The 72,089-nt window shown below is 36.5% G+C and overlaps 2 pseudogenes across 2 annotated transcripts; both read left to right on the forward strand.

Moving 5' to 3' along the window:
- Window positions 1–19,468: 19,468 nt before the first annotated feature.
- LOC149847364 (protein-tyrosine-phosphatase PTP1-like) lies at window positions 19,469–31,326 on the forward strand (annotated as a pseudogene). The gene is made up of 9 exons (XR_016430607.1): window positions 19,469–19,751; window positions 21,245–21,341; window positions 21,438–21,520; window positions 21,655–21,795; window positions 24,290–24,424; window positions 27,342–27,490; window positions 27,666–27,807; window positions 30,809–30,911; window positions 31,022–31,326. The product of XR_016430607.1 is annotated as a protein-tyrosine-phosphatase PTP1-like (transcript).
- Window positions 31,327–60,008: 28,682 nt separating this feature from the next.
- Window positions 60,009–60,732, forward strand: LOC149847365 (dirigent protein 22 pseudogene; annotated as a pseudogene). Its single transcript, XR_016430608.1, has one exon. The product of XR_016430608.1 is annotated as a dirigent protein 22 pseudogene (transcript).
- The last annotated feature ends 11,357 nt before the right edge of the window (window positions 60,733–72,089 follow it).

Here is a 72,089-nt window from a genome sequence, read left to right on the forward strand (position 1 = left end):
TTGATATGAATATGTGTATTAGATAAAGGCATGCATTTAACATGATTATATGAACTTATGAGCATGCTTATGAATATTATAGTTAAACTTACATGCAAATGAATGAGATTTTTTCACATGCTTGATATATCATGCTTGCTTTGGTTTTTACTTAGATTGATTGTCATATGCATACATAAACTTGTAATGTTGTGTGTTTACAATATGTGCTTATATGATAGAGTGTTCTCATGTTTGTTTGGTGAATGAAAGCATCTAAGTGGCACGATGGGGTGAATACATGCATATGGATGTCTTGATTCATGCACATCTCTAAGATTGCATATGTGAATGTGCATTTGAAAAAGCATGTGGAATCATTGCATAAATGGCATGATGTTATGATTTTTGCACAAGATGCATCAATGATCGAATAATGGATCATTATGGGTTGTGTAAGCCTTGAGCTTAGATCGTTCCTTTACTTGGTTTTATGCCTTGCAGAAATAATAGTTTGACATTTTTCTCTATATTTCATTGTTCTTCATTTTCCACTGGCTGGAGCCTTGTGATGAAACTCACATTTGGAAATGTGAATTTGTGATATTAATTTGGCATGCTGAATTGCAAATTAATGAAACAACTATTAATAATAACATAAAGAAAAAGAATAGTATAATGTACTTTCTAAGATGTCTCATCGGGAGTGTGAGACACTTGGAGTTGCAGTTTTGGGGAAACTGAAAGGATACAAAAATTTTGTGGCATTGTTGTTGCCCCTGAATCCGATATTGAAGTTCTTCTCCTAGCCACAGTTTTAGGAAGAATTCGCCACTTTGTTTGGTGGTGGTGGGTAGACACAACTGTTATTTTGGTATACCAAGAAAAGTGACACTTGTGGATGGGTGGTCCCTGATGTCTCCAACATTAGATGGGTGATTTAATATTCCAAAGGCATTTTTGGTCGAGAGTTAAGTTTGAAACCTAGCAATAAAATACAACTTGTGTGCTAAGTTACCCTGTGAATCTAACTTGACCTCGGAAATTAACCCGAAGGTTCGAGGGATCTGAACTTTAGATGTCTGAGCACTGGCAAGATAGAAAATGAATGCAAGCTTCGCCATCCCACTTCTCTCTAAATATCCTACTTGCACAAGATTCTTGCCGAAACTGTGGCAAGAAGCTACCATATCCTAGTGAAGGTGTCGTTGAACGAAGAAGAAAGAAATTAAAGCTAAAAAAATGAACTTTCGAGTCCAAAAAAAATGCTTCCTAATTTGGTTCATTTATATTTATTTATTTATTCAGTCATTATTAACTTAGAATAGATAATTACACATATTCATTTGTTTTATTTACATAATTATGTGATACGATTCATGCTACGAGTTTGAAAAAATGATCTTGGCATTATCTTCCCTCTGGAGAAGGACGTCAGAGACTTGAATGACGCCTCTACATCTTTTAAAAGGCATTTTTAACTATTAAAGGTAAGTCTCAAATTTTTATTAATAGTTTTTTGCAATAACGGTGGGACACCATAGTTTTTTTGAATGTTCGTAGTTAAAATAACAATTTTTTTGTATGTCTGGATAGCTGAACCATGTTTGGTCATCCCATATTTAGTCGTCTGTGGGCTCTGCCATCCATAGAGTTTGCCTTCTATTATTTTCTTTTCGTTGTTGTAGGCAAAGCCATCTCTGCCTCCATCCTCTTTTTTTTAACAGGCTCAACCATCCCCTTTTTGCTGAGACTTTACCCCTACAGCCTCAATCGTCAGGCATCTTTCGGTCTTCCAAGCCTTGCTAGCTTCCTTTTTTGGTTGTCTGAGGCCCCATTTGTTGAGACTATACCTCTGTAGTCTTAGTCATCCAACATCTTTCGATCGTTTGGGCCCTGCCAACTTTCTTCTTTGGTCGTCTGAGGCCCTTTTCGTTGAGACTGCACCTCTACAGCCTCAGCCATCCAACGCCTTTCGACTATCGAGGTCGCCTTGCTATACTTTTGGGGTTCAGCCATCTCAGATATACCTGCTACAGATTGTACTCAAAGTTTTGGATTTCTACAGGTTCAGTCATCCAAAACTAAGCCATTTTAGTTCTGCCATTCAGATAGTGTCGTCCCGATCTGTTTTGTCGTTTGGGACTTTGACATCCTGGACCTTTCCATTTTCTATCAGCTCTATTGTGTGGTCGTTATGATTTCCTATTTTTGGTATATTTTATTTTAGGATTTCAGTTAGTTTTTTTACTATGAATATAGTTGTTTTACATTAGTTTTATGCATAAATACTAAGCTAGGTTTTATCATCTTTTAGAAACCCTTGCTAGAGAAACACATGACGTTTAGAATTTAGGAAAATACAACCTCCAGCAAGATTAAGGTTTTGTTTGCAAATCTTGTTTGGTTAATTGTGTGCTTTTTATTTTTTTTTATCCCCTCTTTTAGGATTAAGACCCTCTTTTATTTGGTTTTAAAAATCTCTTTGTTCTATCATTTGGATCTTTGTAGCTCCCTCACCAATACTCTTAAGTTGTTAGCTTGGGTATATAGGTGGTAATACCATTTGAAGTTGGACAATCCATATCAGTACCCTTAAGTTGTTAGTTTGGATATATCAGTATATGATCTTGAAGGGAACCCTAACCCGTAGAACCCGAAGAGATATTGCAGATCCGTGCAGCACTTTTCAAGAAAAACTAGGGTACCCATTTGTTTTAAAAATCTCCAATTACTTGTTTGGAACTGACTTGAACCATTTGTTTGGGGTATCATAAATATCTGATCTCGTGATTGAAAGCCCAATTCTCCATCCATTACGGAGGAAAAAACTATGGACAATCCCATTGATGGGATGCCATCTCACCTATTTACATATGCATCCAAGATGCCACATCCTATGGTGCCGAATGTCATTTTTGAAGTGAATATGGATGAAAAGACCTATACTAATATTCTCAAAGAGCTTGAAGATGCTTTGAGAAAAGGAAATGGTCCAGAACAGTTAGAGTCTAGCTATTGACAGTATTCTCGAGTTTCTTATAACATTCCTCCTATAAATTATGAGATAGATAGCTTTAGCACAAATGAGTCCCCAAAACTACCTGAGTCAAATCCCCCATCAAGGAAATATATTAATTGACCCAAATGCGGCATTATATGAGAAAGATGGAAAATAAATTGATGAAAATGCAACAGAGAGAAAAATATCAATGAGCTCAAAAGGCATGGAAAGAGGAAAGAGACATAGACGCCCATTAACAAGAATATTAGAGCGAATCCCAAGTGTCCAACTAGGATAGAAAAGCTCATAGAGACTGGTAACCCACCTAGTCCATATTAGATCCTCAGAGTTGGAAAATTAAATCCCTTGAGGACATGGTCCAGAATCTCAACACCAGAATAAGATATGTGGACATTGACCGAAGGGAGTATTCTGGGGAGAATTTTTTACTTGGAAGGGTATAATGATGAAGACAATGAGGCTCCTCCTAAGTTTTTGAACTTAGGAGGAAAATGTGACATGAGAACTCACCTAACACTATTTATGGGAACTATGAACAAATAACAAAATAATGATAGGAGGTTGATAAATTGGTTACCCTAGGAGTCTGAAAGGGAAGGCATTAGATTGGTTCACAGCCTAAATCTCCAGAACATCAGAGAGTTTAAGTAGATTAGCAACATATTCATGGAGCAGTTTTGTTTCAACGTGGAGGCTCTACCCACCATCAGTCAATTGTATGATCTAAAACAGAAAGAGGAGGAGGTTGCCCACAAGTTTATAAATTGATGGAGGACTATGGGCGGCAAAATAAAGGAGTTTATCCCATAATCGTGGATAATTTCTCTCAACCCATTAGGAGACTGATCAACATGGTTCAGGTAGAGACTTATGTCAACCTCATTAAGAAAGCTACAACCTTTGAGGTAGGCATCAAGGGAGGGGTATATGATGGACTTCTAAAAAATAATGAGCATAATGTCTACAAAAAGTCTGACTCATCTAAGGGCCAAGTAAATGCAGTCCAAGCCTCGGGACAAGATCCCTAGAACCAGGGCTATCAGGGTCAAAAGTAGGGCGACCAAGGCTAGAAGATAGGAAATCAGAGACATGCCGCCAACAAGTAGAACCAAAATGGAAGCGAATATGGTGGAAATCTGAAACAGACCAAGGATTGAAGGTTTGCAAAATTCAAACAACCCCGGTCACAGGTCCTGAACCTTCTATTACAAGATGGTCTGATAAAATTGCTTGAGGCGCAAGATCCACCACAAATGAAGGAGAATAATTTGTCAAAATATTGTTGATACCATAGGGTGATGAGTCATGATACTGAAGAATGCTTAATCCTCAAGCACATCATAAGTGACAATATTGAGAGCATGGAACTGCTTATTGTTAAGGAACAACAGAATCAGAAAAACGATGACCAGGGCATTTTTATAGAGCTTTTTCCACCACATGATATAGAAAAAGAGCTCTAAGCTTGTGAACAGTAGGACAATAGGTCTCCTAAACACATCATTGAGCAAGGATTATAATATCGTGTGTTTTTCTATAGTTCAGGACCCATATTATCTAAGATCTAGTCTAGGTTGAGATTTATATGGATTTTTGTTATACATTTGGATCTTGGATATAGATTTGGATCTAGAATTTAAGTTTAACTGATTTAGAACTTTAAATTCAATTAAAAGGTTGAATTTTTAAGTAAAATTCCATGTTGATAAGACTCCTAGTGGGGGGGAGACATCCTTTGAAGTATTTTTAAATTTTATTATTTAATAATTAAATTATTATTATTAATAAATTATAATAATTAATAAAATTATAATAATTAATAAAATTCAAATTTTTTATCTTGATAGGGTGGAGTTCTACATTTGTGGAACTCTATCTAATAAAAGGGGATTCTAGAGGAAGCGTCACCCTCTAAAAAGACCCAAATGTAGTTAAGATAAAAAAATATAGATAATAAATAGCTAAAGATAGATAAAGTTCTACACTTGTAGAACTCTATCCTCAACAAAATCAGAACTATAGAGGGGTGTCACCCTTGAGAGGATCCTATTAATAAAATAATATAAAAAAAGAGATAAAAAATCTAGAGAAGACCTATATAAGGCTAGGTTTTTGCCCTCTCTCTAAAATTGACATTCTAGAAAAAGAGGGAGTGAGAAAGAAAGAAACTCATGGGAGAGAAAGAGAGAGAGAAAAGGAGAAAAAAAGAAAAAGAAAAGAGAAAAAAGAAAAAAAAAGGAAGGAAGAAGAAGAATAAGAAGAAGAGGGAGAGGAGGATCATCTTTCATTTTGATCGTTCGATGAATACTTTTTTAATCTTTTTCAGTTTTTGATCCAAGGTACGACTTTTTCTCTAGGTTTGAACGGGAAAAAATAAGTATAAATCGATTTATGCATAAATATTTCATGGAGAAAAGGGAAATCTATTTCATAAGGATATACATGTATTTATATATAGAGTGACAAGTTTATTTTTCTTGATTTGGTTGATTTGCCTAAAGTATCAAGTTCTGAAATTTAGTATGATTTTGATTCCATAGTAGTCGATTTTCTTGAATTAGGAATTGAACATGAATGTAATACATGTTAATAATTTTCTTTAATTATGCATACAAATATATATTATATACATATTCAATATTTTTATCGATTTTAATTTTTGTTTCGGTATAATGAATATACATATATGTTGGTTTATCTTTCATGAAATGCTCTATTCATGCACATCCTGTGATAATACCTATATAGGTTATGCAAATACATGTATACATGTTTGTAGAGCTATCTTGCTCACATAACATGAATATATATATACATATTCATAAACTTCAGTATTTGTCGGCTTCACGAATAGGCAAATGAGTGATGAATAAAATTCAGATATGTGTATTTCCTTATTTCCGCATCTGAAATTTATATTTTTTTCAAGTTTGCCTATTGTGCATGCATCTAAACAAATCTAGTAATTAATTTTGTTGTGTGACATACTCATGTGTCGAAAAAATATACATATCGTGCTTTATAAGCATACAACTGCATACATGCATACAATCATTGGCTGGTGAATATTTTATGTTATCATTTTTTTTGGAAATATTGCATATAGGCAATTTGATCCAAACTTATTGTGTTCACACAGGTAAATCTAGGCAGACTTGCAAGCTTTTACTTATGAACGAATCTGGACCAGGTCTGTTGCATTTGAGCAGGCAGATTTGGACAGATTTGTCACTTTATTTTTTCTCTTGGACAAATTGGCAAATGGGTATATATAGGCAGCTTCGTTTCAGATCTATTGTTATACATATGCAGATCTGAACAGATCTGCCGATTTACTCTTGTGGACAGATCTGGTTCATATCGGTCCAGGTTATTCATATATCTGGACGATTGTCTTTGTGTGTTGGTTCTCTAAAACCGAGTTCACAAAATCAAACTTTGACTTGACATTGCACTTACCTTTGTGTGACTGTGCATAATTTTTTTTTACATAGAAAAATTAGTTGGTTGTGAACAAAAGTAACTAGATAAAAATCTATTATTAGTGCTGATTTTATAAAACTATTGTTTTATAGCATGAGTACATTAAATCGACCTCTGTAAGGGTCATGAGCAGGTTGTTTAGGCTTGATTTTGTTTATATTATGGTTGCCATTAAGTTGTTTGATGCAGCCACATGGGTAGGCATCAGACTAGCCATGAGATCAAGATCGTGGATCTATGTTAGCACCATGCTGGAATATTTTATGCTGTTAAGATTAAGCTGAATTTTTATGTGTTCTCAATGCCGCCAAATGAGTTGTTATAATGTTGTTAAAAATGTTCTATTTTTGAATTATGTGGGTTGTTGTAGGGCATAACAATGTTGCATATTCTTGTGCAACATTGTCCGTTGTTCATAGCTTATGGATGCATGTTTCTAGCCAACAATATACTAATGTTAGCGGCATCATGTTGTTATGTGCATGTGTTGCGACATTGGTATGACTCGGTTGTTATGTCATGATTCCTGGACTATGTAGTTATGTTCAGATCTAATCCACATAGATTGCAGAGTACCTTGTTGCATATGTATTCATTGAATTATCATGTTGCAATGCTTATGTCATATGCATGAAAAATTATAAAATTTATTGTATGCATGAATATGATCATGTTCATATTTAAGAGTTTATGCATAAAATAAATTATGAAAAATGTATGTTGCAAGCATTTGTTGTTATGCATTTAAAAATTTGTTTTATATGCACATTCTTATTGTGTGAGATCGAAAGTGCATTGTAGACATATTTTGAATAATTGGGTATTCATGTTCACTAAGGATTTTGCATAAGATGCATTGTTGGTTAGATATGAACCATTGTAGGCCATGTGGGTCAAGAGCATGTGTTGCTCCAAGATTTATTTTTATGCATTAAAAAATTTATTTTGAAATATTAGCTTTCTAATTTAATTACACTCTTAAATTGTAGCGGGTCAGGTCCCATGTTGGGTTTTGCATGTTGATTTGCAAAATGGTTCTTGTGTAAATAACTTAATTTTTTTTAAAAGATAAAAGAGATAAACAATGTAATTAATTTTCTTCCTGAATGTCCCTTCTATAGTATAAAAATCCTGAATGGTAATTTTGGAGAAACCTTGAGGATACTAAAAGTTTGTGTGTGTTTGTGCCCCTGAACCCAATATGGTGGTTCATCTCTCGACCACAGTTTTAAGGAGTTTTTAGCCACTTTTTTTGAGGGTGTTGTTGTAAGCACAACTATTGTTATTGGTATACCAAGAAAGTGACATCAATAGATGTTGATTTTCCTAATGTTATGATATTAAAAATTGATTTTTAATATTTCAATGGATGATGTTGATTCCTGATGTCAATCGAGGAATAAGTGTAAAACCCAATAATAAAATACAAATTGTGTGTTAAGCTATAATTGTGAACCTAACTTAGACTTCAGAAATTGTTGTGCCTGTTTTAAGTATCCGCAGGTTTAATGAAAAGTAGAACTAAACTTGTGTGCATTTAATAGGGACATGCATGCAAAGAAGAACTCTGATAATAGCTTAATAATTTATTTATGCATGTACATTGAATCATGTATCTTTACTATTTTGTATTAGTTCATGCATTCATACTTATTTTATTTCATATGAAAATTGTTATTGCATAATACTTGTTTCAATTGCTTGAATGGTAAATTGGTTATGCAACTATTGATGTTATATTTCTCTAAATTTATGCATGAATTCATTTGTGTACTTTTCTTTCTTTTTAAAATTTTAGAGAAATTCGTACAAAGAATCCATGTTTCTTACCGGTGTCTTCAAAATATTTTTCTCATGACCTGTAACTCAGTGATAGGGGTGACTGTCATATGAAGCCTGCAAGATCACGTGACTTGTTTATGATATTCTTGACAGTGTGGCTCTAGGTTATATTCTTTATTTATTCTCATTCTATAACATTCATTTATTGATTAATAAAGTTGGTTATTCGTTGGTTGATTCAATGTAAGATCACTTGTGGTTTGGTAGTTGTTGAGTTTGTGAGGCCCTAGATTCTTGGGTTTGGTTTTTGCAATTGTTTTAAAAAAATTCATTGTTCACAAGGATAAGTTGGAGGGTGGTTACAGAGTTGGTATCAGAGCCAGACCACAAAATCTTGCATTGAACCATTTTTTGTGTACCAAATTATTTTTGTCAAGACAAAGTTGGTATTTGAGCCCTATTAAATTTATCAAAAAGTCATGACTCGTACTCTAAAAGCAATCTCCATCACTGGTAAGAGTAACTTTGTATATTTATCCTTATTGTTGTGAAATTGTTTAATTTCTATGTGGTAGACCGTAAGGATAATTTGTTTTAATTTTTGATGTGTGGATTGAAATATGATGTAAATGTATGATTATGATTTTTTTTATGGAGATCAATCCTAAGGGAGTAGGTTTGATTAGGGTACAATTTTTTTAATATTTTTCTATGATTTAAATGTATACACGTGCTTGAGTGTCGTCTTTTGGTACTCCAGCTGACTGAAAGGAGCAGAGGGATTTTATTGCGAATGCCCTCAACACCCTAGTAGTGGTGATGACTACACACGTCAAGACGTAGGCAGCACAACAGACGACATGTGTTTATCCCATCGAGGTTACTTTGAACCCCGACGTAGTCACATTCGAGAAGTTTTTGAGGTTGGACCCACCTAGAGGCAACTAAGAGCAAGGTTGAGAAGATCGAGAGAGTGTTTCGCATCTTGCCTGTGCCTGAGGACAGACATACTAATTTTAGTATGTACCGGTTGAAGGGCGATGCCAATAAGTGGTGAGACACCCTACGAGGGGTGAAGTACGTTGGTGTGAAGAACATCCCCCAGAAGATGTTCAGGGAAGAGTTCTTGAATGCATACTTTTCTGCTTATGCTTGGGAGCGTATGCAACAATAATTTCTTGAGTTAGTTCAGGGAAATATGAGTTTGGTGGACTACACCACCAAATTTTGAAGTACTCAGCCTGAGGGATTGACAACTATAATTTTGCAAGTCATGACTCAGAAGTTAGTCTCATTTTCGAAGGATGATCTGCCTAACCCTATGACTTCCCATACTAAGGCATTGTACATTACTGTACAAATTAAAGGTATGTCAGTTACAAACTTTCTAGTGGATGGTGGGGGTGGAATGAATATTTATTTGACAATTATCGCTAAGATACTTGAGATATCAAGATCAGAATTGGCTAAACATGTGATCCAGATCAATGAATAGGACAATAATGCCACAACTATAATGGGGGTTGTGATACTGGATGTGGAAATTGGCCCTATTGTCTAGAAAATCCTCTTTCACATGGTAAATGTGCCACCTTTCTATAATGTGTTGTTGGGTAGACCCTAGATTCATGATTTGAAGGTCGTCCCTTCCACATTCCACTAGTGTGTGAAGATATCATGGCAGAATAAGATCATAGTAGTGTATGCTAATAACCCAACCATTTAGATAATATAACCCATGTCTATATCTGAAGGATAAACTGATATGTCGACTGTATAGTCAAAGGAAGAAGCAACCTCATCATCTAGTGCAATCATAAATGTGGCGTCATTCAACTTGAGCTAGGTGTCGGTGTCAGACCTTTCTAAAAGGCCTAAAGTCTTCAAGCTCAGAGGTAGAATAGATGATTCTCATCTTAAAGGTAACCCCCAATACCAACAAGTTTCAAAGTACATTAATGGGTGGATAATGACCTTATACATGGGGTATGAATCTTTTAACGGACTGTGAAAGAGTCACCAAGGTATCACATAATCTCTCACAGCTATATGCAAGGTCGAAGCTTAGGGGCTCAACTTTAAGAACCTCAGGGCGAAGAAGGATCAGAAAGAGCTCAGCTGGACCCTGAAAGAACACTTTAGAAAGGCAGCCACTATTGTTAGCTTAATGAGGGGAGGGGGGGGGCATCACATTAGACGATACATGATTAGCTCTCATTTTGAATGAACTCAGTCTTGTGTCACAGAATTCGAACAACAATATGAATTTTATTGTTTTCTTTTGTAGAGAATAGTCTTCCCATAATCTAAAGGTTCGGATAAGCCAAATGGCTTATCATTATTTTTTTTGCCCATTCTTCACCACTTTTTTGAATTTTTGGGGAAGAGGGCTCTTTTGGATCAGTCTCATCCTCCATCCGGGGATAGACATAGATCCGTTTGGGTCAGATTTGAATTCAAAGATCCCATGACTTGAACCTTGTTCAAAAATCTATAAATAGGGGCTCACTCCAAAGGTTTGTGGATATGAACTTTAGATGTCCAAGCATTGACATGATAAAGAACGAATGCGAGCTTCGGTGTCTCACTTCTCTCTAAATATTCTACATGCATGGGAGTGATACTAGAACCATCGCAAGATGATACCATATCCTATTGAAGGTGTCATTGGACGAACGAGAAAGAACTCAAAGCTAAAAAATAGACTTTCTAGTTTGAAAAAGGTACCTCCTAGTTTGGTTCATTTATATTTTTTATTTATTCACTCATTATTAACATAGAATATGTGCTTACACATATTCTTTTATTTTATTTGCATAACTTACTCATGTGATTCATGCTACGAGTTCGAAAAACTTGTCTTGGCTTTAACTTCCCTCTGAAAAAGGACGACAAAGACTTAAATGACATCTTCACAACTTTTAAAAGGAGTTTTTAGTGATTAAAGGTAAGTCCCTCTCTATCCTCTTCCCATGCCTCTTGGGCTTAGTGGTATTTTTCTTTTTGTTGCATTTCCATGATTTTGTTTTCCATTTTCCTCATTTAATGCCTAGACCAATTCATCTTTCTTCTTGGTGGGGGATCTGGCTCAAAGAGTTTTCGGGACTCATCTCCTGACTGACTCGTTTGTGTTGGAAATGTCTGTCTCTTAATCTGTGGGAGGAATGTTACGAGAAACTCAGTAATATTGTCGAGAGCTGGACTCCAACTGTTTTGGACCATTTTCTTTTCTCTGAGCATTTTCAAGCTCTCTTGGGATATCAGTGTGTCTTTTCATCCAAATCTGCCACAAAATCGTCATTCGGTACCATAGGATGTGGCATCCCAGATACAGATTTAAACAGGTGAGATGGCATCCCCATAAGTGGGATTATCTGGAGGTTGTTCTTCAAGAATGGATAGAGGATTGGGCTTTTAGGCACAAGATCATGTATTCATGATACCCCAAATAAATGGTTCAAGATAATTCCAAACAAGTAATGAGAAATTTTAAAAACTCGTATAGGACAAAAATGACTTAGGTTTGGACATCTGAACTTGTAGAAATCCAAAACTTGGGGTACAACTTGTAGCAGGCTATATCTCAGACAACTAAACCCAAAAAGGGAGAAAGAGGGCCTAGACAACCGAAATGTGCCTGATGACTGAGCTTGCAGAGGAGTAGTCTAAAAAAAGGGCCTCAGATGGCAAAAGCAGGAAGCTTGTAGGGCCGAGATGGGTGAAAGATGTTGGACGACTGAGGATGCAGGGGTGCAGTCTCAACAAAAGGGGGACGACTAAGCCTGTTAAAAAAAGAGGCTGGAGGCAAAGATGGCTCTGCTTGTAGTAGCAAAAAAACAAAAGGCAGACTCTGCGAACAAGAGAGCCTACAAACGACTAAATATGGGATGACCAAACTTGGTTTATTCATCCAGTCAAACAAAAAAGAAAAAAAATGCTATTTTAACAATGAAAGTTCAAAAAAACAAAATTGTCCCATCATGATCGCCAAAATATCTTGATAAAAAGTTGAGACTTACCTTTAATAGTTACAAACTCTTTTTAAAAGATGTGAAGATGTCGTTCAAGTCTCTGCCATCCTTCTCCAAAGAGAAGATAAAGCCAATATAGTTTTTTCAAACTCGTATCATGAATTGCATGATCAGATTATGTAAATAAAATAAAAGAATACATGTAAGTATCTATTCCAAGTTAATAATGACTAAATAAATAAATAAATATAACTTAACCAAACTAGAAAGTGTCTTTTTTAGACTCCAAAATCTATTTTTTAGCTTCAAGTTCTTTCTCCTTTGTTCGACAACACCTTTGGTAGGATATGATAGCTTCTTGCGATGGTTTTGACAACACTCCTATGCAGATAGGATATTTAGAGAGAAGCGGGATGACGAAGCTCACATTCATTCTCTATCATGTCAACGCTCACACATCTAAAATTTGGATCCCTAGACCTTTTGGGTGAGCCTCTATTTATAACTTTTTGAACAAGATACGAGTTATGAGATCTTTGGATTGAAATCCATGTTTATCCCCAAATGGGGATTGAGACATGCAAAAGAGCCCTATTTCCCAAAAATTCAAAAAGGGGAGAAGAATGAGCAAAAAATATAAGGATAAGTTATTTGGTTTATCCGAACCTTCGGATTATGGGACGACTAAAAGGGTTTGGCCATCTCAGGTGGGACGACCATCTTGTTTTAGTCGTTCAGGGTAAAACAACCTAGTTTTGGCAGTCCAACGGGAGACAATCATCCTGGTTTGGCCGTCTAGGGGTGACGATCGTCCTAGTTTGGTCATCCCAGAATGCTTGATGGGATCTATCTATTTTTTTCTTTTCAAATGCATTTTTGAGGAAAATTTAGGTGTTTACAGATGCCCATCTTTGTCATTAATCGATATAATTCGATTTATGACAATAAAATAGACACAACCAAAATTTAAAAATAATTGTGTTACCAAAACCATACTTGGTTCTGCCAAACGAGGCCAGGCCAATGTGTAGAAAGAAAAAATGGGTTGTCAAAACAACACTGTGTCTCGCCGAACAAGGTCGGGCCAATTCCAAAACCACTGGGTTGATAAAACTATTTGGGTTCCACCGAATGAGGCCGGGTCAATGTTTTAAGGAGAAAATTGGGTTGCCAAAATCGTCTTGGTCTCGCCGAACGAGGTTGGGCCAGTTTGAAAATCACTGGATTGTGATCAGAGATTTTCTCGTAAGCTGATGACTTTGAAAGCTATTGGGCAGGCTACACCATCTGATGAGGCATGATATTGCTGACTTAGTAAAAACCTGCAATGATTCTTGACTCCCCTCAACAAACTATATTCAATAAAGAAGAAGTTATAATGTTGGCTATCAAGCAAGGATAACACAAGGTATATGCAACTCTCTTTTTTGCTTTTTAGGTTCATTTTGATTTTTGATGCCTTTTGAATAATTTTTCAGAATTTTGCAGAAAGCTCATGGAAGCAAATACCAGAAGTCCTACACCTTTTGTGGGGTTCATTGTTAGGATAGAGTTGGCCTAGTAAGACCTTAGGGTGGAGATACTCTTTCTAAGATGATCAATTTAGACGAGATTTCTTGGCCCTAGTGAGGGGAATCGACTAGTTATAAGGACATGAAATTAAGTCTCAAGGTACTTTTGTTAGATCTAATGATCCCCACTAGGGCTTGAACTCTAAAGGATGAGGGTTTGATGAGAATATGTTTAATTGCACTATCTACCTCAAGATAAGTTTTCTTGAGACTTTGTCTTTAGCGCGAAGGGGCTATATTCCTCATTGTTGCCATTCTTTAACCTGAGGCCTGAAAACCATAGGTCTCATGGTTTTTCGGTCTAGAAGGGATGCCTTTATCTATTTAACCTCTGGTTCTAAAAGTTCATATGATCGAAGCCTACCACCTTACCATAGATCTAGAGGTAAGTATTGGCTTTCTCCAAGCACATATTTTTCTATTTTAACCTCTACCCCTAAGACAACTTCATGACTGGATTCTGCCACCTCACCATAGGCCCAAAGTACATGCCAACCTAAATGCACTATTCTTTTTTGTGCTTTTTTTTTTTGACAATTTTTTTTGTAAATCGTTAATAAAATGTGAGACTTACCTTTAATCACTAAAAACTTCTTTTAAAAGATGTGAGGATGTCGTTCAAATCTTTGTCATCCTTCTCTATAAAAAAGTTAAAGCTAAGACATGCTTTTCGAACCTGTAGCACGAATCACATGACTAGATTATGCAAATAAAGCAAAATAATATATGTAAGTATCTATTCTAAGTTAATAATGACTGAATAAATAAAATATATAAATGAACTGAACTAGGAAGCACCTTTTTCAAACTCGAAAGTCCATTTTTTTAGCTTTAAGTTCTTTTTCTTTTATCCAACGACACCTTCGTTAGGATATGGTAGCTTCTTGTGATGGTTTCAGCAGTACTCCCGTGCAGACAGAATATTTAGAGAGAAGTGAGATGATGAAGCTTGTGTTTATTCTCTATTGTGTCACTGCTCAAATGTCTAAAGTCTGAATCCCTAAACCTCTAAGGTGAGCCCTTATTTATAGCTTCTTGAACAAGATCTGGGTCACAAGATATTTGGATTTAGATCCGATCCCAAATAGATCCATGTCTATCTCCGAATTAGGGATGGCAGTGGGGCGGGGCGGGGGACAAGGTTTCCACCCCCGCCCCACCTCAAAATTTTATCCTCCACCCCCGCCCCGCCTCCGCGGAGGGGATGGATTTTATCCTCCACCCCGCCTTCATCCCCGTTTCATGTCCTCCACCCCCGCCCCGTCCCCGTCCCCGCCCCGCCCCCGCTCCGTCCCCGTCCCGTCTTCGTCCCCGTCCTCGTCCCCGTTTGTCAAATTGCATCCCTACTTAGAAATCATTCACGTTAATATTTCAGTTAATGATAAATGAATTCATCCACATGGAAAACAGGATCTCCCCGCCTTCATAGCCCAGACAAAAATTAGATTTTACTTGTGCCTAGTAAACTAATACATAACATCCATGGATCATGCTCTAGAAGATATTGAATGGACTCAGTTCCTCATCCTCCAATTTTTTCTGAACTGGAGAATATTATTTAATAATTAGAAAATTGAATATGAAAATAAGTTGATCTGAAATGTTAAAAAAAATTAAGCCAAATTAAACAAACACTATAAATGAAAAAATTAACCTATTGAAACCTGCTTTATAGTCACAGAAAAATGTGTCCACTATATGAGAAGATTTGACAGCACAAGCAAAACCACAGAGTGCAACACAAATTTAAAACATGAAGGTCCAGAAAGAAAGCAGGATGGAAATATTGCCCTTATGCTTCTTCAGAATGTCAAGCAAAACCCTAGTCCAGTAGCCACGATAACTTAGATTACCAAGATCGGAGAGTGGTCTCTCAGGTGTCCCAACCTTACCTTCTTTTTTTGATAGTTCATACGCTGACAAACAAACAATGCATCAGCCATGTCAAAAGTTGTTTTTAAGATCTCAGAAGATGTCAAACAATGCATCAGCCATGGAAGGAGGGAGAGATCGTGTCGGCCAACGGTGGTGGGCGTCGGCCAACGGTGGTCGGCGTCGGCCAACGGTGGTCGGCGACGGCCAACGGTGGTCGACGACGGCCCAGCTCCAATGATAATGCGGATGGGGAAGGGGAAGAGGCGATGACCCGGCTCGGCGGCTCCAGGGTTAGGAAATTAGGGAAGGGAGTTAGGGTTAGTAAACATGTAGAAAAATATAAAGGGTTGGGGGCGGGGATGGGGCGGGGCGGGGCCGGGATGGGGATGGGCCGGGGGCGGGGCGGGGATGGGCCGGGGCGGGGATGGGGCGGGGCGGGGCGGGGCGGGGCGGGGCGGGGGAACGTGCCAGTCCATCCCCGCCTCCACCCCCGGACGGGGATGGATTTTAACCTTCGTCCCCGCCTCCATCCCCGTTTCATACCCTCCATCCCCGGTCCAAACGGGGCGAGGCGGGGCGGGGCCCCGCTTTCCCCCGGTCCACTGCCATCCCTACTCCGAATGGGGGATGAGATTAATCCAATAGATCCATGTCTATCTTCCCTGAAAATTCGAAAAAGGAGCAAAAAATGGGTAAAAAAGATAAGAATAAGCCATTTGGCTTATCCGAACCTTCAAATTATGGGACAATTAAAAGGGTTTGGCCATCCCAGGTGGGAGAACCATCCTGTTTTAGCCGTCCAGGGTGGGAGGGCCTAATTCTGGGACAACTAGTACCATCAAATCTGCGCCAACCTTAACTCTTTCGTTCTCTCCCGCATGTTATCCACTAGGATATAGGTTGCACCAATGTGCTGTGTGATATCTCCAGTCTCACTTTCCTGAACATTTGTTTGCCGGATGCAATCAATGAGCTAAGTCTTCCCAGCATCAACATGGACAAGGATAAGAAAGATTGGAGATTGTAAATCATTGACACTTCTTTTCTTGACCTATGCATCTTCATCACTACTTACATCTTCTTCATTTTGATTGCCTTCGTTTACCTTTGATCAGTTGTGTCCTTTCTAGGTGCAGCAGGAAGCTTTTCTGATGCTGCAGATGATTTAGATGACATACCACTCTTGATACTGGAAGACTTTGCACTAGATGCATTCATCACTTTGGAGGATGCTGAAGGGTCCATCAAATGCTTTGCGCCTCTTTTTACCATTTGATCCTCCTCCTCCTCAAATGCACTTTTAACATGTAGTATGACATCTGCATCCCAACTGTATCCATCCCATTCATTTTTCATGCTCTTTAGTATCATCTTTTTCGGGTTCATGGTCAATCTCTAGATCCTCCATATTTTCACCAACCAACGATTCATCTTCAGACTTCTCAACATCCAATCAAAGAGCACCAATACTACCTGTTCGTTCTTGCATATAACCATCAACCTTCTTTTGACTTTTTATTCTTCCTTTTACCTGCATCTGCAACCTCCATGTTTTGCTTCTCTCCTTTTACTAATTCACCTTTAACAAACCACCAATATCAAATTCATCATCTTTTAAATCCTTGTTTTCCTCTTTTTCTTTCCAGACTCTGCCTTGTCATTGTTCTGCACAGGTGCCTTCTTCCCTTTCTTTTCCTTCTGATTCTTGTTAGGAGAAGCGGCATCATCAGGTAAAGCAGCCACATATTCAACTTGATGCTTACCACTTGCAGTTTATCATCCATTAAGCCTGACACTTGAACATCTGGAGACTAGGCTGCGAGTGTTTTTCATCATCAACCACATGATCCTCCTTGTTTTTCTTGCCAATAGCCGCACTCATAACTGGAGGCTCTTTATCATACACGACAAAAGTGTTGATTAAAACTTAATGAGCTCTATTGGATTGAGACTCACCTTGCCATATAAACAAATCACTTTTTGACTTTTATTTGAATATCTCATATGAGATAGAAAATAGGGAAATATCTCATATATGAGATAGAAAATAGGGACCTTATGAGTTTCTTTGACTGTTAAAGACTTTACCTTTAATAACTATAAATAAAGGGCGTGCTCTTTTATAGAAAGTTGAAGAGATAATTCTTTGCATGAGGGAGAGAGAAAATATATTGTATCTCATTTTTAGTGCTTTCAATTGGAGATAAGAAAGAAAGATGGTAGTTCTGCTTTCTTGGGTGTTTTTTCAATATTTTGAGTTTTTTTTTTATATTTATTTTAAAGAAGTGTAAGAGGGAATGTGACAATTTATTTTTGGTGAGTAAGATGAAGTTTATTGTAACAGGCATCGATCTTAGTGATGGATCAAATGATATGTACAATTATTCTCATTTGTGGCTTTATTTATTATCTCCTATATGAGTGATTGATTATATTAATAAATGATCTTGTAATCTTATTATAAATGTAAGCGGTTTTGCTGAACCACGTAAAATTCTATTGTTTTATGACTATTTGCTTTAGCGTAGACTCCAAAATCACAAAAAAAAAAGAAATACTATAAACTGCATGCCTATGTCAACTTATTGAGAAAAGATTGAAATTATCACCAACAAGCAAATATTACCCAATCTTGTAACAAGGATATTAGTTCAAAGAAAAATAAATCCTTTTGACCCACAACGACGGTAAGTACAAAAGGTGGAGCCAGTGCGGCTGAGTGTATGATCTTAGGGGTGGTTTATCGGTGTAAATATTAAAAAAGAGTCAACAAAATGGTTTCATAATGTGGTCTAAAGTTGTCACCAAACTAATGTTCTAAATATTCTACTATGAGCACGAGCCAAGCTCAATCTCGGTTATGCTAAACACCACGAGTCCATGGGAACCAAACCGAGCTCAAACATGTCCCGTTAGGTTCATTCGGCTCGTTTATCAGACCTTCCGAGTCTGAACTAAGGATGGCAAAATCTGACCCGACTCGCCAACCCGCTTCTTAGTCGGGTTAGGGTTTGGCTTAAACGGGTTCGTGTCGTCAACGGGTCAACCCGCCTAACCCGTTTATTAAACGGGTCGTGTTCGTGTTAGGGGTATGCCAACCCGCCAACCCGTTTGACCCATTTAATAAACGGGTTAGGCGGGCGGGTCAATTCATTTAATTATTTATGTTTATCTTGGTGATTGTAAGACAACTTGGTGGATATGTTTATAGTATGGTTGTAACTTGTAAGACAATTATGTTGATGTTGTCTTTATGTTTATGACTTTATGTTGAAGTTTTATGTTAATGTTGGTAGTACAATTCCATATTGAGATTTGCAAAAAAGAAAAGTATAATATGTATTTTTTTTTGTTTCTAATTGTGTTATTTGGGTTACTCGGGTCGGTTATCATGTCTATGTTATCGGGTCGACCCATTTAATAAATGGGTCGCCGTGTTGTGTAATCGTGTTGCATCGACCCGACCCATTTATTAAACGGGTTAACTGTGTCGTATCAGGTTACTCGTTTAATAAATGGGTCATGTTCGTGTTTGCCACATCTGCCCCGTTTAATAAACGGGTCGTGTTCGTGTTGAAGTATTCTGACCCGCCAACCCGTTAACCCGACCCACCAACCCGCCGACCCGACCCGATTGCCACCCCTAGTCCGAACACAACCTCTAACAAATGGCAGCAGCTACCGACGGAAACTTGATCTGTGGGTGCAACACTAAGTCAACGAATTGCCTCCGCTAGGCACCATAAAGACTCCCCTTTTTTGAAAATAGCACGACTCGCAGAGCCCTGGGAGACGGATGCAAACTCTCTCGGGATCGGGCGAAGAAACTCCGCGAAGACGGGGAACTCCGGCAGCCGCCGTCGGTCGGCCATGGCTGCCTCTTTGGCTAAGCGCGCCTCCTCCGCCTCCCACCGGACCGAATCCATCCTGCTGCAGGCGTACGGAGACCCGCCAGAGCTCCGTCTCACCCCCGACCAGCTCCGGCATTGCTCCGAAGCCCTCCGGCTGCTCAAGTGCAAGATCCAGTCCCAGGAGAGGCTCCAACAGGAGTTCGAGGCCCTTCAGGTGATCGGACGATCCTTCTTCTTCTGCTACTGCTGCTTCTTCGTTCGCTCGCGTGCACTTAGTTTTTTTTTCTTTTTCTTTTTTGTCTGATTGCGCCTATTTCCTGAGGTTTCATCTTCTGAATCCTTATGCTTTATATTTTATTGATTTGATTATGATGATTTATTAGCATTTGAGTAGTGTTATCTCTCTTGATCGCACTTTGATTCAGCTTTTTGGTTTTTATTCGATCGATATAGCGGGGATTGAGGACTATTTCTTAACATTTGATGTAGTGATATGATCGTCCTAATGGAAGATTATTAACTGTTGGTTTCATGCTAGTATGAACTGGTTATGCTTCTTTTTGGCTCTAATAAAAACAGTTATATCGTGGAATGGTGATTGTGGATGTTAGATGCCCGAGTTCTTTCTGTACGAGAGTCTCATATCCGAGAGAAGAGAATTATAAGGGTCGTCGGATATACTGAGCTAGATTTTCCTAAGAAGTTTAATTCCAGAGCCTGGATATCCAATCCTGTCATTGTTTGGTACTTGGATGGCATATCCAGACGGGAACTTGAAATGTGCGTTTGGGAATTTCCCAAGCATCGGATTTATGAATTGGCATACAAATTTCAGTTCCAAAATAGGACAACCACGAAATCATCGCACACCCTTACAGAAAAGAAATGAGTTTTCGATTGGTCCATGAATTACATTTTTGGTCATTGATTGCATCCTTCGTGAAGTATCTGAATTGTAGACATTTATATACATTATGAAGCACAATACTATCCGACCTGTTCCAACTGATACTTTGTAAGTGTATGAGCACTTGTTTCAAGGATTTTTTTTTTCAAGTATGTTTCACAAAGGGTGTATATGATTTTGAACTACTTTTTCTTTGAATGCTTTTAAAGCAACAAGATGTTGCAGCACTCATAATAATAATGTGATTCTTCAATTTAGGAGATTTGTGTTACGTTATTCTAGTCTGTCACTGAATTGCCTGCAAGATCATTTAGGCCATTGATTTCCTTTTCTATTTCCTGGAGTACTTTTGCATATTTTTGCCTAATTAAGGGTTGTAAGGAAGAAAAGAGAAGCGTGGGTTACTCACTGAAAAATTCCAGTTGTACTTATTAAAACTGTTTAATTAACTCTCAATATTGGGTTAAGCTGTTAGCTTAGTCACAAGATTCTGGATTGTGGATATGATGTTTGGAAGGCAGAGTCATGTGCTGCAGTTTGCTGCCCAACCCAAAGTAGAGAACCTGGAACCATATTATTATCATGACCTGTTTATCTCTTTGTTGTGGGTGCGATTTCTTTTTCATCATTGCTTTCACAGATTCATGCACATGCATATGTTCATGTGTCAGTCTGTAGGTGAGATGGTGGAAGGTCATGCATAAAGAGCAAAAGTAGTTGGAATGCATTATTATGTTTCTTTTTCTCAAGGATTTTGTGAGTGGCTTAACTTACTAGGTTCTGCCACACATCCTCTGTAGGCTAGCATGTTAAGAAAGAGTGAGATGCTGAGAAGATGCAGAGTTGCCCTTGAAGATGAAAATTTGAAGAAGAACCGTTATGAAGATGTCTTACCATGTAACATGGCTTGCAGTGTTTTCATGTTACCGAGAAAGTAAATTTCTTGTATGGGTGCTTTTGTGGAAGTTACTAATTGTTTCTTATACTTTCCAGTTGACAATTCAAGAGTTGTTCTTGACTCAAGTAAGGATGACAAGTTGATGGGAAATGGCTATATCAATGCTAGCTTCATCATGGTATGCATTTATATGGTTCTCGTGTGTGTGTAGCATTGCAGAACTTAGTTTGATTCAGAGTATATTATTCCTTCACACAATATGCATAAGGTATCTGGTTCTGTATATTCCTTTTAACCACTTCAGTTATGTAGCCTGCTTCTGTTGGAAATGTTTCTTGGTTTATAGCTACACAAGGTCCATTGCCTGAGACTTTTGAGGACTTCTGGGAGATGGTAATCCAATGCCACTGTCCTATGGTTGTCATGCTTACTCGGCTGGTTGATAATTAAAAGGTATTTCACTGTCTGAGTTTCAAGGTAATTACATAATTGTTATGATACTTCATGATAGGCTTTCTATTTTAGTACTTGCATTTTGTGTGCATAATCTCCTGTGTTGGCGCATTGCTATTTGCATAATCCATGTAGCTTTGACCTATGGACTTCAGCAGAATTCTCCTGTTTTGGTCTCTTTCAATCTCTTTGGTCCTGCTCACCCTGTTACACTAATTTTCTAGTTTATGGTAATGATAGCGATTATAATTTCCAATATCTCAATTCCTTAGAAAAAAATCTAATATTGCAAAAGTAATTGGTTCAATTCGAACTTTTTAATACTGAATTTATTGCCCTTTTGTCAGCTCACCTAATAAAAAATGTTTGATAACCTGTTGTACATGAAAATCTGTGTAGTTTTTGTGATATATATGTTGTGATTGGTATATATTGTTTTCAAAATAAGAGGATGGTGCTTTGATTTAAATCCTGACTTCAGTGTTAAGCATCAGCCAAGTTCCTGGTTGCAGTTAATTTAGCTTTTAATCTTTTATCCAGGAATGGATCAATATTTTGGTTGCATGGGTATGACATTTGAAGTGTTCAACCTGGAATTTACTGCTTTCGCGCATTACACCAAAATGTTGATCTAAGTAAAGAATTTTGTGCCTCTGACTGCTTCTGTGAATGCCAACATATTAACTATGACATAAATATGAAATAGTGGTATTATCAGGGTTATTACAAAAGCGTCCCTGGTGATTATTCATTAGAGCTTTTTCAGACTGCACATTGCTTAGAAGTTAGAACCATTGACATTGCTCCTCAAATACCGCATTGATAGACGTCAAGGGCCATGGTGAGCTAAGCATGGAACTTCTTGATCCTCAAGGGCCTCAACCTTTTCTCTGAAAAGATTTTGATCTATTTGAGTATGCTTCTGTATTGCTACTTTTGATTTGTGCAGAAATATTATGTTCTATTATCACTACAAAATGCAGCTATGGTTTGTATATTTGTCGATAAAAAATTGAAGATTTGCAAGCGAACATTGAAACCTAGATACTTTGTTTGTCTACAACAGCCATCGAATTGGCATCAGCTTGCTGTTTCTTGGTGTCTTGTAACCAAATATGCCTTTGCATGCGTAATTTTATGGGTTTGTATTAATATCCCTTGCACAATCCATGTTATATTAATGTCTAGGAAGCTTAAGTAACCCATTAGACTTGGCTTAGTACATCAACCAAGTACAATCTAGTAAAACATTTGCAGAGTTCTAGCAATGTACAACAGTTCGATCCATTGATCAGTATTTTTGTGAGATTTAACTTTGAGCAAACATCAGTCAACTTCTAGTCCAGGGGAACACCATAGATGATCCAAATCCTCCACTCACAATGCATTAGAGATTTAGGACACTTTTACCAGGGCATCTCCTCAACATGTTTGCACGATTGTCTGTATATACTTCTAAGTCTTAAGAAACACATTGGTTATACCCAACTGAAGCTCCCAATTATAAGTGGGGCTAGATGACAGGCCATGACCCAGTCAAAGCGGTCAATCCACTTGGATGAGACAGTCTGTGACCTGATTTTGATGGGGTTGGTGCTCAAAACCTCAGCCTAGGCCTGGCCCACCTGGGCTGGGCCATGGGCTTCCCACTTCTTTTGATGGTAAAGACACATGCCAGGCATGGCCTGCCCAACCTAGGTCCATTTTGAACTAGGACCTTCTGCCTGCTGACTGGCTTTGCTGGGTTCTCAAAGGCCGGCTGGTGCTACACATGTTTCTTCAATTACATGTGTTATAAAGGCTACCTGAATGCCCTTTCTGGTGCTACCTAAAACAAAAGGCCACCATGGTATTCTGAAATTTGTAGGGATGATAGAAATTAGTCAACATGTTAATGCCATGATGAGCTGTCATGTAAACAACCTCATGATACCAGAGTTGTTTAAACATGCAGCTGGAGTTGAATTAAATGCTTCATGTTGGGATGCTGTCATATCTGAGATTCTTTTATGTGCGTCTCTGACCTTTATCCCATGCTTTCTTCAATGGCCTTTAGGCTCTTGGTTTGTGTACACACATGCACACACATACACACACATGCGTATGAATTGAATAGTTCATGAGTTGTATAAACTGCAGTTTGAAGTTGAAATAAGTTCCCCTGATATGCTCCAACCTATGTCACATGGGTGCGGGTGCGGCACTTTCAAAAAACTTGGGTGCGGGGGTGCGGCAAAAATATAAAAAATTATATATATATATATATATATATATATATAAAGTTCAAAAGTTGGACATAAATGACCCTGGGTGCGTTGACTACACCCAGGGTCAGGTTGACTGCATCGGGTGTGGGTGCGGCACCTAGTTGGAGAGTCCCTGTGACATAGGCTCCAACCTTTTCTTCATTCCTTCTAGTAGATACTCAACAGCCTTATTATTACAATTTATGACCTTGGATTTTCAGATCTTTACTTTGGATTGTTATTTTCAGATGGTAAAGTGTGGTGACTATTTTCATTCTGAGGAAGGTTCTAGCGAAATTGGGAAGTTTTGTGTCACCACAAAGCACATGAGGATATGTGATACTTCCTTAGTATTACGCTACATTGAAGTGAAATACCAAGAGGTGAGAAGAACAACGGAGTTTTGCTAGTTTATATGCAATTGCAAATGTGAAACAAATAGCATTTAGTGCAATTCTTGTTACGTGATATAGTCTGAAACACTTTATGTCTTTAACTTTTGCCACATCTGAAGCTATGATTTATATGTAAATAGTTTTGTTTTTTTTCAGCACCGTTAAGGACTTGGTCATCCATTAAAAATTTCCTAGTTTAATTTGATTATTTTAAAAAGAAAGATGAATGGAGGATAAGTTTCTTCTGTATTTAATGTCATGTGGTAATATTCTTTTAATAAATGGAACATGACAAAAAGATCTGTGCATTATCTTTTCTTTTTGAACATCTGGAGATGCGAATATGACTGGTTGTATATGTGGTCTCTTTTCCTTGCTTTCTCCAGGATGTTTTTGGTCGCTAATGCACAACCAGATTTAGGATTGCTGGATTTTTGGCTGATGTTAGTATGATATACAATCTGAAATGTTGAAATGGCTATTCTTTTGTTTGAGTTTGGAAAATGATGCTGTCATACTTTTGGCAGCATTTGCATGACTGGCTTATCGCCAAGTTTGGTTTTTACATGTAACTATCCAACCATAGAGGGAAGAAATGGAATTGTGTGTCTTATATCAAGAATGTAAGTCTAAAGGGATGTATACTCAACTGTAGACAATTATCTTTTCTATCTCACATCACTGGTCTCTTGTATGGATGCCACAAAATTTTGGGCGTTTCTTGTATACAGTTACTTCCACACGCTTGTTTGTAAGCATATTTCAATGGATATTTTGAGGATGTGGGTTCCAAGAGTAGTATAGAGGACGGAGGAAGAACAGTTAGACCATCTGCATATTTGTGATATTTCCTTTTAATATTCATTTCAATGAGAAAAACAACTACATGATGCAGTGGACAGGGGCTTTTGCAATAGAGGATCATTCATAAGGCTATTCATTGCTGTATTTATAGCCCAGAAATGCTTCAGAGATTCGGTGATTTTATGAATTTGATTGCAACCATAGTCTTTTCTTTTAAACATATGCAGTTTCAGTTTCTTGAGTCTCTTTCATGCCCCAACTTCAGCACAAAATTTTCCTTTTCTTTCTTTCTTTCCTTTTCATTTCTTGTTTTGTCCCTTCATGGTCTCCTTTCCTCTGCAAATTTACTATGTTTACATTTGTACATGTACCGTATCTATATTAACATCCCGGGTATTATAGTCTTTTGACCCACATAACGGTGGCTGTGTTGTAACAATTTTCATTTTTTTATAAAAGGAGGACGAACAGGACATGACCCATAACTGTGACCAGATTGGAGCCCTAACAACTTTTCACCTTCCGTCTCTCTACTTTCTCTGTTTCTTCTAATATCCATCAAAATCTTTGAGTCTTTAACCCAGAAGCAGAGGATATGTTTCTTGTTTTGTTCATCATAATTTCTATGTTAGTAATAGTCATCCAAGTGGCCTCGATCATTCGTCTTTTACTCAGATACACTCATTCCACCTAAAACTGTCATACTCTCCCCTTTTTAGTATTGTTGCCTTATCACCGTATCAAATCCAGTTTTCAGATTCTACATTGTAGTCATGTAAACTGCACTTTACTGCTCCAAGAAAAATTAAAATCAATAGATGCTTCTGACACTATGTTAAAAAGAGTTTCCACAAATATTTACCTCCTTTTGATTTTATCAGATGCTACCTATGTCACATTGAAACACATATGAGCAGTAGTACCTGTGTGGACATGGCCTGACATGGGTATGGGTACCGGACACAGAATGGGCACATGCTGGTTCAGATTGGGTCGGGTCCAATCCTGACCGAAACCAAATTTTTTTTTTTGATGTCAGTGAAAGGCAGGGGGGAAGAAGAAAAAATAGGAAGAAGAAGAGGAGGAGAAGGAAGAAGAAGAACAAAAAAAGAAAACGGAGAAGGAAGAAGAAGACAAAAGAGGAAGAGGAGGTGAGGGAAGAAGAAGATGAAAGAGGAAGATGATGAGGAGGAAGAAGACGAAAAAGGAAGAGGATGAGGAAGAGGAAGGCGAAAGAAGAAGAGGAAGAGGAGAAGAAGAATACAAAAGAGGAGGAAGAAAAAGTAGGACAGAGAGAGAGAGACCTTTTTATTAAAAAAATCATTCCCCTCTCCCTTCTTTCCAAAAATTACAGTCACCCCCTCTTGCATAATTTTTTTTAAATTTCTGATATGGACCTTCCCCTCTTCAAAAATTACAGTCAAACCCCCTACAGTTTTTTTTATTTTTTTTGATATGGACCCTAATATAGATCCACACTTGATCCAGACACAAACTCTCTCTCTCTCTCTATATATATATATATATATATATATGTATATATATAGCCGTGTCCCCGTACCCTTTTTTTGAAATTACGGTGTTGTACCCGTACCCGTACCTGTACCCGTACCCGTACCCATATGACATAGGATGCTACAAAGATTCAATTGAAATGGTCATCGGTCAGGGTAAGTTACGATCTTCTTACTACCTCCGAAAAATCAAGAAGCTCTTACGGGTCCTCTAGTACCATGTCAACAACCTGGTATGCTTATCATCCTGGAGAAGAAAGCAAATAAATGAAAAGAACAAAATAAACAAAAGGGGGTCCTTGTTGATTTGTCATTCGATGAATGTTTGCATTGCAAGCCTAGATTAGAGAGCTGTTTTTTGCTTGCAAAAGACTTGTTCTTTCACGGCAGTCATTTGAGAAGACTCACATGCTTACTTCTCTTAATCACAGCTATTCCACAAATTGATTGACATGCGTACATTGAAGTGCTTGCTTTTATGTTCATAAAAGTTTTCTCTTATTAGCCATGAAAGTTAGATTATATGAGAGAGAAGCTTATCACATAATGATGTAATTGTTCACTTATGTTATTCCAACCACCTGCAGTCAAGTGCACCACCTCTGCCTGTACTACATCTGCAGTATCCTTTGTGGCCTGATCATGGAGTGCCTGATGACACACGAGCTGTTCGTGATATTGTGAAAAGGTTTTATCATGTTCCTGCAGAATATGGCCCATTGGTTGTGCATTGCAGGTTTAATTTTGTGTTTCAACCGGAAGATAGTTTTTAGTTCTTTTCATTGAGGCCATCATTATGAATATGAGGATTTCTAGTTCTTTACACTGAGGCAAACTATTTAAATTTTGTTCTGAATATTCTTACTTGCATGTGAACCTAAAATTGTTTCTTTTTATTTTATTTTGCTCAGTGCAGGTATAGGAAGAACTGGTGCATTTTGTACCATCTTCCACACAATCCAAAGAATACTGAGTGGGGATATGTCAGCTGTGGATCTTGATAAGACAATCATTTGTTTCAGATCACAGCGAATTGGAATGGTACAAACAAAGGTAAATTATGTTGGTCTCTTTTTTTACTTTTTGCTGATTCTCCAAGTTCTCATTTTTTAGGAGAGATGTGCCATTATTGCAATTTCCTCCAGAAGGTGGTGTAAACAAACAAGCGGAAATAATAAAAGCCTTTAAGGGCATACAAAGATTACAAGAAATGCAAGTCCACAAAGGGACAATACAAAGAGCGAATGAATGTCAATCACAAGAGCACAAGTGCATACAATGGCTACTAAGGGCAATCAGAAGAACATAAAAAATATAATCTTTGTTAATGTTAAATACATGCCCCATATAGTCGTTGGGATGCTCCCAACTACTATATTGGACAAAGTCCAATATCCCCTTATGAAAAGGGAAAAACAAGAAACATAAAAAAAGGCAAAGACAAAACTACCCCTCATAGGCAATACCTATTACATAGATGTAAAAGACTAAAATGCCCCTAGAAAGGCAAAATCCAATAATAATAAAAAATACCCCTCATTGCCAGTAATCGTACTTTTCATGAACGCACTAAATATATCGAATTGGATTGTCACTATGTTCGAGAAGAGTATCTACATGGGACCATAGATTTGTCATATGTAACATTAGAGTTTCAGTTAGCAGATTTCTTCACCAAACCTCTCGTTGCCCCCCCCGCCGATTCCACTTTCTCTTAGACAAACGTTCGGTTATCGAACCGTAAGTTTGATGGGGAGTATTAAATTGTATATATATACATTTATATATGTGTGTATATATTATATATATTATTGATGTATATATATTTTTATTTTCTTTATTTTATTTCTATTTTATCTAGTTCATTTAGAACTAGATCTAATTCTTTTAGAGCTAGAGTTGGACTAGTAACGAAAGTGTTGACTAGTCAAAAGAGTCATTGGATTAGCTCCAATGGCTCCATTTTCATCCATTGGAGCTAGTCCAACGACTCTCTTAAGTCCCTCTCTTTCTTGCCTCTTGCTTGTATATGAATAAGGGTGTTCTCCCTTTCTTGTAATACAATGCTTCTTGCATAGTGATGAATAAAATAATATTTATATTAGCCCTCTTGTGAAATACCTTTGTGTAGGTTTGGTATTGAGTGTGCCCTTTTGTGGACACTTGTTGTGCATGTTCTTTTGAATCTTTGGTGAGCATATTAAGTGTGATTGAAAGATTCTCGTTTCTTTACACAAACAAGCGGAAATAATAAACGCCTTTAACAACATACAAAGAGTACAAAGAACAACACAAGTCCATAAAGGGATAATATAAAGAGCCAATCAATGGTAATCACAAGAGCACAAGAGCACAAGTGCATACAATGATCACTAAGGGCAATCACAAGAATATAAAAAACAGAATCTTAATTAATGTTAAAAATGCTTAAGAAAAAGCATTAAACAAGAGGGGTTTTTAATCCCTTTATATAGACAATACAAGGCCCATATAGCCGTTGGGAGCCCAACAACTATATTGGACAAAGTCCAATATGCCCTTATGAAAAATCTAAAATCCCTTACAAGGGCAAAAACCAAAAATAATAAAAAATAGTTTATAAATATATACAATATATACATCCATATATATATATATATATTAACAGGTGGACATGAAAATTTGCCAATGTTTAAGTTTCCAATAGCATGCTGCATGACTGGATGTCACGTCAAGTAATTTATAAGCCAGTAATCGGTCCAAATGCCCTCTTCAGTCTGGTTAGAAATTTATTGCTGTGCCTCTTGCCAAGATAAGAAACAAAGTCACACTTAAATAAATTTTCTGCTGATTGTGACCTTTTTATTAGTGAAATTTGTTTAGGAAGGTATTCTTCATATTTTGCGTAGAATAGTAGCCATCTAACAGCATGGTCAATATTGTGTTTCTATCAGTATGAAATCTAGCTTGACGTTTCAATTGGCTTAATGAGTTCCCCCTCTAATTCTCTTCCAGCTTTGCTATTCCACTGGGTCCTTGTATTAGTAGCGTATGATAATGCATTGAGGTAATTCAACCATCATCCATCATCCTGACTATCTTTCCTTCTTTTTTTCTTCTGTATTTCTTATCTCAAATACTCTTTTTTGCTTATCCTAATTTTCCTATGAAAAATCTTTTCTTTATGTGATAAAGGTCACAACCTTTGCATCACCTTCTGGTATGAAATTTGAGGTTAATATTATCCTTAAACGTATAGTGTCTTTGTTTCAATCAGATGTTCTTAGCTTACACATCAATGACCGTTGGCTCACATCTTTCAGGATCGAATGGGCTGTCCATTTGGCGCTACTATTACATCACCAAAGCCTGTTTGGAAAAAAGAACAAATGAGAAGGGGAACAGCCAGAATCTTGTCGACATGAAATTTACTTTGTTGCATGTTATTTTGTTAAAGTTGTCTGCATAAGCCTCTTGGTCTATATATGCAGTTGAGTGGCATCCTTGTTGTCTGGACTTAAGCAACAAGGCCGTTCAGGTCAGGTTATGATATGACAAATGATAATTGGCTTGTTGATGTGGTCATTGGCAGGCGAGTTGATGCCTGTGTACCCATCGTTTATTGGTACATGAAAGGTAGAACTGGCAGCAAATAGGCTAAAATAGCACGTTTGAAGGAATTGGGGTGTGGGGGAAGGGGTGCACTTCGTGATGCGGTTATATATTTGTGCATGCACATATAATATTTGCTTGTATGCTTTTGTGGTTTATGTGGAAAGGTGCTCTGGGCTTGGGGAATGATGTGGTGGTGTACTTGCACATGCACATATATATTTGCACGTATGCTTTTGTAGCTTCTGTGTTTGTATGGAAATATGCCTATGGTTTCTAGCAGTGAACAGGATACACTGTCATCTTATACGGTGTCTTGAGAACATGATACAATGTATTATGTCATCTTTACTGTGTCTTGAGATTATGTTATATCTCTATTCATCCCGGCATTCATGAATATGCAAATAGAGGCAATGGAAGCCATTGATACAGGGTGACCCTCTCATCGTTTGGTTGTCAGGAGCAATTTTTCTTCTGCTATGCTGCCATTATTGATGAACTGGAAGACCTGCTCTCACGGAGTAAATGCTGACTGGCTTGATTCAATTGAGAAGCTTAACAAGGTGGCTCAGCTTTTTTTTTTTTAACTCTCTGCTTTTGTGTAGATGCTGCATAAATCATGCAGTATATGATACTTTTATGAGATTCTAATCATCATTGTTGCTGTTTGTAGGCTCACGTGAATGGAATGATCTTTGTTTTATGATTACTCAGTGTAATGTAGCAAATCAACCGCAGAAGCCTCTGCTACACTTCTGGAATTCAACGGCTTCAGTTAACCTGTAGATAACATTAGAAATAGACAATAGAATGTACTGGGAATTCGCCACGATCATTTTTCTTTATTTTCATTATGGAGACCATGGTGGTCTACTGCACGAGATTGAAGCTAAAGTATCAATGTGATTGAACCATTTTGGATTTCACAATTATGTGTTTTGCCTGATGTGGCTGTATGAAAAGTAGAATTGTACCCAAGTCTGTTTTCACTTGCTCTAACCATTTTTTTTTCTCAATTTCCATCCCTCATCGCGCAAAATGCTACAAATGTACTCACATAGCGTGTATACCAATGTTGTCAATATGGGTGTATCGGCCAGTGCTGATCGTATCGGCAGAAAATCGATACACATCACCCTTGAATCTGTTATTTTTCATAAATGTAGAAATACTAAAAATTAAAATTTAATATTTTTAGTATTATTTTAATGCTTTTAACAGGCGTGATGTTGTGATTGGCATGTAATTATTATTATTATTATTATTATTTGGCTGATACAGAGAACGATTCACTTGAGTATCAGTACATAGTGCTGAATCGCTGGCCAAAGGATTGAGGGCCGATACTGACATTGGTGTATACCACGGTGTGTGTAAGATCCAGAGACTCTAGCAAGCTCCAGAAGCAAACATAGAAATGGATGCCAATGGATAGGATACATGCCAAATCATGCCATATCCAAATCTAAATCTGAAATAGAAATAGTAGATCTAAATATTGAATCCAGATCTAAAATCACATCAGATGAGGCACGGTTGAATTGGGATACCAAATACATGTGGTAATGTTGTACCCGGTAGGGAAAGATTAAAAGAAAGCCTTTTACATGTTAAAAATCCAATTCAAGTTGGAAGCTAATCTGAATCCGAATTAGATCCAACCTAAAGCACTGATCTGGATCAAAAAATAATCCTATTAAGCAAATGTGAATCTCATCCTAATGAATATTTAGAGCTTATTTTAAGGATTCAAATCAGGGAATGATACGCCAACTTCCCACAGGATATGCAACTATCTAACTTGTTTGTGCCCTTAAAATGGACCAGGGCATTGAATCATCATAACCCAGAAGCTATGTCTAGGGGTGGCCATCGCGCTGGGTGCCAGACGGGCTGTTGGGTACCCGACATGTATTGAGACAGCTTGGGCTATATTTTGTGGCCCAGACCTGAATCAAGTCGGGCTGGGCCCTTGTCCAATTTACACAAGGCCTGAGAGACCCAGTCTGTTAACTGGGTCTGTCCTAAAGTGCTTGGCTAGAGCCTGACCCGAGCCTAAGTATAACGGAGTCAGACCATGCTGGGGCCAAAACATGGGCCGGGCCCTTGTATAATTTACACAAAGCCAAACAGGCCCGGTCTGTTAACTGCTTCGGGTTTAAAGAGCTCTGTTAGAGCCCAACCCGAGCCTGAATATAACTGAGTCGAACCGTGCTTGGGCCAATACATGGGTTGGGTCCTAATCGGGTCGGCCTGATGGTCACCCCTGGCTATGTCACATCAATACTTATGCCCGTGTCCCGTTACATAATATGCTATTCCTAATTGAAAACTGCTACAAAATTAACGTGTCTCGAGTCCATTTAACGTGTCTGTGTACATAAAACGTGTTGGGGTGTGGAAGGGAAAACCACACATACATATATTCTGCCTCTTGAAAAATTGTCATTTTTGATATTTTTTTCTCACATCTAACACCTAGATGTGATCTATAGGTTTTGTTTAGTGGGAACCTACTTTTGGATCACTAGAATCTGACCTGTATACATTTTTTTCATGTGATCCAAAATCAATGGCTATGAAATTATGAGGTTATTCGGCTAATAAAAACATGTTTTTTTGTCAAAAAACATTAAGCAAGAGTCGATTCGAGAATGCTAAACATATCTAATGGTTCAGATCTATCATAAAACACTTTCAAACTATGGAGCAAAACGAGAAATGCAGCCTAATATGTTTAGTTCTCATATATATATATATATATATATATATATATATAAAAGTAATGGATCGGTGCTAAACCCATTTGGTACTAAACCACGTGTTAAATAGGTTTTTTGGGTTTTTCATTTTACAGATCTGTGTACTTGTTTTTATAGGGATAAGCTCTTGAAGCGTTTGATGAGTGGGTTTTTATAAAGTTTGAAAAATCAATGATTCAAAATCTTTGTAAAATTTTAAGGCTCCAAACATGAAAACACATAATCCAGGTAGGATTCAACCATGCCCAACACATTTATAGGGCCAGGGCCCAGAACCGGTTAAAAAAAAACGGGAAAAACTGAAAAACCCATTTAACACTCCGTTTAGCAGCAAATGGGTTTAGCCCGGACCCAATATATATATAAGAGAAGAGAGAGATGGGGAAGACGCCGGTGGGGATGAAGGCGGTGATATATGGGCTGTCGCCGTTCCAGCAGAAGGTGATGAGCGGGCTCTGGAATGACATCCCCCACAAGATCGAGAAGGTCTCCGAGAATTGGATTAACGCCACCCTCCCCCTCGCCACTCTCTTGGGTACCTACACGTACGTTACGTAACACCACCAATCACTCTCTCTCTCTCTTGTTTGCTCTCATTAATGCTTTCATTTCTCTCTCCCAATTTCTTCCGTTTCATTATGCCGTAGTTGTCCAAATTCATGCTTGGGGAATAAATTAGTTGATCTCTTCTCGCATATGGATCGTAAAAATGTTGGGGTTTTGTTCTTGGTAGTGTAAAAATGCTGCCTCATTGTCTTTTTGGTTTTTATGTTTCTTTTTCTAATAGTTAGGCCTTTTGTGTTTGGAAAGTCAGGTACTCTCCCACTCAACCCTACCTCGTTATTACCATTATTTCTATTATAATTGATGTTTTTGTTGTGAATTTTTAGTATTAGAGATGAATGGGATGTATGGAATCAGTTTCTCAGTGGGGCTCATTTATGCCCCACTTTTTGATGTGGATGAGTGTATTGCATCTTATGGGGTCATCAGGTTTGTGGGTTGGGGGGTGCTGGATGTGGGTTGAGCTGTTGCAGTTATGAGAAAGTACTTGATGCGTATGTCTTGTGGGACTGACGACTGAGCGAATGCAGAACATAACCCATTGTTATTTTTATTGGATTAAGTTTGATAAAATTGCTGGAGATGTTGATTCTAAAGTTTTAAATAAACATGGGTGCAAGTTGTTAATTTCTTGTAATGGAAGAAAGCGGAGGACGAAGGATAACCGAACTTAGGTTTTAAGGGAGGTCAATGGCCTCAAATGAGGTCATGTTTGAGGGTTTGAACGTGGAGCCTTTATTCACAATGAAACTTTAATACGTTACTGCTTAACTCGTTTAATATTTACGAACTTGGTCTTTATTACCTCTAACCTACCTCCTTGTCATGAACAGAATGAAAATCTTTGTGAAGAGGTTTGGTCCTGTCATGAAAATCTAGATATCCTGTAAGTGCTAAATCACTCTTATTATCAACAATAAGTTCTTGATCTATAAATATGTGAACCAAATGCTCCCATTAAACTTATCCACACAAATTTTGACACAGTTCCTTCCAATGCATTTTCTTGTGCTTCTATACTCAAACCTCGTGGCACTTTTTTTGCTTTTCTACTTTTCAAAGAAATCTAAATTTTTTACTAGGGAGATAAAATAATCCAAGACTGGTGTTTTAGGTTAAGTTTGGTTCAATCACATGAGATTCACTTTCATTCAAAAGTACGCCTCATAAAAAGTAAGCTGGCACGTAACCTAAAAGTGAGATTTAGAAAGTGAATCTTGTAAGGAAATGGAAGTCTTCCACGAATGCACTTGAATCTCTTAAATGGAAGTATCTAAAAGATACTTTAGACAAGACCCATAAAAGGGTATAAATGAAAAAACAAGAAATAAATGACAAACTTTATTTATGAGAACAAATGCTTAAAAAGCATTTGAGAGAGTTATTTTACAAAGGAGAATGCACCCCTATTTATAAGAGAAAAGGAAAAGAGCTCATAAGGAGCTCTCCTCTCTAGCCATTGGAACTAGTTCCAATGGCTAGAATTCTAGCTGTTGGACTAGTTCCAATGGCTAGAGACTTGGTCAAGTTCCAACCGGAACTTGACCAAAAACTAATTATCTAGTTAAAAAAGAACTAGATAATTAAAAGACAAAAAAGAAATAAAATAAAATAAAATAAAAAATATATACAAATATATATAATAATAATATTATTATATAAATATGTATTTTATATTTTAACACTCCCCCTCAAACTTACAGTACAATGAGCGAAAATTTGTCTAAGCGGAAGTGAAATCGGGGAGCCGCAACAGGTTTGGTGAAGAAGTTTGCGAATTGGTATTCTGACATATGGTAGATCAATGGTTTCATGCAAGTACTCCTCTCTGACATAGTGACAATCCATCTCAATGTGTTTGGTGCGTTCATGGAACGTCCAGTTGCTTGCAATATAGATTGCACTCTTGTTGTCACAACACATTCGTGAAGCTTGTGTTGCTTCAACTTCCATATCATCAAACAGTTGCCTGAGCCATACGACTTCCATTATAGTGGTTGCCATAACTCTATATTCAGCTTCAGTGGAGGAGAGAGAAACCTTCTGCTGCTTCTTGCACATCCACTATATTAGAGATTCACCTAAAAACACACAAAAACTAGTGTTTGAGTGCTTATTATTAGGACCACTTCCCCAATCAGCATCAATATAAGCAATTAAATCTAATGATGATGATGCAGACAAGAAGAGTCCTCGTGAGAGAGAGCTCTTTAAATATCTAATAATACGTAAAATCGCTCCCATGTGAACAAAGGTGAGAGCATGCTGAAACTAGCTAGCTGTGTGTACAACATGTGCAATGTCTGTCCGAGTGATGGTGAGATAAGAAAGTGCTCAAATAAGCTATCTGAATGGAGTAGGATCATTAAGACGCTCTCCATCATCAATTTTCATTTTAACATCGACCACTTCTAGAGTGTCCACGTTCTTATCGTCTGTAATGCCAGACCTGAAAACAATATCAAAGGCAAATTTAGATTGAGACATTAAGTACCCACAAGGGGAATAAGCAACCTCAATTCTTAAAAAATATCTCAATAATCCTAAGTCGGACATTTCAAAATGAGTTTTAAGAAGAGTTTTGATATTGACAACTCTCTGTTTGTTGTCACCGGTGATGATCATATCATCCACATAAAAAAGAAGAATGATAATACCTGCATTAGATTTCTTAATAAACAAGACAGTGTTATTCAAGCAAGAATGAAATCCAATATTAGTCATAACATGACTAAATCTGTCATACCAGGCTTTTGGAACCTGTTTGAGGCCATAAAGGGCCTTCTTAAGATGAAGAGTTTTGCTGTTAGAGATACAAATACCAGGTAGAGCGTCCATGTATACTTTTTTAATGAGATTCTCATTTAAGAAAACATTTTTGACATCCATTTGAAATATATGCCATTTTTTGATAGAAGCCAAAGCGATTAAAGTTCTAGCAGTGGTCATATGAGTCACAGGGGCAAAGGTTTCTTCGTAGTCAATGCCATACTCTTGAGCATAACCTTTGGTTACGAGTCATACCTTATATCTTTCTAGGGTCCCATCACTTTTGGTTTTGACTTTATAGACCCATCTACAACCTAGGTTTCTTTCTAAGAGGAAGATCTTGAATGGACCAAGTGTTGGCCTTCTCTAATGCATCCAATTATATTTTCATGGCTTCCACTCATTCTTCTCAATTTTTGGCTTCAAAATAGGAGGAAGGTTCATCATAGGATTCGATTAATGCAAGGGCTGCCTTATATGAGGGTGAAAAGGATTCGTAAGAGACGGATTTTCTGGGAGGTCTAGAAATTCTAGAAGTCCTTTGAGGGAGAACTTCAGAAAACCTTTCAAATGCACATGGAGGGTGCTACTCTCCAACTCTTCGTCTTGAATATTGCAGACCAACATCCCTATTGGTTTGGTCTTCGCTATCATTTTTAAAGATAGTAGGACTTTGATCATTGTCAAAGTTACATTCAAAATCCTCTTCATCAAATTTTAAAGTTAAATCGATTAAAAAAAAATATTCAGTAATATCCTTAGATTTTTTACTTTCAAAAGAACTTTCTTTTTCTAGAAAAAATACATTTTTTGATACATATAATTTATCATTTTGAAGATCATAGCACCTGTAGCTTTTTTTATTTTCAGCATATCCTAAAAAGGCACATGGGATTGCACGAGGGAAGAATTTATCATTTTTGTTTGTAAATACAAAACATTTGCATCTAAAAACTCTTAATCTAGAGTAGTCTGGAGCTAAATCATAAAGTTTTTCAACTGGGGATATATTTTTTAATGAAGAAGATGCCATTCTATTGATGAGATAGGTGGCAGTGAGAACTGCTTCAACCCAAAAATCTTTTGGAACTTGACTTGCAATTAGTAAAGTCTGAGTGGTTTCCATAATGTGACTATGCTTGCGTTCCGCAAGACCATTTTTGTTGAGGGGTGTGTGAGCATTATCGTTGATGAGTAATGCCATATAGATTAAGATAGTTCTTAAATTCTCCAGACATAAATTCTCCTCCTGAATCGGTGCGAAAAATGAAAATATTACTTTGAAATTTGTTTGTGACCATCTTATGAAATATTTGAAAGTGAGCGAAAACTTCATATTTATGTTTAAGAAAATAAATCCACGTGTGTCTAGAAAAGTCATCAACAAATATGACAATATGTATAACCGCCTTTAGAGATAACTGGTGCAGGTCCCCAAATGTCCGAATGTATTAACTCAAGAGGTTTTGTAGAGACAAAGGTTCTACTAGAAAAAGGTAATATTTTTATTTTACTAAAAATGCAGTTTTTACAAGCAAAATTTTCATGATTACAAAATTTTCCCAAACTTGGGAAGTATTGGATTTTAGACATATGAGGATGGCCAAGTCTTTTGTATTATAATCCTCATTCTCTACAACTCTGTTTCTAATTTCTGAACATTTAAACAAAATACATTCTTTGGTAGTTTCAAAAAGTCCATGTATTATAATCCGGCCTTCCCCAATCAGCTTCCCTGACTAGCGATCCTGTATCCAACAACCATAAGAAGAGAAAGATATATTACATCCATAATAAAAAATTTGTGACACAGATAAAAGATTCAAATTTAATTTTGGGATATATCTAACTTCTGGAATATCTTTTTTTTTTTGGATTTTTGAAAACTTTCAAAACATCATACTCTTTTTATTTCAAGAGATGTTTCATTTGCTCTAAAGACTTTTGATATACTTGAGTTATTTTTAAGATATTCGGATAAATATTTAGCATTTGGAGTCATATGAAATGAGGCACCAGAATCTAAAAGCCAAGAAAAGTTACCTGGACCAGATACAGATGCAACTGCCGCTCCAGTTGAGGCTTCAATCGAAGAGGATACCTCTTTGAGAAGAGGTTGAAGAATCTTCATCAGTTGAACAATGAAAACATGTGCATCTTGATCTTTTGGTTCGGTTTCAATAGATGCAACCCTCTTTTCGTCTCTCTTTTTTAGCTTCGGACATTGAGGCCTATAGTGCCCCGGTTTATGACAGTGATGACAAATAACTTTTCTTTTGTCAAACTCACTATTCTGTCTCTCAAAATGAGGCGGCCTATAAGCGTGAATATGATTCCCTTGTCTAGACACTGCTAGAACGAAATCATCATCAACTTTTGGAGTACTCTTTCTAAGACGGTTTTCCTCCATAGTTAGTTCTTCAATAGTATCCACAATAGTAGGAATTTTACCACGATGAAGAAGAGCCGATTTGGTGGATTCAAATTTCGGCCTTAAACCATTCACAAATTGGTAAAAGTGTTCCATATCAAGTTTTTTTTGACGAAGCTTGATATCTTCGACACAATGCCATTTTGGCTCTAAAATAGCCAACTCTTCCCAAAGTTCGGACAACTCATTATAATATTCACATATAGATTTGTCATTTTGAGTTAATGTCTGAACTTTTTCTTGAAGATTGCATACATGTGCAATATCTTTAACAAAATACATATTTTTGAGGTATTCCCATGCCTTATTGGCATGTTCAAATTTAGCGAGGCTAGAACATTTTTTAATGTCCACGCTATTAATAAGCCTCCACTCTTTTCGTAGGAGGCTAGAGCCTTAGTCTTCTCCTCTTCCGTTAGAGGAACATCCTTATCACCCTCTTTCTTGGCGAGAGATAGTTTAGGTTCCGAATAAGAACCATCTACTATTCCACATAAGTCTTTTCCCCATATGTAGTGCTTCATAATAGAAGCTCACATCACATAATTAGTATCATTCAACTTCATGGGTATGATGGTGACCTTATCATGGTCATCCATCATTTACAAGGGTGTGAAGAAGATAGTAAGAAAAAAAAAAGAAAATAGAGAAGAGAGAGGAAGAAATACAATACAATGTTGTTGTTCAAGTCCTTTCCAAGTGAATCCTCTTGGATTTTATAGTGAAGTGATAAAACACTTTTTGGCAAGTGATAAAACACTTTTCCAAGTAAGAACAAGGGGATACCACACTTTTGCACAAGAAGCACGGAAATCGAGGCAGAAGCTTTTCAAGATCTAGGAATTCCGTATAAGGAAATTGAAGTCTTGCACAAATGCACTTGAATCTCTCAAAAGGAAGTATCTAAAAGATACTTTGACAAGACTCATAAAAGGGTATAAATGAAAAAACAAAAAATAAATGACAAACTTTATTTATGAGAACAAATGCTTAAAAAACATTTGAGCAAGTTATTTTACAAAGGGGAATGCACCCCTATTTATAAGAGAAAAGGAGAAAAGGAGAAAAGGAGAAAAAGAAAAGAGCTCATTAAGGAGCTCTCCTCTCTAGCCATTGGAACTAGTTCTAACTGCTAGAGAACTTGACCAAAAACTAATTATCTAGTTCAAAATGAACTAGATAATTAAAAGACAAAAAAGAGAAAATAAAATAAAATAAAATATATACAAATATATATAATAATAATATTATTATATAAATATGTATTTTACATTTTAACAAATCTCATTTGTATGGGATTTACTTTCTTATGAAGTCTCATGAGATTTGAAATCTCATGAGATTTGAAATCTCATGAGATTCTGAAAGTAAATATCTTTTGAAGAATATTTTCACTTTTCAAAAACGCAACCAAACATACCTTTAAGAGTCAAGATCTTCTGGGTGAGTGCTACTGATTGTATCCTCCTTTTGATTTTCATTTTTTTTAAGTTGTAGCTGTGTAATGTAAAGTGGATAATGTAGGCAAGACTTAAATTTTAGTGGGTAGCCATGTGACATTTTTTTATCTGAAATTTTGTGCAGTGTGATGTTCATCCCATATCTGGTGTTTCCCTCTTTTGTGACATTGCACTAAATATAGATTTAGCAATCTCATAGACTTCAATTAGTGATACGGTGGCCCATTTCAAGGAGCGTATATAGTAATACCATACTTTTTCCATTGCTATCGCTAAGTATGCATTCTTTTCTAAGGTAAAGGTGAAATTCCAATTAATTCTGTGGAATCTTAGAGTGCTGAATCTGGTAATAAAGGGGCTGAGAGGAGAAATCAAGAAAATATATCAAATCATGATCTTATAATCTTATAATAATAATAATAAGAAAAGTTCTTTCTCGATCAATTCCCTTGTCCCTCGTTCTTCAAGAACCATAAAGGACTTTTTCAAGTTTGAATTTGTTTATTTGGAATCTGATTTCTTTTCCTTCTCCTTTTCTTTTATTTCCTTCCATCATTCCTTAAGTCCCATGGGTTTGATCCTGTAGAATATGATCAATTTTCTCGTCGAACTAAGGGTACAAAATCAATAGATCGATTTTTTTATTAAAAGTACTATGTGAAATCTTCAGTTTCTTTCCTCTCTTTATCTCTATCCCATAGGTATAACGTTTGAATCAATTTTATTTTGTATGAATCAATATTATTACATTCCAATTCTTTCCCAATACCTCCCAAGGAAAATTTCGAATTGGATCCCAAATTGACGGGTTGGCGTGAGCTTATCCATGCGGTTACATACTCTTTTAATATGAATATATTTTTTGAAAGGGCTTTGCTTTTGTGATTTGATAAGTTGTCCTAGTTCGATGACCTATATTGAAGGGATATCTATTTGATCCGATCGATTCTGCAAGGCTTGTGGTAGCAACAAAATTAGGGAAAGTATACAAAAAGACAATTCTTTTCTATTATCTTAGTATTAGTTAGTGATTTCGGCTTGTTGAGTAATTTCTTGCGTAATGAACTGTCGACACTGGTCCTACATTTTGTCATTGTCAATTGAGGAGAAAGGGAGGCTCAACGAGGAGAGGATTGTAGCATGAGAGAGCAAGGAGGTTAACCTGTTTCAAATATACTATATGGATTATGTCAATGCAATGTAGTTAGATCCTCAGGGTCTACTAGTTGAGAGGATAATAAGTTATAAATTCCATCTTGGTAGGACATGTATTTCTATTACTATATGTAATGCCCACGAATTTTCGTTAATATTTGCAAATGTCTTTATACATGATCATTTGATAATGATAATATGCATAGATTATGTATTGGAATAAGACTTAGAATATATATATATATATATATATATATATATATATATATATTGTTAAAATATTATGTCTCTTTTAACTGTAAACTGAAATACCCATCAGGGGTATTTCAGTCCTTTTACTCAATAGGTGTCAGCCACCCTAATGGGCTAACATTTTTACTTTTTCTTTTTTATTTACTTTTGCCTTTTACACCTTTTTCTTTTTACACTTTTTTTCTTTTTGACTGTTGTGAAAGGGGCAACTCCATATAGCTGTTGGAGCTGCCCCAACCGTCACAAATGTGACCGTTGGGTGCAGCTCCAACAGTCATATTGAGCTGCACCCTGTGGCTTCTTTTTGCATTATAAATAGGCCTTAGTGGCCCTTGTAAACTCATCCTTTTTTGTGAGTGCATATGCAATAACAATGCTTTTGTAAAGCCCCTCTTGGGAACTTATGAATTGAAGTTCATTTTGTTTCATGCTTTTGTGCATGTGTATCCGTGCCTTTGTGCACTTGTGAGTGTTCTCCTTTGTGCCTTTGTGCACTCTTTGTATTTCTTGTATTGTGGTGTTACACACAATCTCTTTTTGTAGAGATTTTCACATGGTATCAGAGCAAGGTTGTTTGGAGAAAGAAATTGGTGTGATTCTTCTCAATATCAAGTGCCTCGGAAAACGTGCCTTCAACTTTTTGGTGATTGGAGTGAAGACTCTTCTTCATTTAATATTTTAGAAGATTACTACAAGAAAGATTTAAAATCTTATTGTGGTACGTATTCTTTTCTTTCTTCTTTCCTCTCTAATGGGTGAGAAAGACTCTCATTTTTCTCTTGGTTTTAAGCTAAATGGCTCAAATTATCACGTGTGGGCCGGAAATATGGAAGCTCACATCAAAGGGAAAGGGCTTTGGGGTTACATTCAAGGCTCGATTCCAGAACCAGAGCCTAAAATTACTTTGGTTAAAGAAGGGGAAATCAAAATCCTTAAGGGAGATGAAAGAACTAATGCTCTTGAGGAATATAGTAGGAAACATGAAGAATGAGAAATGAAGAATTTCAAGATCTTGTCTTGGATTTTCTCTTCCGTTGAGACAAGGATTAATGCCAACATTATAAAGTTTAAAAAGACTTCTCAAGCGTGGGAGTATCTTGAGAAGATGTATACTTCTAGGGACTTGTCCCATAAGTATTATCTTCAAAAGAGAGCGTTAACTCTTGTTCAAGGTGATATGTCTATAAGAGAGTATTTTGCGGAACGCTCTTCAATTTGGGATGAGCTTGCCATGCTTGAACCCAAGTGGAGTGGAGAAGCCATAGAGCTTCGTCATAAGCAATTAGAAGAAGACCGATTCTTCAATTTTTTGAATGGGCTAAGGCCCGAGTTTGAGCAAATAAGATCTTCTCTCCTATCCTCTTTTACTTCTCCCTCTCTTGAAGATGTCTTAACTAAATTAAGTAGAGAGGAAACCCGTATGAGCATTAGCAAGCAAAATCCTAGTGTGCTTGCAATGTCCGCAAATCAAGAAGAATGTGATGGTGTTAATGCCGTTTTTAGACCCGATAACAATTTAAGAACATATAGACCTCCTCATTTTAAGAATCAAAATCAAGGTAATCAAGGAGGAAAAAGCGATTATAGCAAAATCTCGTGTCACTTTTGCAAAGAACCGGGTCATATCAAACCAGTTTGCCCAAAATGGAAGAAACTTCTAGCAATGGCAACTACATCTCAACCATCAAAAGATGAATCTTCAAAAGAAGCTCTATCTCTCAATCAAATTGTGGAGGCTCTTCAACCTCTTCTAAAGGGAGCTATTTCTGGTGCCGCCGTATCCACCTCTTCTCCTCCAGCTAAAACTTCTTAGCTCTTAGATTCGGGTGCATCCTTTCATATGACCCCAAACATTTCACCTCTTTCCGAGTATTCTAAAAATGTGTCATCTTCTTTTGTTTCGACCGCGGATGGTACTTCTCTCGAAATTAAAGGAATTGGAAATTTTAAAACCCAAAACTTCTTTATTCCAAAAATTAGACTTATACCAAAATTAAATTTAAACTTGCTTTCTGTTTCTCAACTCACGGACCTTGGGTGTAACATTCAATTCTCATCTAATAAATGTTTAATACAGGATCACCGGTCCGGGAGATTGATTGAGGAAGGCTCTAGGAAAGGAGACTTGTACTATTTGGACTTTCTTCAAATTCCTAAAAACACCTTTTGTAATGTGGCCCAACATAAAGACATAAATGTTTAGCACAAGAGACTTGGTCATCCCAACATTACCAAGTTATCCTATCTACATTTTGTTAAAGATCTTTGTAAAAATACTTTCTCTTGTAATGATTGTATTCTTGGAAAAATGAGAAGTATACCTTTTGAACCAAGAACTATGTTTAGTACTAAACCTTTTAAAATTATTCACTCAGATGTTTGGGGACCGACACCTGTCATATCCAAAGGTGGTTTTGCTTACTATGTGATTTTTGTGGATGATTTTTCACGATATTGTTGGATATATTTTCTCAAACATAAGCATGAAGTTTTTTCATGTCTTAAAACATATCATATGATGATGAAAAATCAATTTAATAGTAATTTAAAGATATTTAAGACTGATTCCGGAGTTGAATATCTCTCTAATGAGTTTAAGAAATATCTTGAGGATTGTGGCATTGCCCATCAAAGATCGTGTCCTAAGACCCCACAACAAAATGGTTTGGCCGAAAGAAAGCATAGGCATATCATTAAAACCACTAGAACCCTTCTCATTTCCCAAAATATTCCTAAAAATTTTTGGGCCGAAGCGGCTCTTGCTTCCGTATATCTTATCAACCGACTTCCATCCAAAAATTTAGATAAAATTTCTCTCTTTGAGATTCTATATGAAAAAGAACCCGATTATAATAGGTTGAGAGTTTTTGGTTGTAAGTGGTTTGTTCTTACCGATAAAAATGCTAAACTCTCACCAAAAGCCATTCCTTGTGCTTTCCTTGGCTATTCGGAAGCTCAAAAAGGATTTCGATGTTATGATTCTAATAATGATAAATTATATGTTTCAAGGAATGTAACTTTTTTGAAAAATGATAGTGGTTTTGAAAAACATGAATCTCATTTAGAAAATGCCGATTATTCCTTTCTTTTTGACCTTTTATCTAAGGATGATGATATCTCTAGTGATGATGAATCAACATATAATAGTGAAAATGAAATGGTTGTGATCAACAATAACTCTAACCCTTCTACCCCTCAAGAAGAAAATGTATCTAGAGAACCCATCACTTATTCTCATAGAGATAGAAGCACCGTTAGGAGTGTTAATGAACTATATAGTGAACCTAGTGAGACTATTTCCACTCATGATTCTCATCCTAGGAGAACTAAAAGAACTAGAAGGACTCTCTCTAGATTCGTATCTTTTGATTCTTTCTCTCCTAAATATCGAGCTTGTTTGAGTGTCATTCACTCTTATTTTGAACCAAAATTTTTTGGAGAAGCCAAACAATGTACTGAATGGAGAGAAGCCATGGAGAGTGAACTCAAAGCTCTTAAGAAAGCTAACACTTGGGAATTTCAATCTCTTCCCAATGACAAAAAAACTATAGGATGTCGATGGGTGTTCAAGGTCAAGACTAAGAGTGATGGTTCTCTTGAAAGGTATAAGGTTCGTCTTGTAGCTAAAGGGTACAGTAAAAAATATGAGATTGATTATGAAGAGACATTTGCTCCAGTAGCTCGTATGGTTACTGTCAGATGTCTTATCACCATTGCTTCAATTCGAAAATAAAATATTTACCAAATGGATGTCAAAAATGCCTTTTTAAATGGAGATCTTAATGAATAAGTTTACATGGATGCTCCACCTGGTATGGAAATCCCTAAAAATAAAGTTCTTCGTCTTCGTAAAGCTCTTTATGGACTGAAACAAGCACCCAAGGCTTGACACGATAGGTTTAACAATGTAATGACTGAAAATGGTTCCACTTCATGCTATACTGACACTGCATTGTTTGTTAAGAAATCTGATGCAGGGATTGTTATATTATTGTTATATGTTGATGATATGTTAATAACATGTGATGATATCAAAGGAATCAAGAGCATTAAATCTATTTTGATTTCAAGATTTGAAATGTCAGACTTAGGATTTCTGACATATTTTTTGGGAATTGATGTTGCCTATTCTTAGAGAGGCTATTTTTTGTCTCAAACTAAACTTGCTTGTGAGATTCTTAATAGATCAGGAATCACAAATGACAAGGTCTGCGAAACTCCTGAAATAGTAGGTTCAAAGATGAAGATTGATGATGGGATTCTCCTAAAAGATCCCGCACCTTACCGGCAACTGGTTGGATCCCTAACGTATCTCAGCATTACCAGGCCTGATATTTCTCATGCAGTACATGTTGCTAGTCAATTTCAACATGCACCTACTACAGTCCATATGAGCGCCATCCTTCGCATCATCAGATACATAAAGGGTACAGTAAACAAGGGAGTATTTCTATCTTCTACGTCTGAATTAAGTTTAATTGCTTATACTGACTCTGATTGGGGAGGTGACACAAATAACCGTCACTCCACCACTGATTTCTGTATTTTTTTTAGGTGAATCATTAATCTCTTGGAGATGCAAGAAGCAGCAAAAAGTATCGCTTTCATCCACCGAAGCTGAGTATACAGCCATGACATCTACTACCATGGAGATTGTTTGGATTCGCAACTTGTTGGAAGATATGAATATTCAAGTTCAAGGGCCCACAAAATTATGTTGTGGTAATAAAAGTGCAATCTATATTGCCAAAAATTACACATTTCATGAGCGCACGAAGCATATCGAGATGGACTGCCACTATGTTCGTGAAGAATATTTAAGAAAAACCATTGACCTTCCTTATGTTACATCAGAATATCAACTGGCAGACTTCTTCACCAAGGCGCTGTGTTCTCCAAGATTTAACTTCCTTCTTGGCAAACTTTCGGTCGTGACACCCTAAGTTTGAGGGGGAGTGTTAAAATATTATGTCTCTTTTAACTGTAAACTGAAATACCCATCAGGGTATTTCAGTCCTTTTACTCAATAGGTGTCAGCCACCCTAATGGGCTAACATTTTTACTTTTTCTTTTTTTATTTACTTTTGCCTTTTACACCTTTTTCTTTTTACACTTTTTTTCTTTTTGACTGTTGTGAAAGGGACAACTCCATATAGCTGTTGGAGCTGCCCCAACAGTCACAAATGTGACCGTTGGGTGCAGCTCCAACAGTTATATTGAGCTGCACCCTATGGTTTCTTTTTGCATTATAAATAGGCCTTAGTGGCCCTTGTAAACTCATCTTTTTTTGTGAGTGCATATGTAATAACAATGCTTTTGTAAAGCCCCTCTTGGGAACTTATGAATTGAAGTTCATTTTGTTTCATGCTTTTGTACATGTGTATCCGTGCCTTTGTGCACTTGTGAGTGTTCTCCTTTGTGCCTTTGTGCACTCTTTGTATTTCTTGTATTGTGGTGTTACACACAATCTCTTTTTGTAGAGATTTTCACATATACCATATGGATTATGTCAATGCAATGTAGTTAGATCCTCAGGGTCTACTAGTTGAGAGGATAATAAGTTACAAATTCCATCTTGGTAGGACATGTATTTCTATTACTATATGTAATGCCCACGAATTTTCGAGGAATTTTCGTTAATATTTGCAAATGTCTTTATACATGATAATTTGATAATGATAATATGCATAGATTATGTATTGGAATAAGACTTAGAATATATATATATATATATATATATATATATATATATATATATATATATATATATATATATATATACTTCAAAAGCACCAAGGGGTCCAGTCGACCCTAGTGCAAATTATTTTTTAAACACATTTTAGAAAAATTGGAATGTTAGAAAAAAATATAATTAAGCTAGCCGAATTTTGGTTTAGATAAATTCACATACATTTGAAAATAATTTGAGTTGCATTTAGAGTCATTCCATTTAAACTTAAATTCTAGTTTTGAAAGAATTGAAATCCAAAATACTAAATTAAATTAATTAGAAAATAATTAATTGAAATAAAAAATGTAATTCAATTAAATTGAATAAAAGGGTATGAGTCCATAGGTGTGCCACCCCATCCTATGTGCCACCTCCTTGTTAAATTTAAGAAATAAAAATGAAATTAAAACTTTAAATTAAAAGGGTTTTTAAAAGTTGCAAAAAACCAAAAATCTAAACTAAAGTCAAAACTTACCTAATTGCTTAGGTAAGCCTCCCAAGAAGGGGAGGGGGGGGGGGGCGTCCCATCCTAGAATTTTCTATGATAGGAAGATTGAAAATTGGAAGGTGGATAAAAGGGACTGAAAATAGAAAAAAAAAACTAGCTTGACTAGTCAAACTTGCTTGCGAAGCAAGTTTGACAATTTGGAATATGGAAAGGTTGAGACCCCATGGGGGTGTCAACCAGCCTATATACATTACCATAATATAATATATCATATATAGTATAAGTTATATATGTGGTATAGATATTAATCAAAATTTAGGGAATAAAAAAAAATGATTGAAATAAAGGAGAAAAGGATACCTAGTTTTAGAAGATAGGAAAGAAGAAAGGAGATTAAATCAAAGGCTGAAATTAGCCAAACCCTTGACCTAATACCCTAACATTATAAAAATAGAGGAGGGGCTCATGCCCCCCCTATTTGCCATTTTTTCCTTTTGCCTTGTGTTTCTCCTTCTTCTCCCTCTTGTTTCCTCTTGCCCCTTCTTTCTTCTTCTTTCTTTTCCTCCATACTCTTGTGGTTTCCCTCTTGTCTAACCAAGAGGTGAACCTACGTACGTGGGTAGAGCGAGTAGATCGTCTCGACGCGACTGTCATACGAAGCAGACGGTCGATTTGCTTGTAGAGTTCATTTTTCCAACTGAAAGAGACGTTTTCGCACGAAAGGTAGGGGGTTCTATTCTCTATACGTAAATCGAAACTCGTAGGCACGAGTTATTCCAATTTATATTAAGAACAAATCTTGAACCAAACGCCCCATGTGTGAGATTGGTGTGGGTTTGTCGAAAATTGAATAGAGAGGGTTTTCGGAAGAAAACCCCTCTCAAAAAAATTGTTTTGACAAAATCACATGTTTTATTTCGAGTGAATATATTGTCATAAGGAAATGTTTTCGTAAAAATCTAAATTTGATTTAATGAAGAGGGGTTGATGCTGATTTCCCTCAAGGAGAAATTAGTTCAACCCCTAAGGTAGCCAAACTACGAAAAATAAAAACGAACAAAATTATGTAATGCATGTTATAGACTTGTCAGAAACGAAAATCGTATTTACTTGGAAATAGTGTAAAGTTTAATGATTTTTTGCAAAACTTTTAGTTAGAATTCGTAGTTTAATGTTCATGTACATGTGATATAATGCATAACATGTTTTTGTTATTTTTGTCATGAAAAACTAACTATTGTCACACTTGTTATTACAAAATACCGAAACTATTTATGAGGAAATAAGGTTCAGAGTGATAGATCGATTTTTCGGCCTAACATCTGCAAAAATGAGATTTGTCTATAGTAGATTATATAAAAAGCATATGATGTTGTTTTAGAGGTTTTATTTGAAGTATTTATGTAAAAAAATAGAAATATGAATTTGGGTGGCTTATTTCTGCTCACCCGAATGCATATTACTTGCTATTGCATATTTTTGGCCTGACACCCGTCGGTAAATTGTTCATATCTTTTTTGTCTGGAGGAGTTTTTACGATCAATTTGTTGCGTTGGAAAGCTAAAAAAATTTCATAGCTTATGCAAAATTTTGAGCTCTGTTCTCGGACTGAGCACTGAACCATGATAGTCAGAACAAAAAAATATAAATATGCACTAAACCGGTCATATCTCCCTTATCCGGAGGAATTTTCACGAACGGTTTGCGGCGTCGAAAAGCTGACAGAATTATTTGTAACCTGTAAAAATTTCAGCTTTGTCCAACGACTATACATTTTTTCTGTGATAGTTGTAAGAGTCAGACATAATTGAGTTTTTATAAGTTCTAAACTGCTTCAAGGCTCGATTAGTGTGATTTCTCTGTCTTTCGATTATGCTTTTACAAATGAATAACCTACTTCATATAAACTGCTATGAATTTTTTTATGCAGGATGTTATGAATTTTTTTATGCAGGGTGTGAGTGGCTAATATAAGGCACGAATTGAATGAGGTGTTCGTACACCAACTTGCGCTTGTGCCCATTCGCTAATGAACGAGACAATTAGAGTCTGAGTTCAATTGAATATGAATGAACAAATATTTATGAATGTTGCTTTATAAATAATAGCATATGCATGTTAGTGCAAATGGTTGGATGTATTTAGTGGTTAAAAATCATTGCTTTATGATTGAATGTATGCGTAAGTCAAAACGAAAGAAAAGCATATGCAATGATACTTGAAATGCATTTTTTTTTAAAGTGTGCATCCATGGGTCCAGAAGAGGTCGAAACCTTACTTTGGATTCATATGTGAGTGTTGCACGGAAGTAATTAATTTTAAAAGTTTAACCATGTAACATTAATGATCGATGTTTGCAAAGAGAGGGCAAGAGGTACTTTTGGCTTCGTGGTCATTGATTTGAGTATGGAAGGTTGCTCTTCTCCAACCACGAAGATAGGGAAAACCTCTGCATCATAAATGATAGAAACTCATGAGTGAAAAACTGATGCTTCGGGATGACGGTATTGAGAGCATTTTTTTGATACGCTCGTCCCACTCGTAGACATGTGAAAGGTGTTCGATCGGGGTAAAACCACAATTGTATGAAAACACTGCTTGCGTCATAGTCCCTGATGTAGGTTTAAGCCTGTGTTAGTACCCACAGGGCTAAGAACTGAAATATAAAGTGATTTTGCATTCAGATAGGCATGACATGCATTATTTAAAAAAAATCTAATCAAAGATAAGAAGTCACTCATGCATACACTTAGACTTCTGCAATAGTAAGTACATGCATTGTTAACTGTTCATGCATATTTAATTGTTTTTAGTTAAATAAATATTTTGATTTAGAGAACTTTGTAAATGTTTGAATGTCATGGAAAAAATTTCATGCATGTGTATGCGTTGGTGTTCTTAATCATGTTTGGGCATGTGAATATCACATGAATTATGGTTTACTTGTTTTAATTTATATGTATATAATAACTCTGCCCTACTGAGAACTTAATTATTTGATCTTTTTAAATTAAATGTTTTCAGGTAGCAAGTGAGGGACCACCAAGCGATGGCGAGAGGTTGCAACGGCGATCGCGCCAAGCCTTTCCCACTTTTTGGATTGTTTTGGATTGCGAGCATTTACAAATGCTCAAGACTCTGATATTATTTTAAGTTGAAAGGACTGATATTATTTAAATTCAAAATGTAATATACATTTGATTAATTATAGATGTTAAGTTTTAAATTCGATATGTAATTGGAAAAAAATATAATTGAGTAATATGCCAAAATTTTTATCTCGTTTGAATTTTCATTGCAATTTTATAAAACCATTTCAACATTTTTTTTTACACAATTTTCGGGATTGAAAATTTGGGGTACGTTACATTAGGTGGAGTTATTATTATCCTTTTGCAGTAACAAATCTTGTATGTGTTCCTAATAAAAGGAATTTGTCCATTTTTCGATGTCTCAAAATCAAAAGAGCGTGGAAACACATAAGAACTCTTGGATAGAAATTAAAAAAAGATGTAGCTCCAGTTCCTTCGAAAATGGTAAGGTCTTTGGCGCAAAAGGAATGGGTTGATTCATATCATCTTGACTTGGTTCTGCTTCTTTTTTTCTTTTCTTTTTATTCTTTTTTATTTTAACAATATCAAGTCGGGTTCTCCTACTAGTAATGAATAGAACTTGTTGAACAATATTTTCTTCATGCAAAATCTGCTCGATTTAGATCAGGAAATCATCTGGATTTTATGAAACCATGTGCTATGGCTCGAATCTGTAATTTTCTTGCATTGAGTTTGTCGACCCTTTGACTTAGATTAGTCACTTTTGTTTCCTCTCTGGCTGTGCATACTTCATAGTTTGTTGTTTTCTAATATATTAATGCTTGAAATTTGGTTTTAAATTAATTCTCTTGGTTGATTTCACTATCCATAACCATTGTGAAATCATTGTCATTATTTTCAATATTAGATATTTAAATGTGCATGGGTTGCTCGCATGTATGTGCACACATGCACTGATGAACACATAATTTCAGAAAATAATTTTTAGATTGTATTTGTTACGTGTGCATGGTTGTGTCTGGAAAGTGTAACCATGTAGAATCTTATCTTTGCAGATATGTGAAGAACTACAAAGAGATGGAGAAGTTGGCGCACAGGTACTGACTTGTTTTTTGAAATGTTGCTGCCTGCTGCTTGCTCATCTGTGGATGATGTTTTGCGATGTTTTGTGTTTTTTTAACATAATTTGATCTGCAAATGCAAGTTGCTTAACTGTTATGTTTATAATAATTTATTTGTCCACCTCTGCATGCTGTTGGTTTTGTTGCTTCTGCTTCATTCTGTAATGACCAGCTCAACTCTTCTTGTCTAAAGCGTACCAAACACTCTGTTTTTATGTTCAATTAGCAAAATCAGTCCAGATTGATTTGTTGCTGTTGAGCCTTATTATGAGCTCCTGATTACTGATAATTCGTTTTCTGATTCCATTTGGAATATTTGTCTGTGGTGACACCAAGCTTCCCAATCTAGGAAGCAGAAGTGGAAAATGATGCTGCACGCAAAAGTGAATAGTGAGACATTTTAGAATTTATAGGAGGTGAGAAACAAGGAATCCTTGAAAAGGAAGTGATATTAGAATTGAATGGGAAGAAAAAAAAACTAAAATAAAAATGACTTCTTATTTTATTAGTTTTTAGTGTAAAAATTAAATTTTTAACAAAAACTAAAAATGATGGTTACCAATTTAGAATAAGCACGTGGAAAATAACTGAAAAGCTTGAGAGGAAGCACGAGAGAATGGATAAGAATAGTCATTGATGAAGCACCGGAGAATGAAATTCTTATGTAGGAAGCATGGATGAAGTGTGTGAGAATCATTGGAGAAGCGATGGAGAATCAATATTCCTTTCAAGTTTTAGAACTATTGCACTTCCCAAACCTCATTTGAGATGATGGTACTGTGCCAGACCCAGGTCTAATTGGTCCCATCATAAGAGAAACCATACCCAGTAAAATAATATTTTATTTATCATTTTTACAATGAAAATTTGTGGATCTTAATCGAAACTCAGATCAGGCGCCTTCTTATTTATCACCAAACCCTGACCTTATAGGGTTTGGTATGGGTCCGGTTTGGGTCAAACCCAACCCATTGTCACCCTTAGTCCAGGCGTTGGGGTGTTCATTGTTGGAGCCATAGTGACAAATGTTTTTATCGGCAAAATCTTGTTTTTCAAAAACTCGCGAGAAATTGAAATTTTTTCATAAATCTTGCATTTTTTGGCAAAATCTTGGCAATAAAAAAATGAATTAAAAAATATAAAATTAATTTTTATAAGAAAAAATTAATAAAAATTATTTTAAAAAAAATACACGGTTGCAATATTTACTTGTTTTTATTACATATTTAAAACATAAATGATTGGAATCCCAGCTAGCTCAAATATTTACTTGGGCTTAATTGGAATCCCAGCTAAAGTTACTATAGAGGAATCACTAAGAGACAGTATATATGCTTGATTAATGCTCGGTTTTTCGGTAGAGGGTGACCAGGATTGGTGGATTAATAATTGATGAATGCTTTGTTTGGTTTTGATCAGGTTCATATTGTTAGATCCATGGGGGCAAGGCTGGGTAAGCCCACAGAGTATTATGCTGTCAGGACAGCGATAGTAAGTATGGCAGGCAGAGCCAGTGCGGCTGGGTCTCTTGTCCTGGAGGTGGTTTCTATGTGTAAATATAAAAAAAACAGGTTTATATTGTTAGAATCCCAATGTTCTTGACCGAGCTTTCAGAATGAGGCATGTGCCAGTGCGGAGCTCTATTGAATAAAAATGTTCTATGCCCGTGACACCTAAAGTCCTTTTTTTTAAAGGCTAGTTGGGGTTTGGCAGACCCTCACCAGTTATTATTCAATTGTACCACTGGGGTTTTGAACCTGCAACTTCCTGCCACAGGAAGATGCACATTGACAGCTCCTGCCGACCACGCGGAGCCCTGCTGTTGGTAGAGTCCCAAAGTCTTGTAATCACATGGCTAGACACCTAGCTTATCTTGCAGTGGTGAATCAATGTACCATCTGTAATGACAAACATCCTGACTGATTCCCTTCTTGTCAAGATATCTAATTGCTAATCCTGATTTCAATGAACAAGTAGGGGTCTACCTAACCCCAACTTCATTATAATTTTTTTTTGCATTTTCATTTTTTAAATTATATATATATTTTTAGAAAAATGGCTGAATCTCATTTTTGTTAGATTTTCCAATTTGACTCGAATTGTATAATTTCTTGATTCCCAATCAGAGTTGTGTTTTGCAAGGTTGAAATAACACTCATGTTGGGTCCAAGATATCTGCTATACATATAGCTCATACCCAATCCTAAAAAAGGATCATTGTGAGAGAGAGAGAGACTAGGGGAAATTTATTAAAATTATTAAGCCCAAAAGTATTTGACCATGGTAAACTGTTAATGTTAACAGAGGCAGGTGTTTGAAATTATTTTGCTAACCCAAGCAGGTATTGGTAAAAATCTCAAAAAGTTAAGAGTCTTTGTAAATAGGTCAAAGGTTAGGCGAGTATATATATATTTTTTTCTTTTCATTTTTTATAGTTCAACCAATTGCAAATAGTTTACACACGCGTTTTGAGTAAGACTGTCAATGAGTTGGGTAAGCTAATAGGCCGTTGGTTCAAACAAGAATGAAATTTGTCCATTTAACTAATCAGTTTGGACCCACAAAATTGAGTCCGGATCGAGTGCAATCACATGGCACAAAATTTGTACATTAAGCACCTGATTGCCCTCCATCAGGCCTTGGACCCCACAACTGACAGGTCTGTCCCCAAGATGGAGGGTGATCAGGTTCTTAATGCACAAATATTTGCTCAATCATATTGCACCTGATCTTTTTCACCACAAAATTCGAGCAGTATATGGATCGCATTTTGTTTGTAACTTGGTCCAACCAAAATTCCTATTGAGATCCAAAATTTTCCAATTTAAAAAATCTCAAAATTTGTTTTGAGTTTAATTGTTGATCTCAATTTGAACCTAGCTAGGCCTCTCACAAGCCTGACCCATTGACAGCCTTTGTTTTGAGGATCCCTGTACCCGAGTTAACACAAGAAGCTTGTGCATGAGGGAAGCAGATCAGGTCATGCTGAACATGAGTGTTTTTTCTCATGCCGACATCGTGGCCGTCTGTTTGCATTTTGGATGAATGCCACGTGGTTTTGTTTGACTTTTGAGCTTTTTAAAATGCAAATCGGATGGCCACCCTGTCAGCATGAGCAAAAAGGCTCATGTTCAGCATGACCTGATCTGCTTCCGTGCATGAGACTAATACATATGCTTTTGGTTCACCTCGAAGACACATCTGAACCGGTGCATCTGTAGAAGGCTTGGCAAAGTTTCCAAGCCTTCAATGATAATTGGCAAGAGTTTGACTGAGCTCGTGAATTGACTCGGTTTAGTCCCAGGCTTCACTTAGTCATTGGCCTGAGCCTATAAACTGTGCCTTGACTCAACACTATAACTTGACTTGGGACATCCAATATTGGGTCAAAGTCAATTGAGCAATGGCCTGCTATTTCAGTTCTTCAGAGTAAGTTGGGAACCAAATCCCAAAATGCCGCTTGGATTATCGTGCTCTTAACAAGATCACAAGATATTGAAATGTGTAAAGTTGATATTACAAGCCCATGAGCTCAAACTCAGCTTGGCGAGGATCGAATATGGGTATTGGCTAAAGCGATCTTGACTACCAAGTATCGAATATGCGGCCAGACTTGGGGGACTTGGGCCATAGATACACGGTTTGAGAGTCCTAAACCTCAAATTGTGTTTATGAGTCATAAGTCCATTATGAAAAAAAGGCTTTTTTTCATGTTTTTCTTAAATCTGACCTTGAAAATGTGTTCTATATGCTTGATTTTATGGGAACCGACTCTCGGATTGTCCGTTTTTGGCAAGCGGGTAGGTTTTGTTAAAGTTTCAAATAAAACCTTCAAGAAGTATGAACCTCAATATATCATAAAAGATTTCATAGATAAATTGATGACCAACAGACTATTTCAGCCTTTTCTTTTACTTCTTTCTAATCCATAAGAACCAACAATCCACCGATCGATTTGTTTAAGACATAGTTCACTTTCAATAAAAACTGGCAGATTATTTACTTTTATTGCTAAGCCAAGTTTGGTGCTATGTGGGCTAGAAAAGTGCAACAAGAAATATTTCTATAGTTTATAAGAAAAAAACCCTTATTTTTTATACTTTTGAGTAGGGGTGGGCATCGAGCCGGCCCAGGCCCGTTTAGAGCTTGGCCCACCAGACTTTCAGTAAGGCCCGGTTCGGATATGGCCTGACCATTTTACTAATGGGCCAGGTTTTGGCCCAGTTCTTAACGGGCTCGGGTTTGAAGAGCATCCCATAGCCCAGCCCATTGGCCCAACAGGCCAATGTGAAACGTGTTGGGTCCGGCCCAACCTGGCCCAAATCTATTTGTAAATAATTAACAAGTTCCCAACTTTTCATGCACCCAATTAGTTATCTTTCTAGTTTTCATAAAATTAATGTAACTAATTAGGTAAACAGTAATCGTTATCAAGTTACTATGCAATACATTTTTTTATTATTAAAAAAATTAAGAAATAACTCAGGCCCAAGGTTTCAGCCTGGTACCTATTGGGTTGAGTTTCAGTCCGGTACCTAAAGGGCCCGGGCCTAAAACCTTGGCCCAAACCCAGCTTATGGCAGGTCGGGTCAGCTTGGCCCATTGAGCCACCTGGCCTGTTGCCCACCCCTACTTTTGAGCTCTACTTGACAGTCACCAACCTGGCCCACTGCTGAATGGATATGCACTGCCATGCAACATGCAAATAAAACCAATGAGAAGTCAATTTGGAAGCTAGTCTCATGCATTATCTATATAAGGCAAAAATGAAGAAAAATTATTAAATCTAAAATAAGAAAAGGTAAAAGGAAATCGTTTGGGCACATCTTGTAGTGCACTCAAAGGCAAATGATGATGGCCATGAACTCCACATTGAATTGGCTACTTTGAGTTCCTGCTTTTTCTCTTTTTCATTTTGCAAGGCAAGCCTGTTTCGCAGAACTCTACCTTGCTAGTTCAGCAACTTTCCAAAAAAAAAAAAAAAATTTTGGGGCACATAAGGGATGTCAATGGATTACATTTGGGTCAGATGTTGGACTGAATTATAATCAGTTTTCATGGCATTATTATAAAAAGATGAAGCATTGCACAATGGTATATTTTTTTTTTGGGATAATCCATGGGAAAACCCTCCATCACTGATGGCATCGGTCGTTAAAACCGTCGAGGACCGCTCACACCGGGGAGTAGACACAGCTTCGGCCTTGCAGCAAGGGATATCACCTGGGGGTTTCGAACTTGTGACATCCCGTCAACTTGGTGACATTCGCCCTTACCATGGTACAAAAAAATTGTGTTTTGGCGTATCATCTGATCTGACCTCCTGAGTAAGGGTGGTCATTGGGTTGGGTACCCACCCTGCTATGGCTGGGCTTGGGTTTCTTTTTGTTTCAAGAATTATCATTGTTATTATTATTATTATTTTAAGAGTGCCCATCAAACTTATGCAAGGAAACAATGGAGTGATGATGAGACTTGTGTGGTGCTTGGGTTGCTTTTACACTTTTTTTTAGTAATTTATCAGGATGACAGTGGACCCGGGGGAAACGGGGCCCTGCCCCGCCTTGCCGCGTTTGAACTGGGGATGGAGGATATGAAACGGAGATGGAGGCAGAGATAGACTTATGCTTTTCTCTGCCTCGCCCTACCTTGCCCCGCCCCACCCCTTCCCCGCTCCTTTAGGGATGGCAGTGGACTAAGGGGAAATGGAGCCCTGTCCTGCCTCTCGCGGTTTGGATCGGGGATGGAGGACATGAAATGGGGATGAAGGTTAAAATCAAAACTCATGCAGGGATGAAGGCGAGGATGAAGGGCAGGATTTTGAGATGCCCCCCCCCCCCCCCCCCCCCCGCCCGCCCGCACCCTAGTCCACTGCCATCCCTAGTAATTTACATAAAAATTGCCTTACATATGTCAAATTCACGTTTAATAAATTATGATACCTATTTGTGCCACGTCTAAATGTCATAATTTAACACCCAAAAGGGACCCCCGAGTAATATGCTTCCACTACTAACATAAGAAAAACATAATATCCATGAATCCATAGATATCGTGTAACCTTTAGGTGGTTGGACGGTCAATAGCACCATGAGAAGAAAATAGATGAAGTAATCAGTATGGTCATCTAGAATTATCGGATGTCCAACCAAATTTGATTCCATTTAGTTGCATTTGGTAAGCCAAAACCATATCCGATTATAATATGATGTGGATATGGTTTTGATTTTTTTTTTGCTACAGAATTAGACAAATATCTAAATCACGGGGTGTCAATAGGTCAGATTTGTTTCGCACCCAGGTGGGACCAAACCCTGATCTGGTTTGAGATGGTGGTAACAGATCTGGAGCTAAGTCCAATCGGACCCATCATAAGAGAAACCTTACCCAGATCCTATAAAGATTACATGAACTACACCTGGACCATACATGATAAAATAATAATATTTTTTTTTCTATATTTTTACATTGAAAATTTGTGGATATTAATCAGAACTCGAGTCGAGCCTGGGTCTGGTAGAAAGTTTCGCAAACCATACCCAGCTGCATATATTAATCAGACCCTTTGAGTCTGACCCGGATTCTAATCGGACCTCATTCTCACCAAACCATGACCCTATAGTATTTGGTGAGAGTTGGGTCTGGGTCAAACCTAACCCATTGACACCCCTAGTTTTTACTAAGCAAACCTCATAGATCACATCTGCATGGTTTGATCCAATGCTATCAGTATCGATGAGTATCGGCAGAAAATCGATATGCTTCACCCTGAATCAGCTATTTTTTAAATAAAATGCAAAAAATGCTAAAAAATAATGTTTATTATTATTTTAATGGTTTTAACACATGTGATTGATACATAATAATTTTTTTTATTTTCTAGCCGATACAGAACATACAGAACGAGTCACTTGAATATGGGTATCGGCCCATACAGCTGAATGGGTGACTCAACGATTCAGGGCCGGTACTGACAACAATGGTTTGATCTGCCAAGAAAACCTAACAAAAAAAATGCAAAAAAAATGATATTTCTTTGCTCATCATGACGTAATGTTGACGTAACCAATATTAAGCTGACTTAACTTTGTGGGGGGCTTTAAAATAAGGGTTTCATGGACATGACCAGGTACCGTGCGACTGTGAATGCCTGTTGGATCAACGCTCCAACGCTGTGGCATGGTTTCTTCCACACGGCAAGTCTTTAATGAAGACTTTGGATCGTTATAGGCCATAACATGATTTCTTACCTAACATTCCAAAAAAGTTCCAACGATTTCTAATGTCATAACAATCAATGTTCACACCTCAGGCTATGCGGTTACTATGCAATTTTACTTTTTGAGAGAGAGAGAGAGAGAGAGAGAGAGAGAGAGAGAGAGAGAGGTTTTGTCATATCAAATACCCCATCGGTTCATTTTTTAGGTGGTGAAAAATCAACAGCCTACAATTCCATGAAAAAAGATGATGCAGAAATAGTATAAAACATTCTGGTTGAGTCAAACTTTAGCACATGAAAGTAGTAAATAGAATATGTTAAACATCATTCATGTTTGCTTTTACTTTTGAAGCTTGGAATAAATCAAGTGTGTACTGCAATACCAACCACCGTAGAAGCACCCAAGAAGAGGCCAAAAGGGTCACACTCAGTAAATTTTAATTTCGACGAGAGGAGTGGTTTGAAACGGACAAATACCCAAAACTCGGAAACAAGAAAAAAGTTTCAATGAGGCCCCATCTTCCACCATGTTCAAACCTGAAACGTCAAGCCTCCTGCTGAAAATTTCCACAAAGAACTGAAGAAGGACAACTTTCTCTCTCTAGAAAATAACACCCCCCCCCCCCCAATTTCCAAAAAAGAAGATCTCTCTCTCTCTCTCTATAAAAAAGCCATCTGCACACCCAAGGACTCCCATTCTCTTTCAATTAAAGCAATAAACTGCATCCCCAGCATCATGGGCGACCTTCTTGCCAAATATTTCCTCCTCTTCACCATCTTCCTCTTCATCACCACAAATGCTCAAGCCAAGAATCCCAATTCCCCAAAATGGAAGCCAAGAGAAGAGAAGGTGACCCGCCTGCGCTTCTACTGGCATGATGTGGTGAGTGGGAAGAATCCCACAAGCATCCCCATTGCCCAAGCCCCATCAACCAACACATCAATGACCAGCTTCGGCCTTGTGCAAATGATCGACAATCCCTTGACTGAGAAGCCAGAGATAAGCTCCAAGCTCATAGGAAGGTGCCAGGGGTTCTATGCCTCTGCTTCACAGCAGGATCTTGGGCTTCTCATGAGCATGAATGTGGTGTTTATGGGGGGGAAGTACAATGGGAGCACTATTAGCATCATGGGGAGGAACTCTGCGCTTCACAAGGTGAGGGAGATGCCTGTGATTGGTGGGACAGGGGCCTTCCGGCTGGCTCGTGGCTATGCCCTGCTCAGGACTCGTTGGTTGGATGCCAACACTGGTGATGCCACCGTGCAGTATGATGTGGTTGTGTTGCACCGGTGAGCGTGTTGAAAACTATTCCCTCCCTTTTTGGAGTTTGAGGGGGCTGTTCTTGGACTTGATTTTTCCAGTTTTGAACTGTGGATTTTGGTTTTTCATTTCAGGAGAGAATAATGTTGAATTGTTAATTGGTTTCTCAATTATGACTTGATGATGCTCTCTCTCCCCGAATAGTGTTGTTTTTTCATTTCAGGAGATAATAGTGGTTAATTCTTAGTTGGTTCTCATTATGGTGCTCTCTCTCTCTCTCAGAATAATGTTGATTTTTCATTTCGGGAGATAATAGTGTTGATTTCTTACTTGGTTTCTCATTATGATACGATGGTGCTCTCTCTCTCTCTCTCTCTATATATATATATATATATATCTCTCTCTCTCTCTCTATATATATATATATATATATATATATATATATATATATATATATATATATATATATATATAGTAAAGCCACGGCATGCCATGAACATGCCTAAGATCTTTGTCACTGAAGGATCGAAGTGTCTTCTGCCACTCCAGCCGAAAGAACAAATGACACACTGAACTGGACGTAGAAAGAAGGGATTTGAGAGAGAGAGATGGCGTGTTAAATATGCTTTTCAGCTTCTCCAGTGGTTCTGGCGTTGGGCATGGTCGATTTATTTTCGATGAAAAAAATGATGTTTGGAGCCTAAAAATTTTACAAAGATTTTGGACCGTTGATTTTTTGAACTTCATAAAAACCACCCATGCGTTGGAATCAAACTCTCCAAGAGTTGATCCCTATAAAATCAAGTACATAGATCACATATGTACGGTCAGAATTTGAAAATAAAATGAAAAAAGCCTAAAAAATCTATTTAGCATATATATATATATATATGGGGGTAATATTTGGTCCTGCCTACCTTACCATCCAAACGAGCTAGAAATCATGAGGGCAGGTCATGTCAACCCAATCCAACCTCAGATAGATCGGCATGGCCCGGATGTTATGAAGCAGGGTTCGGGTTGTGTTTTTTCAATGAAAAACATGATTTATGAGCCAAGAAAATATTGCACGTTGTAGGCTGTTGATTTTTCAAGGTTTGTGAAATTGTGCTTACATGTCAGACATAAGGGTAGCATGGTTATTTAAAAAAAATGTATAACCTTAATTAGGGGTAATTAAATTAAGAGTAAAATCTTTGGTGGGCATTTGCAAACTCTGAAACACCTGAAAGTATGTGATCCAAAAGCTTGTTTTCAACTAAATAAACCGTGTAAATTACATTAGGAGTTCTGACTTGCAAACAAAAATTAAAAAAATCACCTAAAGTTTGAGCATTAATAAAAAAAATCACCCAACTTTTGGAAAATTTAAAAAAATGCAACTAAAAAATATCATGGTTAATTAAAAAAGGCCCACGACTTTACCACAGTCAAGTTTTCTATTATATATGATCTGAAATTACTATTTTACCCTTAATATCATAATTTAAAAAATGCACCAAAAAAGAGGGAAGGGGTCTTTGAAGGGTTAACTAGTAAATTAACTCTCTTAACTCATCAATGAGTTAGTGCTAACCTAGGTCAAATAGATGAAAGCTTGTTTTTGATTAATGGTGCAAATATTTGGGTGCCTTTTTAAAAGTTTCCAAAACTTATGTGTGCTTTTTTATTATGCTCAAACTTTAGGTGTGTTTTTTGAAAACTTTCCCTTAAAAAATAAGGTTTTCTGATAAATATAATGTCATGCTGACATGACAAAATATTCTCTATTTTTTGGGATTTATAACCCGAAAAAACCGCAACCAGCAGAGACTTGATCTAGCTAGCTCAGCCTCCCATACCTACCGGCAGCGTAAAACCAGCACGGACAGTTTTTCTAATCAATAAAACTATTTTTTGAACATTTTTAACATTGAAAAATAACTTTTATTGAAATAAATTAAAATATCATAAAATATTATTTAAAAATATTAGAAATGCCATACATGTCGGTATCCAAGCATGCTGCTCGTGTCACCAGTCATGAAGCCAAAATGGGGCGTGTCCCTGTGACATAGACTTGTATAAGGCAATATTGTTCTTCTCACATGATTTGTCTTATTGCTTTTCTTTGAATTCTCATATTTTTCATTATTCAAAACGCCATCGCTTCTCTGATGCACTTGCAGAGTAGAGCGTAGGTGTTTGGGATACATGCTTAATGGTTTTTCAGTTTTTTTTTTTTTGTTTTTTTTTTAAATTCTGACTGCACAGATGTGATCTTTCAGGTTTTCTTGAAGTGTTCAATTCAGACATATGAGTGGGTTTTATAAGGTTGGAAAAATCAACCTTCTAAAATCTTTGTAAACTTTTGAGGCTCCAAATATCATTTTTTTCATGGAAAGCCCATTATCCAGGTGTGGATTCCTCGTAAATCGACCATGCCCAACACATTTCTGGGGTCGGAACTGCGAAAAAAACACTGGAAGACCTGAAAACCTCATCAAGATCCTATCGCAAGCACCTAAGCTCTACTCTGCACTTGCAAAGTTGATTTAGGTTATGTTTGAGAGCCTTGAATTGCAGGTGTGTTGTGGTTTTCCTCAATGCTCTCATACCCTATGTTGTTTGACAATAATGGTGTTGTCAAAAACAGTGCATTAGAATGAACTTGGCAGGTCCCATCACCACATTTCAACACCATTTACAAGAGGATGCTTTTAACATCACATTTCCATCATTTTTAACAAATCCAGTTTTTAAGATTTTTTTGGTGATAAACTAAAAGATATACTTTTCCAGAAAAATACCAAGGAACGCATTTTTTTTTGAAAAATATCAGGGAAATATCAGTAGATGTAAAACTACAATACAAACATATATAGATCAAGAATATAAAGCAGATATAAAAATTAAAATAGAATACTTAGTAACAATAGAGATTTTTTTATTTTTTTTTTGCATTAAAAATTTTTAGATCTTAATCGGAACTCTGGTTGGACCCTGGTCTCTCATGAAATTTCACAAACCATACCTGACTCCATATGCTAATAGAATCATTTGGGTTCTAATTGGACCTCGTCCTTTATCACCAAACATGGACCCACTCGGGTTTGCTAGGGTCAGGTCTGCGTCAAACCCTACCTGTTGACACACATTACCATGACAGTACTTTGAAAGCTCTATAAACACATAATTTGGCTTGACTTGATGATATTGTTCAGCAGGTGTCCCACTAACCACTGGAAAACTTTTTCTATGTATATGCAACACATCATATATAAGTGGTAGCTGCACAACTATCTGCACAATGACAACGTCGTTTTCCCACCAAAACACCTTTACACTACAAGAAAACTGTGTATTAGCGACGAACGCCATCCGTCATTAGTCTGTCGCTAAAGACGTTAATGATGAATTTTGTGACGGATAGCGTCCATCACACAACCCTAGTCGCTAAACTACGACAAAATTTATCTGTCGCTAAGTAGCGGCGGATCATGTCCATCGTTAATTCATCGCTAAATAGAGACTGATTTGGTTTTGCGATGAAATTTAATCTGTCGCTACTATTTAACGAGGGATACATATCTGTCACTACTGTTCGTCGCCAATTTGGTGATGGCCATTAACGTCGGATTAACATTCGTCGCAAACCGACGACTGCTTCAAATTGACGACAAAGTAGCGACGGATAATATTCATCGCTAATTTAAAAAAAATTTATTTATTTTTATTTTTTTTAAACTCGAGCAAAATTTCTCGTTATACAATTCATATAACCTGCTTATAAACAAAATACACATAAAAAATATATATACAGGTGAAACAAATTTAACACAAGTTCTAAGTTAATCACTTTAACAACCAAATACAGTCCTTACCAAGTTATAATTAGTTACAAGTACGTTAAACAAATTATACAAATGAATTTAATCCTCGCCAAGATTTTGGGCATCATCCTCTTCATTTTGTCGATCTGCTCCTCTCTCCATGCCTCCATCAACTCCTCCACAACGATCATCTCTAGCATCCTACAAGAGAACAAAATTGTTAGTATTTATAAATAAAATATAATGAAATAAATTATATGCAATGCACCTAATCTAATACGACAAAGTAAATGGCTGAATGACACAGAGAATAGCAATAAACTGAAGGACATTAACATAATTCAAATATGTATTCTAAGACTGGAAAAAAATGTATAGTGACTCAATCATGTAAATATGTGTTCTAAGTTTGTCAAAGAATTTCATAGTGATTCACGCATGCATATATAGTTTATAAGACTATCAAATAAATGTGTTATGTATCACAATCATGCATATATGTGTTACAAGACAATAAAAAAACTTTCATAGTGATGAAATCATGCTTATATATGTTCTAATGTTGTCAACAAACTTTCATAGTAATTCAATCATGCTCATATGTGTTCTACAACAGTAAAAAAACCTTCATTTTGATTCAATCATGGATAAATGTGTTCTAAGAAAAATTTTATAGTAATTTAATCATGCATATGTGTGTTCTATGGCAGTAAAACAATTTCATAGTGATGAAAGCATGCTTGTATGTGTTTTAAGGATGTCAAAAAACTTTCATAGTGATTCAATCATGCATATATGTGTTCTAAGGTTGTCAAAAAACTTTCATATTGATTCAATCATGCATATATGTGTTCTAAGATTGTCAAACAACTTTCATATCGATTCAATCATGTATACATGTGTTCTAAGGTTGTCAAAAAACTTTCATATATACTAATATCATGCTCATATGTGTTATAAGGCAGTCAAAAAACTTTCATAGTGATTCAATCATGCTCATAATTGTTCTAAGGCAGTAAAAAAACTTTATATGTGATTCAATCATATGTATCATGTTCTAAGGCAGTAAAAAAACATTATAGTGATTCAATCATACTCATATGTGTTCTAAGGCAGTAAAAAAATTTATATGTGATTCAATCATGCATATATTGTTATAAAGTAGTCAAATTTTTTTATAGTGATTCAATTATGCATATATGTGTTATAAGGCATTAAAAAACTATCATATATGCTAATATCAGGCTCATATATGTTCTAAGGTTGTCATAGTGATGAAAGCATGCTTGTATGTGTTCTAAGGTTGTCAAAAAACTTTTATAGTGATTAAATCATGCATATATGTGTTATAAGGCACTAAGAAAATTTTATAGTGATGAATTCATGGATATATGTGTTGTAAGGTTGTAAAAAAAATTTCATAGTGATTCAATCATGCGTATATGTGTTATAAGGGTGTCATAAAAATTGTATAGTAAATCAATCATGCATATATGTGTTATAAGGTGTCAAAAAAATTTATAGTGAGGCAATCATGCATATATGTATTCAATCATGCATATACTAGCTTGAAATCTAACGACATGAAACAAACCACATAAATATTTATACCTGACGGACACCGAAGCTCATGTTGAATTCAGACGAAGTTCCTCTGTCCTGAAAAAAGTTGCACAACTCATTACGGACAATGTTGAGAATAACTTTATTTAAAAAGTACTGCATTTTATCCTCAAGACGCTGACAGACACCATCCCAAGACATAGCAGGGCAATAAGACGTTGGGAGTTGATGCTTGCAGAAGAACTCTGAGAGCCGTGACTGCAGGAGGCAACAACTGATGTAGTGTTCATGTTACTCCCAAACCCGAACACACGACCATTTTTGGGTTCACCAGTTACAGCCACCAATGCTGTAGGATCAAAAGGCGGATGCTGAGTGAAGTCATCACCATATCGCTGTACCATTTGTTGCTCATATGACTGCTACAAAGTAATGAATAAAATATGAATTGATAATTTAAAATTACAATATTTATGATAATGTAATTCAAAGTAACTTGTATATTATAATATTTATTAATATAATAAATACATGTCGATGTCGCTCTCGCCTTCTCTGATACAAAATCTCCCGTGCTTTTACGTTTAAGTGTTTCAACAAACATATCCTTGTAAGTCACAATGTCTCTTTTTTCTGCTTCTTGCAATGTTAAATGATAAAAAAAATGATTAATAAGTATATAGAAATACTTACAAATTTGACAATATATATGTATATATATATATATTGATGAGTTACCATTTTCTTCTGGTGGCTTTCAAAAGTCCTAGATCCACCTGTGTGTAGATGGGCATCATGCATCTTCGCTCAGTTTTGTACAGTCTTTGCTGAGCGGTTTCGAAATTCAATGCTCTCCCACTTGTTGCACATGCCCTCCCAATAATCTCTCTTGATAGTAGAAGGCCCATGACCCTTCCACTTCAGTGGATCATCTATCCCACTAGTTTCTTTTTTTGCTGCAGTCTTCATATTATGCAGCATATCGGCAAATCAATTGGCAGCTACTTTCTGCCACACTACCTTCGCGTCTGTCTCCTCGTTTGCAGTCGCGAAGCGATGAAAAGCCTACAAATACTTTCAAAAAGTTAACACACATAAATATGAAACATATTAGTTATGATAAACGATTACATACCATGAATGATGACCATAATATGTCCAACACCTCCATCGAGTACTCTTTCCATTGCGCTACCGGTCTTGGAAGATGCTGCAGTAGTGACTTCCTAATTTCTCATATTACTTCTTGCTGCTCAAATCTCACACTGCACATGAATTGATACACATTAACAATCGACTGTCGATATACACTATTTATAAGATAAGTATTGGACAAGTGACAATGAAATACTTACGGTCGACTATCGATATACACTATTTAAATTAATCATTATGTGTTACACTGAGAAGACCCTGCATTCGATGTTGTCTCATGATGTGTATGCGTAGCTGGTGTAGATGGGTCATGTGTAGGCTAAACATCACCTATATAACAATGAATTAAAAATTTACATAATGCACATTTAAACTAATCAAGTATATAATTATTCAAATGATATACCTATCGAAGTAGCCCGTGTAAATGAAGGCTGAGATTGACTACCACTGGGTGTTCGACGACTATGACCTCTACGAACCATATTCTAATAAATAAAAAACGTCATGCAATACATTCAAACATTGCAATACCTTCAAATCATTCAAATCATTGCAATACATTCAAATCATTCACATCAAATATTGCAATACATTAAAACTTAATATATGAAATCACTTGCTAATCATAGATAACTTATCCTTAACTTGCAATACAATGGGATCAGTTACACAACTCTATATCTTCATGGATACATAATTAAATCGAAAAAAACTTCATGCAAGATATTAAAATATTGCAATACATTCAAATAATTCCAACGCATTATAATACATTCAAATCATAACTTTATACCTATCGAATATACATAATCAAATCGAAAATAAGTTCATGCAATACATTCAGACATTGCAATACCTTCAAATCATTGCAATAGATTTCAATGCATTCAAATCATTCTAATTATTCAGATTAAATACAGGTATGTATTACAAGATGTATTTTGCTAGCTCGAGAATGCTTCCTCATCACTTGTTTGACTTTCATATTCTTCTTCTTCCGCCTCCTCATCTTCGTCATCTTCTTCTTTTTCATTAAGCACCCATCCACTTGGTATATCATTTGGATCACATTTTTCCATGCATATGCCATCAGACAATGAAAATATGACATGCATACCATGTGCGACATCATGACTATAAGAGAAGTCATACATATCATCTGATTGATAGTAATCACCCTCTTCAACAATCTTGTCTTCCTGTAACTGATCATACTCGGTGTATAGTTTAGACTTCACCTTATAAACTGCCCACCATTCATTTCTATCTGACTTCCTTGTACTTGGATATGAAGTATAGTAAACTTGTTGAGCTTGCAAGGCTAATATGAATGGTTGATATGTTTCAAACCTTGATTTATGATTCACCTCCACAATCCCTGAGGCTTTGTTGACTCTTGTTGCTGTGGGATCAAACAAATCACACTTGAATAAAGTTACACTATTATTTGTGCCTAAGTAAGTCAACTCCATTATTTCTTCTATAACACTGTAATAGTCATATTCATTTTCACCGTAGCTGCTACCCTTGATGCACACACGACTATTCATCATTGACTTGTTGACACTGTAGTCTTTTCTATGGAATCGATAACCATTTACGATGTACCTGTTATAACATTGCACAACTTTGGTCGAACCATTTTGTAAATCATATATTGCTTGATATTTAATATTACCATGACAAACCTACAAGCATAAACAATGACTGTGACCAATTAAGTATCTTATTGTTATTTACACGTAAAGAATGTATATCATCGTTCTTACCAACTCTTTCAACCATGTCACAAACTTATTTTCACGTTCTTTCTGTACTTCTGCATCAGTGAGATGTGAAAGTTTTCTTCGCAACTCCAGATCAAATCGTCTGCACTTAACAAATACTTATATTACCGAACCATATACACACGTATAGAACTTAGTGTTATATATTAAGTATACTTACTCGATGTATGGGTCGATTGCTGAGCAATTAAAAAGGATATAGATTTGTGTTGCGTCTTGCTCTCGATCTTCCTAGAGTCTTGATCGGCAACTGCCAAATGCATGCCCAAGTGGCTGAAATATCGATAATTTGTCAGCTACAGTAAATTGTTCTTCATCATCATTACAAGGTGGGCATGTGTAACGTGTTGGAATGTGAGGTTTAAAGTACATAGATGAGAAATTTGAAATCTCTTCTAAAGTATACGCCTCACAAATAGGGTCATCTATTATTGCTTTATTTTGAACATTTTTTTGAGGTCAAATATGCATCTGTCAATAATATACATCTCGGATTACAATAAATTTCTTAATAGAATTGAAAAGAAAAATATAAAAAAATATATACCTTTCAAATGGGTACATCCACTGATATTTTACTGGTCCACCAACCCTAAGTTCATATGGCAAATGTATGGTCACATGTTCCATAACATCGAAAAATGCTGGTGGAAAAAGCTTCTCTAGCTGACAAATAGTAGTTGATAATGCATTAAATATGCATAAATATAATATATTTTTATTACATAAATGCATCATTTATAAGTTTAGAACCCACACTTAGATACATATTGATGTCATTAAGCTACAATTTGAATTTTGTTCGAATCAGACTTAAAACGAGAGAGATATCACATTTACAGTGCATTGGGCCAGACCTCGGGGCGAAGCGGGTCAGAAACAGACCCAATTAGGCCATCTGGGCCAAATTTCCACGATCCAACCCACCTCAACCCCTTCATAATTTTTAGAAAAGATTTGCAGAACCCCCCTCTAAAAAGGGAGCCCAACAATATGTTTTATTTTAATCCTTCTTTTGGAAAATGCCAAAAATCGAGCTTTGGCTATAAAAACATGTTTTAAAACTCTAATAGGCGTCTTTGCCTTGGGAGCTACGCCCAAGCAGCCCGATTCTGGAACCTCCATTCTCTCTCCCAGCCACCACACATCCCCTTTCCTTCTTCTCATCGGTTTTGCTAGGATTTCCTTGCAAACTCTTTGATATCACCCCTTCTTTCTTCCATTTTCTGCTCTTCTCTTGTTCCATATCTTCCCCTTCTTCGCATACTTGCTGTACTGACGCTCCATGTTGTTTGTTTGCAGGTTAAGCAGCTGTGGAATGCGCCATTCCTCCTTGAGGTGCTGTTTGCCCCAAGTTGGATTAGCCGGCCCTACCCCCATCCGGCTTTCTTCGCCATTTTCCAGCACGCCATTTGTCGGAGCATCCCCAACCTGCACATTCCAGCAAGCTGCAACAAAGTGAACGCAATAACAGCATCACCGAAGGCTCTAAAGCACAGTTCCCATGGCAAATTCTGCTCACCTCTACCCCCTCATTCGTCGGACGTTTGGAATTAAGGTGCGTCTTCCGCTTTCCCCAATTCTTTTAGATAAAACCCAATTTGCGTGTATGCTTGTTTTGATTTTTATTTGTCTGTGTTTTATTTTGTTTCAACCATAGCAGCAGGGAGTTAGTGCATAAACCAACACTTAAGTAGTGTCCTTCGTATTCTATTTTTTGTTAGTTGCTATTTGGATTCAGTTGTGGTTGCATTCAAGCCCAAACCGGCTAGAATGATTCTAGCCGGCTGAAGGCATTTGGTTCTAGGGCTGTAGCTAATTAGATTCACTTGGAATAAATCGTTTTTGTGTGGATATGATCATTTTAATTCTGTGAATATGTGTAGAATACTTAATTGTTGTTTGGTGTTTGAATTTAGGTACTTAGTGAAAATCAGGTAGAGTAGTTCTACCAGTTTTTTGGGTTGTGCACTTTTATAGGTTTTAATCTGTGTGTGTTGGTTGTTTGAATTAGAGGTAGTTAGTATGATGGATAATTAATAGGTTGCTGCATTTGAATATTCAGTTAGTATACTGTTAGTTTATAGCAGAATAATGTATTTGAATTAGACTTCAATTGTATTTATTGTTACATGTTCTTATTGGCTACTTGGAAATGCATGTTGATGTTTAGGTTAGATTGTTAATTTTGTTCCAGCAGGGTAGTATGTTCATTTATTTGCTGTTAATAATGTAGTGAAGATTAAATTACGGTTATTGAGCTCATGTAGTTAGTTTAGTTAGGGCATTAGCATTAGTTGTAGATTAGGTTACTCTGGAACTTGAATTGATAGTTAGTTTTATCTTTAAGTTTGTTGTTTCAATGTTAATCAATTAGTTTACATTAAGTAATTACATTAGATTAGTAATGTCTATATTTTAGTTAGTTTGACTTAGCTTAACCTAACATTTACTTTGGCATTAATGTATATTTCTCGCAAATAAAGTAGGTAGTTAATTTAGAGTTTGTTTTTGTAGCGTAGTTAGTTGTATTTTCTGTTAGTTAGTTAGCATTAGGCTGTGAATGATTGTAATTGTATTTGTTTTGAGTAGCAGTGCATTCTTGGGATTAGTATAAGTGAATAGTGTACTGAAGTGGAAATCCGATTTTTGCATTGATTTACACTCGTTATACGTTGTGACAATCTTCTGAGTTTTTCCGAAATTACTGTTTTATGCTATTCATCGGTGTGTTAACTGTGTATAAACCAAAAATCAACTCGTTCAGATTTGATTTGATTTGCCTTTTAAGCGTTCTACAAAAGTAGGTTTTTCGTGATTTTAGATTTCGGGTCAAACGGTTCTAGAATTTTTATCGATCTTGAAACACTTATATCCGGAGTTTCCAAATGAGTTTTTCAACTCCGTAAAGTCTGACAGACTCATGAGTCTGTCAGAAAGAGAACATAAGAGAAATACTTAGAATTGAACTTAGTCTGCCCCTTCATACTTCCTGTTTGCGAAAACCTATTTGAATCCAATTTTGCACTACTCAGGGACAAAATAGTCATTTGCTTACTTGTTTGATTTTACGTAGTTTTTAGTATTTTCTAACATTTAGTAATAAACTAACAGTAGTTAGGCTAGTTAAAGTATATTTAACTCGTTAGTTTAGTTAGAAATGATAGTTTCAATTTTCTTTGTTTTTAATTGTAG

The sequence above is a fragment of the Nuphar pumila genome, chromosome 2 (genome assembly GCF_984573655.1).
Source record: "Nuphar pumila chromosome 2, dmNupPumi1.hap1.1, whole genome shotgun sequence".
Taxonomy (NCBI): domain Eukaryota; kingdom Viridiplantae; phylum Streptophyta; class Magnoliopsida; order Nymphaeales; family Nymphaeaceae; genus Nuphar; species Nuphar pumila.